General features: G+C 38.1%; 1 protein-coding gene and 1 long non-coding RNA gene across 4 annotated transcripts; one reads left to right on the top strand and one right to left on the bottom strand.

Moving 5' to 3' along the window:
- Positions 1 to 14,372: 14,372 nt before the first annotated feature.
- Positions 14,373 to 22,313, bottom strand: LOC117030087 (uncharacterized). The gene is made up of 3 exons (XR_004424324.1): positions 22,250 to 22,313; positions 17,169 to 17,483; positions 14,373 to 15,604 (listed from the first exon to the last, which is right to left on the bottom strand). It is a non-coding gene; the product is annotated as an uncharacterized LOC117030087 (long non-coding RNA).
- Positions 22,314 to 22,457: 144 nt separating this feature from the next.
- CTSC (cathepsin C) lies at positions 22,458 to 57,190 on the top strand. Of its 3 annotated transcripts, XM_033119754.1 has the most exons (7): positions 22,472 to 22,659; positions 24,715 to 24,860; positions 41,895 to 42,055; positions 44,974 to 45,129; positions 49,298 to 49,413; positions 55,037 to 55,168; positions 56,339 to 57,190. In XM_033119754.1, exons 1-7 carry the CDS (start codon positions 22,488 to 22,490, stop codon positions 56,836 to 56,838), a joined length of 1,383 nt encoding a protein of 460 aa, XP_032975645.1. In that variant the 5' UTR covers positions 22,472 to 22,487; the 3' UTR covers positions 56,839 to 57,190. The 3 variants fall into 3 exon arrangements, with proteins under 3 accessions (XP_032975646.1, XP_032975647.1, XP_032975645.1); XM_033119755.1 differs by lacking the exons at positions 41,895 to 42,055; positions 44,974 to 45,129; positions 49,298 to 49,413; positions 55,037 to 55,168; positions 56,339 to 57,190 and adding exons at positions 29,509 to 29,593; positions 31,263 to 34,787 and having other exon boundaries at positions 22,458 to 22,659; XM_033119756.1 differs by lacking the exons at positions 41,895 to 42,055; positions 44,974 to 45,129; positions 49,298 to 49,413; positions 55,037 to 55,168; positions 56,339 to 57,190 and adding exons at positions 29,509 to 29,593; positions 30,347 to 31,185 and having other exon boundaries at positions 22,458 to 22,659.
- Positions 57,191 to 72,089: the final 14,899 nt, after the last annotated feature.

Genomic DNA, 72,089 nt, shown 5'->3' with positions numbered 1-72,089 from the left:
AAGAATTTTCTGGTTATCTCATGTCATTTATTTCTTTGTATATATATACACGTGTGGGGACAGAGCCCCAAAGAGCAGTTTCCCGGCTCTCGGCCTCACGTGGAAAGGTTCTGGCTCAGGGAGTAAATGGCCATCAACTGTGATTGGATGGCCGTCAGCTGTAACCAGTGAGCCATTGGCCACTAATGTAACTGCCGTGGCTATGCTAACAAAGAATGGGGGCTAGCAAGAGGATGGTGGCTGAGCTAGCAAGCGCGGATTGCAGTTAGCACGGCGGAGTGTGGGTTGCGGATTGCAGAGAAGTGGACGGCAGGTTGCAGATAGTGTGGCTCCTGCTTCCTGTGTCTCCAACCCAGCCACCAGCGAGACTATAGTGGTATGGCTCCCCTACCTATGGCTCCGTGGGTGTTCCTTTTTGGCCTCACCGTGTCCTGTGTTCTGTTGTGGGGAGCGGGAGCTGAGAACCCGCATAACACCCTGTGTGACAACACGTAATTACAGATATTCTTTTACCAGGTAGATTGTTTTTCATATCACGTATTATGACCATCTTTCCATGTCAGTATTTAAAGCTCTATCTTAGTCTTTTTTGAAAAACCTTCAAAAAATATTCTATAGTATGGATTTTCCTAATTTTACATAACTGTCTCCCTATTACTCACCGTTTCACTATTATAAGCAACGCTATAATGAACCCATAACCGATGGAATTGCAGACTTAAAGCACTACATGTACTTAAAATTTTTATCAATATTGTCAAATTGCTCTTAAGAAACGCTATTTCCATTGTACCCATCAATAATATACAAAGTACCTATTTCCCCACATTTCCACCTAAAGTAGATATGCTCAATCCATTACATTTTTATCAATCTTACAGGCAAAAATGTATCTTATTTTATTATGCATTTTGAATTAATTGGTAAGAATTAAAATATGTTTACTTCACTTAACCAGCTAATTCATATCCCGGGGTCATTTTTCTATTGCGTTTTCTTTCATTATTAATGAAGACTATGTATTTGTTCAAAAAGAAGATTGAAATGTAATCACGAAAGAGCCTATTACATTTAAGTCTTTTCCCTCAATGTAAGTCTTTTTCCTGGAACAAATAAATTATTTACAGCTGGGCAGAGAAGAAAAGCCCTGAGGAGAGCAGAAAGAGTGAGAATTCAAATTTGACAATTATAATGCCAGTGATCTTTGCCCTTAGTCCTTCCCCGAAAGCAGAGACTGTTCATGAAAGCGATATTTTAGCCAAAAAGCAGAAAGCTGAGGATTAAACAGGGTTCTCAGTTTTCCACAGAGGAAGGAAGGTTCTGCCAGTGCTTCAGATATTTCAGCTTGAAGAGATGTCCGTTCATCCATTCAACAGGTAATGAATTGCTGGTTAATGTGGATGCAGCAGGATAAAACAGAGGTGGTCACTGCCCTCGCTTGAGCTTACAGTAAAGCTGGGGAGAAAAACAATTCAAATGCTCCTTCCTTTTTTTCAGTGGATGTTGGTGGATAAGGGTGGATGAATGAAGGAGGAGCACGGGTGGACAGGGATGAATAAATTTTGGGAAACGTGTCAGAACGTGGAGAGATGGAAGATGCTGGGCTGGTGAACATGTGTTTGGTTATTATTTATCAAACATAACAATAGTAAAACAGTTTCTAACGTATTATTCTTTTACCTAGTTAGTCTTTTTAAATTAATTATTTGGCAAAGTTAAGCAGAAACAGTTGCTGTGTTATTTTTCTCTTATCTGGTTAAGTTTTCCTTAGGTTAAACCTCCCTTGATCTCCTCACCCCATTCCAGAGAGGCTGATGGTTTCATTCAAGGAATAGACAATTCTTATAACAGGATGAATCTACTTAGCTTTATCAACTTGTCAGAAAAGACAAGAAATGCTTAGTGCTTTCATGTTTGAACAAACGAGCCTATTTCTTCAATGTGAAATGTTTTTAAGTGTTTTCTAAATTCCCACTTAAGGTAAATTTCTAAATTTAGAACCGTGATTTCAGCATATCAAAACTAAAAGATAAACTTAGTGCAATTCTCCCCTATTAGAGAGAACACAGCAAGACTCAAATGATTTAAAACTCTCTCCCATATAAAAACATTCTACTCCTTTCTTTCAAACCTTTCACTTGTACAAGAAAAGATGAAGCCAGGGAGGAAGTAAAAGGGAAATTTGTGCTGGGTTTGAGTGGCCTATGTATTCTGACAGGGCACAGAGAGAGTTTTATCAGCAGCTACAGAACCATTTCCTCTTTTCTTAGGCTCACCCAGTGACAGTTTACTATTCCCTTGAGTCATTGCCCCACCTTCCAGAGCTGCTCTTCCCATCTCTCATCCACAGTACACCCTTGTGAGCCAGGGGATCTCTTTGGGTGGTAGTTGCTCTTATTTCAAAACAAAGGAAGTTAGAAAAGACTCTACTCCCCCAAAGTGCAAGATCGTGTGGTTTGAGAGCTCTGCCAAAGTGTTGAGCTACTGGACTTTGAGGCTTTCTCTAATGAAAGAGATATTTGTTAAATAATATAAATGCTTCTTAAGCTGTTATAGTTTCTCAATGGATAATTTGTAGAAGGAAGTAGAAGCTCACGATAATGTTACATTTTTCAGGTGTTGGAGGACAGCAAACTGTCCTTTTATTTTTATACAGTAAAAAGCTGGGTGAATAAGGCATGTGGCATAATGAAAGAGCATGGGATTGGATATTGACCTAGCTTGAATGCTGACACCTCTACTTACAGGCTGTGGACTGTCCACAGGAGATAACTTGCAATTATTACACCTCTCAGGTTTTTATGAGGATTTTAAAAAGTAAAATCTTTTCAAAAATATTGCAAAATACGTGAAATAGTGGGTGTTCTTTTCTTTGTTCTGAAATTCAAATAACCAAATTTCAGATGGTTGGAATTTTGATAAATCTGTATACAATGGAATTATCCTTCCTAAAGCTAATTCAGAGACTTTCATGATAGTAAAATATTCTTTCCTGATTGTTCTGAGCCACATTTGATTAACCCAGAACAATTAAGTCACGGCAGACCCAGGAATTTGCCCAAGATCACCAGCAACATAAGAGTTAAGTTTGGCCTGAAGTTCAATTTTCCTGATTCTCACAGATGGCGTACCGCAGTCCTTTCCACCATTTCTAACAAAATAACCACTTAAAAGAATTTTTTAAATATCACTGACAACCTCCATTTCACCTCTCTTATTAGCATTACCTTTAGAGTTAGTTGTTAAAGAAAGTACATTTTGACTAAATACTTCCATACATTTCCTTACATAAATTTGTATCTTATCTATCACAATAGTACCTATTAATATATATATGAAAAAAAGCCATACATATGAATGTGAGACATATTACCTGTTTACATGTGTTTTGATGCCTTTTGCTCCCTACATCCCATAAGACAACTTCATATGTTCTGTATTTGGAAACTGGGATATACAGTTCTTCACTTTTTTCTTGTTTGTTTGTTTTTATGTCACTCTTTTTTTCTCAAAAGAACTGTGAGTTTCTTGAAGGCAGGGAGGGCCGGTTCTTGGCAAAAACACGAAGAAAGTCAATGTTGTTTATACTGCTCCACTTCCCCTTTGCTGTTCTCTAACTCGCAAGAAACCTCCCACACTCAAGGGTCCTCCTGCTATGAAGTTCCCTCTGGGCTTTATCCAAATCTGAATCCCTCTTCCACCCCCTTTTCCAGCATCACTAAGAGGAAAAATAATCCTAACCAGCTGTAAAGCTAGAAATGATTTTAAAATGTTATTGCTGGAGAGGTCATGATTTAGGCACATTTTGTTTTAGTTCTCAGAGGTGTTTGCATTTTAACTAGGGGCAATTCAATTTAATAACCATTTATCCAAATCTCTTCCAGGCCTGTACAATACTAGTTACAGAACCTCACCCACTCCATGCACCCACCCCCCCCCCCAGGAACATGCACTGCCCCCCACCCCAGGAACATGCTCAGGGACACAAATAAATGAATTAAGGGAACCCTGTGATTAGTATGGTGGTGGAAGCAGGTACATTATAAAACAGGTGTACAGAAGAATGAATGATTAAGTATAGTTGCTATAATAGGGAAGGCTTGGAATTAATCATACAGATAAATTTAAAGTGACATTTCAGACGTCAATGATAAACTGGTAGGGAAATTGCTACCAAAGAGCTAAACTCTATTTTCTTCTCACATTGAAACTTTTTGCAAACAACATAGGAAATGTCGTGCCTCTTTGCTTAATTCTTCCTTCTGTGTCATGTATACCATTTAAGTCAGTATCGACTTATTTTTCTATCCATCTATCATCTATCTACTTATCTATCTATCATTTATCATCTAATCGCTAACTCTTAAAAATAGTCCGTCACCATCAAGGACTAGCTAGAACCTCACCTCTACTGATTCTGGTTTCTTCCTTACCTTTAGGAGAATTAATGGTCCCTAGGCTATTCATATGCACCCTTTATCAGATAACTCTGTGTATTAGAGCCATTACCACACACTTTAAGAGTAATAAAGCCTCACATTTTTATTGCAGATCTTACCGTTTACAAAACATTTTCACATGTATGTGATCACATGTGACTCTAATAACAGTTCTTTAAGGTAAAAACTCTCTTTGTTTTATAATGAGAACATCTAAACCTCAGAGAAATTCCCCAAGATAATACACCTAATAAGCAGATGCCCAGGTTTGGTCTTTTGATGCTAGTCCTCTTTCTGCAATAGAACGATGAGACCATGTTCTTTATATAACATCTTAAAATTTGAGAAAATCATATGGGTCTGCATGGAGCAAATAGTAAGCATATTTTTCAACATTCCAGTTACTCTGCCTGTTTTATATGTTTATGTTATCATTAATCTTTATTAGTCACATCTTAATATTTGTCTCCAAAACACCAGTTATATTTTGTTTTAGAAATAGTCTGTGGAATTAACATGAGCATAGAAGAAAACTACTTGCCTTTTATTTTAAAATCTATTTATAGATGTCTTTCTTCACACAGATAATGTATTAGATCACTTGACATCATTAATATACTGCTGCAATTATAACTAGACAAATTCCTTCAAATAAAGTGATTTGAATTTGCTTTCATTCACTAAGTTGTGAGGTGTTTTCCCCTTACATATGGAATAATAACATCTTAGAATTTAAAATAGACTAGAGTTTAGACAGCCAAGTAGTTTTGAACTGTCATTTAAATCGAAACTGGAGAAGTTGTTATAGCTAATTAGCAGTAGAAACTGCCCCGGTTTGGCTAACACTGGGTGGAAAAGTCTGAGTCACTATGTAACCTCCTTTCCATTTATCACAAAATTATGACTGTCATGTGCTCATTGTAATAATCCTGGCTAAAACAACTTTAAGAATTATTAGCCATAAGAATAACAAAAAATAATAAAAATAAGCGTTTTGGGGAGACAATTCTCCATAGCATTTCTACACATCTTGTGGTAGATGGATTATCTTTTCAGAGTTGTTCCTACAGCACAAAGCCTTGGAAGCTAGAAAGAGTGTCTTCCAACGAGTTAAAGGACAGATTTGTTTGCTGATCAAGATAGCAAAGATGAGGTTTCCCTCTTCTTCCCGGAGATATTCCAGGGCACTAAATATCATACCTTTCTCCAAAAGTGGGCAAAGGCTGACTTGCCAGTAACCCCTGTATAAGATCAGGATATGGTCTTCTGAGAGTTCTTAATTGTAATCCAGGTCCTTGGTTTGACCAGTCTTTACCTGGGCCCACCTCTGTATTGCCCCCCGTTTCTTTGCTTAATATTATACAATATATTATATTATAACATAAATGTTTTCTCATTATTATGAAGTCTTCATGAGCTTTTATTAGCTGCATATATGTCTTAATTTGCACACACCATATTTTTGCTTATTCTGTAAATTTAACTTTTTGTCTGATGTTCTAATACAAATACACTTTAATGAATATCATTTTTCTTATGAATATTTTTTTTCTGTATTTCATGATTTTCAATAGACTATTCAGTCAAGGGCTCAACATTTGAGTCAAAGGCTATAAAGATATATATATTTATATACATATTTTTTTTCTTGAGATACTTATTTTATATTACCAAAATGCTTTACAAAAATTTGAACCAATTTGTGTTCTCACTAGCTATGTCGAAATATGTTTTCATAACTACTATCTTTCATTCTTCCCTATCACTCATTGTTTTGGCTTTTCTGAACTCTACAGTTCTTCAAATTCCTCCAGCCTTTATGTAAGTTCTTCCTTACACTTAGAATGGTGTTAACATATGTCACTCTTAGCCTGCAGATCTCAGCTTAAATGTTATTTCCTCAGAGCACTCTTCCTTGACTTCCCAAACTACCATACATTACCATTACATCTGATACTTACTTTTGTGAAACTCATACACATATAACTGTTAAATGTTTTTATTCCTGGCTTAAATTTAAGCTCCATGAAAACAGACATCTCATTTGGCATGTTCTTCAATGAGTCTTTGGTGCTAGAACAGAGCTTGAACTCACAGTAAGCACTTTATAAATATTTCTTGAGTGAATTCATCTTTTCAAAATCATAAGAATCTAGTAAGATTGATAGGGCAATTATCCCTAATTTGACAAGGTAGGAATCACAGGGATAGTTTAAATTGATCTCCTCAAAGTTACCAAGTGAGTCAGTGGCAAAGATATCATTATAACCCAGCTTTTCTGGTTCTTAGCAGATACTGTTTATAATACAGTATCCAATGCTTCAGTACATTTTTAAATATTTTTATCATTAAAAATTGCATATCTTTATGCAAATTGCAATCTTAATTAGGGATAATCATAGAATTTGCTACTTTCTCTGTAGACATGTATCATGATACCTCTGAATCAGTTATTTCCTATTAATGGATTCAGTTGAACCAAATCAGGAATTATAACCAATTTTTTTCCAGGACTTCTAGGGAGCCATGTTGAACTTAAAGTGCAGGAAATGATATCATACTTTTGTTTTGACATGCCATGTGAATCATATGCATATGATTTTTTTTTTCATTAGCTCTCACAATTACGCAACAGGTCTGTTGCCTACAATACAAGTTCTTCAAAGAAAAATCAATAACGAGATTCAAACATAGCACAATCATTCTGATGTATGTAGGTTCTCAGCAACTAGAAAGCTCAAGCTGTGGTAATGTGTCTATCTTTTTACAAGGAGAAGCCAGTGCGAGGTTGACATGAGAAATTTATTTTTCTAAAGCAGCTCTCAGTAGGTGCTATAAAGTTATAATGGAACAAGGTTGGCACAAGATGCTACTCAGTCTATACCATAGAACCACGTAATATGAACCGATGTTTATAATAATGCTCATCAAGACTGGTCATGTTGCAGTTCAGGTAACCCTCAGTTACGTAGAGGATTTCATAACTGTCTACTCCCGGTTTCTGATCAGTTTCCCAAAGAGCTGGGAGTCTTTACTCTGAGCCCAAGAAAGGGGACACCAATTTGGCATACGTTCCTGGAAGAAGAAGCTGGTCATGACTTAGGGATAGTTAAAGCAAAAATTCATTCATTACATTTTAGACTAAACATTCCTTCTTCCTGGTTTTAATCATATCTTGGCCCTTACTCTGAATTCTCTTAATTATTTCCTTCATGAACTCTTTTTCTTTAGTTTATCCTTAAATTTTGGTGATGTCTTCAGCCTCCCCACCCCACCCCCACCCTGCATTCTATGAACTTGCTCTGGGTGATTTCTTCTCCTACAATGTCAACTCTCATTTATTTGGTGATAACTATTAAGAATTGTATTCAGCTAATACATAAGGTAGTCTGAACACCTTGCAGCTGTTCTCATGCCTTGAACAGAGTATATGCCCGATCAATACCTGTTGAATGACTGAATTACCCCTCCTCTGAGTCTTACACGAGTATTTCCAGCTTATTACTAGTCATCTCCACTCTGATATCCCATAGGTATTTTAAATACATATCTCCATTTGTTTTTACTTTCTCCCAAAACACCTACTCTACTATCATTTCCTCTTGCTTAGAGGCTGCAACACTAGTACCATGTTGAATTAATATTTATTGAATAAATACAGTTTTTGTGTATAAAGAGGTATTATGCTTTTTTTATTATCTATGGATGACCATTTGTTCAAAATATATTTTTAGTGTTCGTACAAGTAAGGCAGTGTGGTATGGTGGGAAAAAAATAGGCATTGTGATTCAGACATTTTTTGGGAATCAGCCAAACTTTCTAGCTCAGCCACTTACTAACTTGCATAGCACTCAGAAAGATACTGAATCTCTCAGTTCCAAACACTTTTTCATTTCTAAAATGCAGTGAATAATACCTACCCTATAGTGCAGTTGTAGGGATCAGACATTGTCATATGTATATAGTATCTGTACATAGTAAACTTTCAATAAATGATCATTATTATCATTAAAAGGAATTATAGCTGCACATTCTGTCTTTCCCCATGCTCTCACTTTTAATTCAATTTATCTGCTCCTCTTAGTTCACTACTAATACTCTTGTCAGTATTTTGTACACTACATTGGTGAGAAGACCTGTTAAAGTCATGAAAGTCCAAGAAGGAAATATATATTAGAAATTAAAAGCCTAAAGCACCCAAGAGCACTGTAACTTTGCTTTCTAAGCATTCTCTCTCTCTCTCTAAACACAATTTTAACTAAGTCTTAGAATAAGACAATCGACTGACAAGCTAGCAAGTTTTAGACAGTACTTCTGAGGCTGCAGGCTTAGGTAGGAATTTCCAGAGGAAAGGACTATTGTGAAACATCTATGAATAAGCAAACATCATATTTCAAAGGAGCTATAATATATTTACATAAAAATGCATCAAGTAACAAAGCAATTAAAATATTAAGATCAAATGATTAAATAACTGACAAGTTCATTAGAATGAAGTTACAGTGAAATATTTCAATCATTCAGAATTGGAAGATATAGAAAACAAAAAAATAAGCATGATCATAGAAAGACTTAATTCACTCATTTTGAGTGTATCTCTAAGTCCTCTTGAATAGAGAAAATGTAATTTTACATGTTTATTTTATAGAACTCAACCATAAATTTTCCCACAGAAAATTACTAATAAAATTTTAACTGTTGATATTTTATAGGCCACATTCTTAGAACACAATCTAATAAATTAAGAACATAAGTTAAATAAAAATTTAACTACTTAAAATAAGAAATAGATTTCTAAATAATTTAAGAAGTCAACTGAAAAATCAAACCTAAATTATCAACTTTCAAATTGCAAAAAAAAAAGTACTTCATTCTGTAACTTGTGGGATCTAGTTAAAGCTTGTCTCAGACCAGAACTGTGAGCCTAATACACCTTTGTCATTAAAAGAAAAGACTGAAAATGAGGTGCTAAGTACTTATGTTAATAAATTAAGAAAAAAAGACAAAAGGAAGCAAATAAAGTAGGAAGAAGATATTTTTTACAAAAGATGAAACTGATTAAAAAAATAAAAATATTAAGGTAGGTGAAAATATCCAAAGTTAGTTCTTTGAAAATAGTATACATTTAAATCTATTGAATGCTCCATTAAGTTAAAAAAAAAAAATGTGGGCTAAAGGTTAGCAAAATCATACAATTTTGTAAGTGATAAAATTTTTTTTAATTAAAATTCATATGGAGGTGGAAAAAAATGCCTGAAAAGACCTGAGGAAAAAAATGTCAGGAGCACAGTTGTTTTAGAAGTCAATCAGTAAAACAAAACAAAACAAATAATTCCAATATTTATGGGAATTGAATATATTCAAATTTGGCGTTTAAATTTAGAGGGAAAATAAGATTTTTTAAATAAATGGTGCTGGTAGCCTTGCGTAAATGAAAGGACAATTGAACGTCTGTATCATACCATATACAAAAATTGTTCTTAGGTGCTTCAGAGACTCAAAGTTAAAATTAAAAAATAATTATTTAAAACATTTCAATCAACTGTAAACAATTTACAATATTTAAATTTAAAATATTCAAAGCAACTCAGGGAAGAAAGGAGGTTTGTAGGGAGGAGGGACAGCGGGAGTGGGAAAGGACTCTCTTTGACATTGCTGTTAGAAGTGTGATTTGCTAGGTCTGTTCAAGACACTTAATTTTTCAATGTCTACTTGACACAGCTATTAGTGCCTGTCACTTTCCTATAGAAATAAAAGCAGCCGTGGGAAGGGTAGATGTTCAAAAATTTTTACTGCAACATTGTTTGCTGTGGCAAAAAATAATAATGCTGAAATGCCTGGAAACAAACCAAGGCCCATTTAATAATAACAGTGAAATAGACGTTTTCCATACCTTAAGGACTGTGCAGCTATTTTCCTCTAAATTCAGTTTCTCGATGTGAGGAGATCGCTGTAATTTAATTTTTAAAATGAAGAGTTTAGTTAAGAATGAGGAGAATGAAAGAATGAAAATAAGGTTGAAGAGAAATATATTGAGTATGTTCCCATTTCATAAAATAAACCCTCAAATCCATATGCAGATGCATCAAAATAATAATGACAGCACTTCTGCAATGCTTACTCTGTGACACTGTTATTCTAAGCAGTTCACATATTCATTCATTCATTCTAAACCTCACTACCACCCCATGAGGTAGTTACTATTATTATCCCAGTTTTACTGATGAGGTAACTGAATGAAAGAAAACAAATAACTAAGGTCAAATAGGTATTAAGAGGTGGTGTCAGGATCAAACCATGGCGTACTTGATCTAGAATCTGTTCCCGTAAACATTATGCGCCCTGCTTATAAATGGTTGGGTAAGTTAAGCAAAAATTTGGAACTGTGCACACCAGGGAGTGAACATAGATTACCTTGCTTGACAGGATGTAGGTGGGAAGGAAAAGGGGAGCTAGGAAATAATAATAATAATAATAATAATAATAATAATAACAACAACAACAACAGTAACTATGTAGCACCATGGCAAAACATATTTGGTGTAATGTTAAGTAAAATTTATTGAGTTTTATATCTCATCATATAATAAAAATGTAACTAAGTTTCAGTTAGGAGAAAGAAAAACAACAAATGGAATAGGAACAACTGAAAATGATGGTAAAATTTAGGGTTTTTTCCCTCAAGGTTGTCACCTTAATTGTACCTGCACTCAAGTTATTTATTTATGCATTTAACTATCTTTATTTGTTTATTTTTAAATTCTAAGGGTACTAAGCATTGTTCAAAAAACAAGAGAAATGCATAAATCAGCTTGATCTTGTTAACTTATGTAATAAGTAATAATAAATAAGAAGTCAACTTACTTGTAACTTATTAAATGAAATATGTTTAATGTTCGTGTATCATTACCCAGGTAAGTCATCTCCTTCTTGGAAAAAGAAAACACTTTCTCAACTTGGAGAAACTGATAATCTTGACCTTTAAACCAGTCACCCTGGTCTGGTCTTGCTCTCTTCATGCCAAGACTCCCTACAGTTTTGCTGTTTGGAGTTCACCTTGTCTGACATCATGTTTTCCTCTCAGCAATAATCTATATAGAAAGAAGGGAAGTTGAATCGAGGCAGGTTAGTTAGTATGAAGTCAGGCAGTGCGATTCCTTGGTAGACTGAGCAAAAGCAGAACCAAAACAGAACCTACCTGTACCAGGGCAACCGGAACAGGGCAAAAATATCATCAGTGATGCTCTGGGGCAACTGAGTTGTTTCAATGATCTCTCCAAAGCTGAGCAGTAGAGAGAGTCTGGGAAACATTGTATCTGTAGGCACCCATGTCCCAACATCCCCCTCCCAGGTAAAAAATAAAGGGATATAAACACAAGCTTTTTGCCTTAGCTAGTAAGCATCCCAGTTTGGGGAACCCCTCTTGCTCAGGAGCTGTAACTCTTTGCTTGCTATAATAAATTATCTTCCTGTGCAACCCTTTGCCTCTCCTTTGTCCATGTATCCCTTCTTCGGCTCCACAAGACTACAAACCCAGCATACACTAAGGAACATCCTACATCAGAGTCAAACTACAGAGTTTTGAAAAGCAAATAAGGCATGGTTTAGCCTTCCTATTGCCCGACATGTGTTTATAACTTGACTTCAGGATAGCAAGCCAAACATAAAGTAGTCCAGGGTCAACTTCCACAACTTTCAAATTAATCCACACAGGTATATTAACTTAAAATTCCAGATGTTGCTGGGGCTCGCAAGCTGGTTCCTTGTGCGAGTTAAATGTCTCTGAAAATGAACAGTATGAGGCAAGAAATAGAACACTTACCATGTAATGACACAAATGTTTTCCCAAGGAAAATTTGCTTCCAGTAAACCTGATTTTAAAAGCTGGAGAGTAAGGAGTTGTAATCAACATTTAATAAACATTTATTAGGTACCTACTGTGTCCTGGAGATACAGTGGTGAACGAGATAGAGGCGGCTCAACCTGCATGGAGTTTATGTTCCAGTGGGGCAAATACATAAGAAACAAGAAAATGCAATGATTATAGGAAGTTTAGTAGAAATACACAGAGTAAGAAAATTGAATCGCTGGAGCAGGCTACTTCAGATAACATGGGTAGAGGAGGTCTTCCTTAGGAGGTAAATGTTTAGCAGTGAGAATTTCATAAACAGTGAGAATGAGCAGTCATACAAAAAAACGGGGTGAATTATTTCAGGTAGAGAAGGTAGCAAACTACAAAGGTAATGAAGAGAGTAGGAATCTAGAGAGCTTGAGGGTCAACAGAAGGCAAGAGTTTCTGAGACAGTGAGCAATTAGAGGAATGAAGGGAGAGGTGGGGCAGATTATGTAGGGTCTTGTCGAATTTAATCAAGGATGATCAAAAGGTAACCTATTGGGAAGTATTTAGCGTTCTACTACTGGGAGTAACTTGATATGATTTACATTTAAATAAAAAATCACAGTGGAGAGGGTGGACTCAGTATGATACATTGGCTGATCAGATTGAAGAAGTCAAGGATGACACGTAGGTTCGTGGCTTGCCTTAAATTCAAGAAAAAGTGGATGAAATTAGAAGGCAATTGTGGTCATCCAGCAAGAAATGGTGGCATACTGGATCAGACTGGTGTTGGTGGAAAGGGAGCACAGTGGACACATTCATTACATTTGTCTACTCTTTGGGGTTGCTCTTGCTTTGTATGACCTATAGGATAATCCTGGTCTGCCGGTAAAAAATAATGCTCCTCAAAAATTTCACTTCAAAAACTTGGTGTATTTAACTGAAGGGAGAATGAGATCAAATATTAGAGCTTATCTCAGTAATTGACAGTTCCATAGCTGCCTCAACCTGCATCTTCTGTCCGGTTCACTTATAGAACCTTGCTTTCTCTTAATTTTATATCTGACTGCATCGATAAGTAGACTAATCTTCACCTTCTTAATTCTATCCTAACATTCTAACTTAAGACAAGAAATCTTTTGTTGGTTATCAGCTCTATACTTATTAGCAGTGTGACCGTGGAAATGTCACTTCTTTCTGAGCCCCAATTTCCTTATCTGTAAAATAGGAGCAGTGATAGCTGGGAGATTACTATGAGATTGACATAATATGTGAATAGATTGTGCAAATGATAACCATCTATTCAAAAAGAAAGCATAAATAGTACTTTTCTGTCTTTATCAGCTTGTATTCCATCAAAATCAAGGATATCCTCCTATTTTTATATCTCACTGAGCAAACCTAGAATATTCCCACCCCTGATATATAAAAATGACACCAGAGACTCACAATCACTATGGAATTTGCCTTGAGTGGCTTCTCCATTGCTGGAATTTTGTTTGTGGACATATAACCACATATTCTGCTCATCCCTATTCACTTTGTGACCAAGGACGCACATCTTTCAGAGCTGACAGAGAATCTTAGGGTATAAAATTATTCTAGTGAAGAAGTTCTCAGATTGTGGTCCAAGGACCCATGGAGATTCATGAGACTCTTTCAGGAGTTCATAGCGTTCTTCCTTTTTCGACTACCTGTCTGTATACTCCTGGGTTTTCTTCATATTCTTCAACCAAAACAACATATTGCAACAGGTGGAATGCAGAAGGAAAGATAACATAGCACCCTTCTAGTAAACCAAGAATTAGAGAGTTTCCAAACTGTAAAACAATATTTATTCTTCTCACTATTCTTTCTCAGAAATATAGCTATATATTTTTAAAGTATGTTACTTTATTGTTATTATTAAATAAGTCAGTACTTCAATTTTTTACTTTTAATTTCTAATAGGGTAAATATCGCCAGATATGATCCATATAAACAAAAGCTCTTTGGTGTCTTCATAACCTTAGGAATGCAAAGGGTTTCTGAAGACAAAAAGAAACATTGGAATACTGAAATTAACCAACCTGGGCAGCATTACTAAGCAGGCCTATGATTTCAGTCACGGTAAGGTCTACAAATCAACTGGGTGTAAGCTAATTATTTATTCCTTCTGTTTATCCTCCTGCCTTCCTTTCTTTCAAACATTTTATTGAGAGGATCAATGAGTAGATATTGGCCAGGCTCTGTCAAAAAAAATCGTGGTACAAAAATAATACAGTCCTGCTGTCAAGGAGCATGGAACCTGGTGAATAAAGCAGTCAATCAGATAATTACAAGAACATGAGTTCGTAGAAGAGTTTTGACATCTGCCTAGTAGATCAGAAGGAGAGAAACAGAGTATATTTCTTGTGACAACCTAAGACCTGAATAAATGGTCCAGCACTCCTTTTAGGCTTGTGGATCTTTTTGTACAAGTGCAGTTTGCAGACAGCTTCCGTCAATCATGACTTCAGGATCCCCCTCAGCTTTCAAGTCAAGGCCAATGACTAAGGACAGCACAAATGCTAGGGCCTGGCCATTTCTTCCCAAGACAAGCTCATCTATGTGTACCATTGCACCAGAATTCCCTGCTGGCTGAGACTATCTCAGAGTTACATTCCTGAGTAACTTTCTACCCAGTCCTTTTTCCTTCCTTCCTCTCACAGGTGTCAGAACTACACTGCAGTATTTAAGGGCAGATACTGCCGGCAGCTGACCTTTAAGGGGATTAGTTGGGGCAAGCAGTGACACTGCAAGTATGTGCAAACAGGATAGAGATTGGTTGGGGCTACGGGGCATGTCCGCATCAGGTAATCTGATGGTGAAGGGGTGGTGAAGGTAGGATGAATGTAATGTTCTTTGTTCCTTTGTAAGCTTGTCAGGCAAGTGTGGCCAGTTCCTGGCTTTTCTAGGAATTCAGCATTCCGACAGCACTTCTGAACAGATAAAATAGCTGCTAATTTGACATTGTTCTTTTAGGAGCACAAAGTCCCTATTGTAATAAAAGTCCACATTTCCCCCCCTTTTAATCAAACCATGCCAAATGTATTGGTGCTGATGAATTCCAGTTCTTCTTGAGTCCCTTAGTTGTTGTCGAAGTGGCATAGCTCTCTGCTCTGGGTTCATCTGGTCACTCGGGGAAGGGGGAATGTGTGTAGAATTCAATAAGGGTATGGATTTGGTTAGAATAGATGGTCATTGATCTTGGCTGGGGTTTAGTTCTGATAAAGTCTGTAGATGCTGGCTGAGCATAATCTGGGAAGGAGTTTTCTGGAGGCATTTGTTAAACCATTGAAGAATGATTCTAAAAAGGAACCACAGGTTGAAACTTAAGTAATAGGATAAAGTGTAGTACTGATCTGAGCCAAGCCCATAAGCCAGAAGATAGCCAGGAAAATAAGTCAACAAAGTTTAAAAAGGAAAGTTTTAGAGAAAAGTAAGAGTGTCCTTTCAGAGATGGCCTTTCAAGTATCTTGGTCATTTCAAGTTCTCCCTGGTATGATATGTTAATCCAAGGACCACAGGAGGTGTTAGAACAGAAAAAACTCCTCCTTGGGTTGTGAGATGATAGTCTAGAGCTGTGCAGTTGTTTGAAACAACTCAGGCCGTGGAATCTAAGGATTTCCTTTGTGCCCAAATGGCTCTGGCAGTGAACGTGGCTATTTGACTGATAGTGTGGGTGAGATTTCATTTCATCATATCACGTTGGTAAGTAACAAGACCTACAGATGAATAGATGTCCCACAATAGGTAATGCTCTATGTGTATATGTCCCGAATACCCTGTGGTTAAATCTCAGCCAGCCCAAGTGCAGCAACTGTTATCTTCATAGGCATCAGGATTCTCATCAGGATAAGGGAAAGGATCCTTTATTCCCTTGAGGATGAGAGGGGATTATTAGCGTTTTGAAGGATAAACAAAGAGGTGACCAGTTTCTCTACAGCAGATTCCCCATGTTCTCTAGGAGTCTACGCAGTCAGAGCCCCAAGATCTGTAGTATGTAGTAAGATTTGTAGTATGTGCAGATGAAAACAACCAGAGGGGCACAAGTATGCCGAAGAGATTTTTGAGACTAAGGGGACTATTTGTGGGGAGGTTTTGAGGGATTTGGTCAAGCCAGAGGTCGATGGACAGAAGGGAACAAGGCTGAGTAGTTTGATTCAAATCGTAGGCTGGTAAGACAGATGGGATCGCAGAAGTGTATACCTAAGGGGGTTGTTAACAGCAGCTGGGTGGAGGTGATTTTTAATCGAAGGTCTTGGTTAGAAGTAAGATGCTGGGGCAGACAGGCATAGAGAAAGCAAGTTAATGACCTTTTACTGTTTGAGAAGGTCACATTTTGGTGCTCATAAGTGCATTTTCATTGGCAGTGGTGGTCAGAAAGCATGACTTGGCTGTTAATGGAGAGTGTTAGGAAGAAACAAGGAGTAAGAAATAGTCTTTGGGTAAAATAGGCACATGAGTGTTCCACTTGGTGACCGGGGCGTATGACATTGAGCAGTTAGGAACAGATGGGTAATTGTAAATGCAGACTGCAGTAGGATCAAGGAAGCTATGGAAGGTACGGGGAGGGAGGAGACAGATCTAGTCGTACCATTTTATCACAAGGGAATAGGTTGGGATTTGAAGACAGTTACAGGTTGGTTAGTGACCCCTAACCATTTGAACAGTTTTGGAACTCCAGGGAGGGGACATAACAAGGATGTTGTTGTTGAGGACTAACAGTATCGATAAGAGCTCTTACTAAATTACCCCTGATTTTAACATCTCGTTTCCCTAAGTGGTTAGCTGTTAAAAGGGGGAAAGTCCCCATTGAATTCCTGGAACATCCCTAATCTTGTTTAGTCACTTTGGGTTGGGTGTCTTACCTGGATTAAATTGGAGCCATGGCTTATATTTGAGGCAATCCCTTTAAAAATGTCCAGGGTTTTTGCACAACAAGAGGCAGGGTCTTGATCTGGTGTCCATGGAGAATTGGGGGTAAGGGTTTTATTTAATTATTGAAGTTGCCATTAGTTTAGCTGTTTGTTTTTCCCCTGGGAGTCTAAGGTCCGAGTAATTGGGTTTGTCTTTTTCTATAGTCTTTGCTACTTGGTTGGCTAATGAGGCAATTTCATCGGGTCTTTTTGCCATCCAATCGTGGTTATGTTGTTGTAATATGGTGTCAAGGGCCTCATGAAGACCTGCAACAAAGACAGAGTCGAATTCGTTAGTTTCATCATTAAGGTCTTTGATTCCAGAATTTTATGGGAAAGTTTGCTCAAAATGATTGAACTAATCTAGGATGGATTCATCCTTTCCTTGAATGCATGGGTAAACAGCTTTCTGACGTATTTGCCTAGGGAAAATTTGGGGACTGGCTTTTAATAATTGTGCCTGTTTCTGTGAGGCACTTAAGTCTGCGGCACCCAGGACTTTAAAGTGTTACAGAGGGTGGCTCCAGTCTGCAGAGTTCGTTCCTGCAATCTCTAGCTAGGACATTGCCAACCAACATGTGGATGAGTTAGTACAGAACAGAAAGACCTGGCTGGTAAGAACTGATGATCAGACTAAATGGCGTTCAATTCAGAGGGATTCATTTTTGGGTTTGGAAAATCTTTAACGGTGGCTAAAAGTTTTGCTTTAGCCCCAGGAGTCAAAGAGACAGTTTTGACTCCTTAAGAATTATCGAAAATTTTAAAAGGAGACATGGAGGGAGAAGGTTCAGGAACTGGGATTTATGAAGAATAAAGAGGGGGTTCAGGTAGAGAAGGATAGATGGGGGAACCAAAGGAGAAACTGAGGGACTTTGAGGAGAAAACAGTTCAGGGGATTCTGAAAGGGAGGTGGATTGCTTGCTTAAGTCTCTTCTTCTAATTTATGGAGGTGTTTATTAAGTTTTAAAATGATTTTCTTGGTAGGAGGCAATAGGTGCCTCCTGGTTTCCTTTGAGGCCTTGAAATAGCAATTAAAGAAAGCCTCCCATTGTTTTTGGTGGGTTCAAAAATCTCAGCATTGGAGTTAAGATCTCAGATAAGCTAATTGGGAAATTTCAAAGGAGCCCCCTTTTGGCTAAGAAAGTTTTAAGCCATCCTGTGTAATTTTTACCAGAAATTAAACCAATTGCAACTATCCAGACTGTAAGTTTTAACCAAGAGTTGTCTGGCATTAGTAACGGAGGTATTGTGGTTAAACGACCGTTTGATACGGTATTTGAGGTATAACTCACTGAAATCATTTATGTTCTCAGAGAAAAGATACCTGTCACTTTTATCAAGATTTTACTATTTTACATGGAGACGTAAAGAGCAAATATCCTAATGTCTCATTGTGTTTTCCAGCACATTCATACATGAGCATTTTATATGATAGAATAATATGTCTTTGTGTGGAGACAGAGTCCCAGAGAGTGGTTTCCAGGCTCTCAGCCTCACGTGGCAAGGTGTTGGTGCGGTTATTAGTTGGCTATCAGCTGTAACCAGTTAGCCATGAGCCACTAATATAACTGCCATTGGCTAAGCTAGCAAGCGCGGATTGTGGCTACCAAGTGGGGTTGGTTGGTTGGCAGAGAAGCGGATGACAGATTGTGGCTCCTGCTTCCTGTGTCTCCAACCCAGCCACCAGCAAGAATATAGTGGTATGACTCCCCTATCTATGCCTCAGTTGGTGGTCTTTTTTGGCCTCACCATATTCTGCATTCTTGTGCAGGGAGCAGGAGCTGAGTCCCTGCATTACATGTTATATTAGAAATTAATTTGAAATATCTTTTTATTTGTCCTTTATATGACGTTTAGTATTTTTTCTTTTTTATTCAGTGTGTAAGTAGCTTATTATATTTGAATTTCATTTCAGAATAGTAAAAGGCCTCTGAAAAGTGTTCTGAGACTCAATTTCCAATGTGGATTGGGGTTCCCCCCAACCACAAGTAATCCTTAGACACCCTATTAGTGTCTGAGAATTTAACTCAATTTTGAAACTATCCAGATATAGTCAAATTCTACAGGTAAAGGGTTCAGTCCTATAAAACAGCCCTCCACTTCAGAAGCCGGTCTCAAGCCGAGGTTGTTACTTGTGCTTCTGACCAACTGGCTATAAATCAGAGATTCTCATGACCCCCTCCTTGGGTTTGATTAATTTGCTAGAACAGCTCACAGAACTCAAGAAAACCCATTTACTCACTATATCATAAGTTTATTACAAAGGATATTAAAGGATATAGACTACCAGCCAGATGAACAGATATATACCGCAAGATCCACACAAAGGGTCTTCTGTCCCCGTGGAACTTGGGGCCTGGCATGGTAGCATGTGGAAGCATTCTGGTTCCCTATCCTGGAAGCTCTCCAAACCCCCGCCTTTTGGGTTTTTATGGAGGTTTCATTACATAGGCACGATTGATGAACTCATTGGCCACTGGTGATTGATTAAACCTCAGCCCCTCTCTCCTTCCTGGAAATCAGGGAATGGGATAAAAGTTTCTATTCACCTTTGGTTCCCCTGGCAACCAGACCTCTTACTTAGACACTTTGCAAAGGTCATGTTCCTTAACATAAACCCAGTTGTGGGGAAGGGCTTGTTGAATAACCCCATTTCACCTTTAATGGCCTGAAGTATTTTCAGGAATTAAGAGGATACCAAATATTGTAACAAATCATGCTCCCATTGTTGTTATTGCTTAGGAAATTCTGAGAGTTTCGGGAGCTGTGAGCCAGGGCCTGTGGATGGAAACCAAATATATCTGAGAAATATATTAGCTTATCTGAATATTATATGTGTGTGTGTGTGTGTGTGTATTATAAATCACAATATTGCAATCGTCTATAACATATTTTATAATTTCCTCCCCTGCTAATGGAGAGAGGGCTAGTGTCTTATTTTGAGGAAAATTACTTTGGGAATTAAAAGATAATTGGAAATAAACTCAGTTGAAAATCAAGGTACCTGAAGTTTATTCTTGAATCTCAGTAACTGGCAATGTGACATTCGCCAAGTTATTACCTCTGGATCTCCATTGCCAAACATTAAATGAATCCATTAGACTAAGAGGTTTCCAAGATCTCTTTTCTACTTATTCTTTGAATAAAGACTTTTAAACTTTCTTCACAGTGAAGTGCTACTTTGATTACACCCATAAAGAAATTTCCAACTTCACTGTTTAACTCTTCAATATTGATGACCTAGTAAAAATTTTAATGTTTTAACAATCAATGACACGCTTTCCCAGGCAATCAGGAAGGTGGTGCTACTGTCAGTGTATCTCTAAACAGTAAGTATGCTAGCTTAATTATATGATGCCAGCTTTTACTCTTAAGGGCTCTAAAACCTACAGGTACAGTGTTGTGTCCCCCTACCCCTTTCCTTTGCAGTGTGTGCCTACAGTAGAAAGCACTTTCACTTCTGAGCTTTCAAGGGTAACTCCTCTTGCCCAATGGAATTTTGGCTTTCAGGCCTAGAAACCAAGATAAGGTTATTAAGTACATTTATTTTAACACCCCACGCTCAAGCCAGAATCTAAGGAGACAAAGGTGAGTAATGCGGACTTGCTCCCTTTGAATACTTATCATCTGATGGAAAGGGTGGACGTGCAAATACTTATTTTAACCAGTGTGATGAGGGCAAAATGCATTGCTCTAGAGAGCAGTGACACAGGAAAGTCTGTCTTCTTCATTACTTGTCCTTGATGCTGGCCCAGGGCCTGACATCTAAAAAGTGTCAGGTGTCTGTAAAGGAAAAGAGCTCCAACTTCCAACAACACCCTATAAAGTCCGGGGAGCTCTCACAGAAAAGGGTAATATTTACACCGAACAAGGAAGCACCTGGAAATAATGTGTGGAGGAGGAAGAAACTTTGCTCTCCAAGTTCTTTCTGCTGGTTCAATAATCAGCTAGACAGGACACAGATGAACAAGAGAAAATAACCAAATCTAATTGCATTCATATGCATGGGGAACCCCACATAAATGAGTCAGAGACCCCACATGCATGAAACGTTAAAGGACAGAAAGGTAAAATGTGACATTCTGAACTAAGGATGAGGTAAGTGACCTGGGGACTTGAGAGGGTCATTCCAAGATGACAAGAGCAGATTTTTAGTAATCAGACATTTACCCAGCCCTATAGATGTGTCAAAAGAGGTAATGTCTGATAATCTCTTATGAGCAAGACCCCCATTTCAAATTCTTCTAGGTAGTTAAGGGAGGGGCAGAAAGGTCTCCTGAACCCACAGCTAAAGTTGCCTTTAGCTCAAAACAATCCCCATACCACTGAGGCACATCTTAGGTGGCTCTTTCTGAACCCTCACAAGTGCCACCTAATAATTATTGGCGATCAGACTGGTACACTGAGACACTATTCACGAGATCAGCTTTCTCCTACCAGCTCCCGTCCTCATCTTGGGCAAGTTACTTCCTTTCTCTGGGTTTCAAGCTTTTCAGCGGTAAACGGAGAGGAGGAGGAGTTGTGCAACCGATTCTGAAGGAGGAAGGGAGGGAGAAAGAAAGAGAGAAAACTAAATCCTATACAGGTGGCGGGGCGGGGCGGGGGGGGGGACAGCTAGTACATAAAACTATAAGTTTGTACTAGAACTGAATTCCCTTGTGGATAATAGGCAAACAACATTAACAGGAAACCAAACAAAAACCAAGCCAAAAAAAAGGTAGTGAAAGTTTTGGAAAACGGAAGGACGAGCAGTTCTCAAAGAGCTGGGGTGCCTGGGGGTAGCAAGTAAAATATTCTGAGAAAAAAAAAAGAGAGAGAGAGAGAGGGTAAGGACAAAGCGAAGAAAAGCAAATAAAAGAAAACTGCACTTACTAATCAGATCTTTCCCTCTCTGGGCCCCTTTCTCACCTCTGTCTCCCTTCGCAGCCTCTCCCACCTCCCTCCACTCGGTCTCTCTTTGACCTTTGTCCTCCCACCCCATTCTTTCTCTGTCCCGTCCTCTCTCACTTCGAGTTGTCCCTTGGCGACAGTACCTGTCCCTGGGCTCTCCCTGGGATCAAGGTCCTGGTGAGCAGGGGTGCGCGCTCCCGAGACCCACGCTGAGCGCCCAGCACCCCCTCCCCCTTCCCGCCTCCCAGAGACCGAGACCCCGCCCCCGCCAGGCTGCGGGTTTCCGGCCCTCTGGTTATTTTAAGACGCGCGGTCCGGGTTGCCTGACGCTGAACCGCCTCCCTCCGCTTCTCCCCGAGCTCTCCTTTGAGCCCCGGCAGCATGGGTCCCTGGTCCCGCTCCGTGCCCGCTGCCCTGCTGCTGCTTCTCTGCACAGTCGGCCCCTCGCTCTGCGATACACCTGCCAACTGCACCTACCCTGAACTGCTGGGCACCTGGGTCTTCCAGGTGGGCCCCGGAGCTTCCCGGCAGGACGTCAACTGCTCGGTGATGGGTAAGCAGCCTGCGTCCCAGGACTTCCCTCCCTGTGCCAGCCCGGGATTCCTTCCTTGCTGTCCCTGAACTCCTTTCCCCACAGCGCGACCACACGGAGTGCCCCTGCACGAGGCCACGATATCTTGGCTGGACTTGGGGCCCTTTGGGATGCCCTCTCATGCGCCAGGACCTCCAAGTTCAAGTTGAACTTCAGAGAACTCATAACTTCACATTTTCTTGATTATTCCTGGGGACCCAACACTTTTGTTCCCCCGTTAATTTTTGTTTTCTGGTGTTTTTTTTCCTGTGTTTGGTTTGGAAGAGAGTTCAGATTGTGCAGCCTGTGATCTCCCTGTCCAATCTGCAGGGTTTTTTGGTTGTTGTTTGTTGTATATTTATTTGTTTGTTTTTCTTGTGCTGGGGAAACTAGTCTCAAAGACTCAAGAATATAGCTAGAAAATTTTTCTCCTTTTGTTAGGCTGTGGGAAAGATCCCTTATGCCCACCGATTTTGATTTGGAGGTGTGTTGATGCTGATAGCTAGAAATGCTAATAGCTAGAGAAAATTTACAGGATCACTCTGAACCGTTTTATGAATTGCAGGGAGGTATATAAAAGTTTGATTTTTTGTTCTTTTAATAATTCTTTAGCCAGCAATTATATTTGGAAATATATAATGCCCGGCTTATGGAAGGCTTTAATAAATACCATATTTCCCCGAAAATAAGACGTAACGAGACAATCAGCTCTAATGTGTCTTTTGGAACAAAAATTAATATAAGACCCAGTATTATATATATATATACATATATATACATGTATATGTATATATATATATGTATATATATTTATATTATATCAGATCATATCATACCTGGTCTTGTAATAAAATAAGACCGGGTCTTATATTAATTTTTGCTCCAAAAGACGCATTAGAGATGATTGTCTGGCTAGGTCTTATTTTCCGGGAAACACGGTATCTAGTGTTTGAACACACTGGGATATTCCACATACCCTGAGACACGAAGAACAAAGAATTTAGTAATGGGAGTAGGAAAACCACACAGTCTCAGTCAGAAGAGGCACTTTTGTTCTGCCCCAACCCTTACCACCCTGTGGCTTGTGCAGAATGAGTGAAGCTCTCAGCTGCAATTTCCTTGTCATCAAAAGAAAGATTGCCAGGTCATTTGTTATTTAAGCAGATGAATTTACCTGTCCAACTCCAGATGACTGTGGAGCATTGCATAATCCTGGGCATTATAACCATCTTTTTTAAAAGTTGAAGTTATAGTTCTGGAGCAGAAGGGAGCTCATGATTTACACTCCTCTGTCACGTGCAGTCTCCTAGTTCAGAGCATTAATTTGAAACATGGAAAAACTGCCAAAGTGTGCAAACCTCCAGATGGACACAGCAGACTCTTTTTCAGGCAGCCTCTAAACTATAAACTATAACTTTGACCTTAATGAAATAGTTAAAGACACAGATCGGAGCCCCCATCTTCTCAAGGTTAAAAATTGAGTTCCTATCAGCACAAATTAGCTTTATAGGACAGAAACCTGAGTACCTTGGAAGGATTCAGATTCTGAATTTCTGAACTGTAGTGCCATTATAGAGAAAGGTAGCCCATTTCTTCTCTGAAGCGATCATGTCATTTGTCCTTCTTCTGATCTGATAGCAAGTTATTTTATATTTTTATATTTTCCACATTTTGACTACCATTTTATATTCTTCCCATTTCTGCCTGTCATTTTCAACATCTCCCATTTCTCCTTTTCTTCAGTGGAAAAAATGTCTTCAGTCTGGGAAAGTAGTGGCTGTACTTTTTGGGGTCTCTCTCTGCCTGCTGGCATATCTCTCTATCTTTTGAGCCCTCACTTCACAGGCTGGCCTGAAACCCCTCTGGGACTATGCAGAGGAGGCACCAAGATGGAAACTGATACCTTCAAGCCAAACTGGCCCAAATCGGGTAGCATGACAAGAAAGCAGCTTAAAAGTAATGGAAATTATAGAGGAAACTTGTCCTCCTGTTGAAGTCAAAATAATTTCCCATTGTTGTGTATTTCCTTTTCTTTAGGACCACCAGAAAAAAAAGTAGTGGTGCACCTTAAGAAGTTGGATACAGCGTATGATGACTTCGGCAATTCTGGCCGTTTCACCATCATTTACAATCAAGGCTTTGAAATTGTGTTGAATGACTACAAGTGGTTTGCCTTTTTTAAGGTTAGTTTTGTTGATAAATGCATTCATGTTTTCATTGATATCTGAAGCCTTTTCTAATCAGGAGACCCTCAGAATTTTAAAATAAAAATTGACACTGCTCTTCCCAAGAGAAATTAGATGGTACCATTTTAACAAAAATTATGATTTCAGTAGATTAAAATACTGATCTATATTTGAAATGTACGTTCCACATCTGTATAAATTTACATTGTGGTATGACTAAATTCTTAATTTATTTTCTTTATTACTATAACTTTATTTCTAAATATTGCTTTAGTCACTTGGCTTTGTACTGAATCTATAGGAGCCATGGATGTCCTAAAATAGGTTTTGGAGTTATTATGCTATTATGCTATCCTTATCATTGCTTGTTGGTTCTGAGAAATTGACCTATGTGGACCATTGAAGTAATATGATGTACTAAATATATTAATGTGACTAACATAACTAAACTAAGATAAAGAGAACATAGGAGTTACTTCTTGGGCTAATTAAAGTAACAGGTAGTCCAGCCAAGCCAGCGTGTTTTCTTCTTTCTCTAGGAAAGAAGTATTGTCCATTCTCGTATGCTAACACATTGCCTCCAATTGCAGGCGTACTCTAGGATAAAATAGTTTAGCACAGATTGTACCCTATCCCAGATATCCTTCTGAAGTTGGATTTTTTTTCTGTTGGCAGAGTATTAAATAGTTTAAGTAAATTGAATCCACAAGACTGAGACTAGCTGTTTCTTATTATAAATCAAGTATAAATAAAGACAGACTTTTTCATGGGATAGCATTTACAGCCTTTCGAACATCAAGAGTTGGTCAATCCTAGGGGCTCGTGAGAAAGTAGGGAAATGACTCTGTTACAGATGATGAAAGAGAAAGCGCCAACAAAACACTAACTTCTAAATTTATTATGATTTCTCTCATGGGTTGTGATTTAATCACTAGGATATGGTGTTACATCTGAGCCAACCTTATTTCTTATAATAATAACTCCCAGTACTTTTTTGTTATGAGGACCTCTCTTTAATATGAAAAAGAAAACAGAGACAAAGAAGAAAAAGTTGTCTCCCGTTACCTGGATTGGCTGGTCAGCTACTCAGCCACTAGGAACAGTCTATCCATGCTGGCTGTTGAACGTTAGCAGTCCATTTTATTAGCTGAAGCCCATGCTTGACCACTTATTAAATATTTTTAATATCACCCTTGGATATTATGCATTTTAAAAAATCACAACAGTACCTATATGAATGTTTAAAAGTAGTGCAAATGTAAATGTAATTCAATCTCCTTATAATTCTTGGTTTGCATATTGATGAGCCTAGGGCTTTGGAGACCTCTTATAGCTACTCTGTTACAACCCTTCAGTATTTTTGCCTTCAGGTTGAGAATTCCTGTGGAATTGATACATAAGGAAAGAGATATTCAAGATAGCTGTTACTATGTATGTCCCCTCCTGTCCTTACTCTTTTCCCTTTCACCTTCCTCCCTTTTTAGTCCCCTCTGCCTTCCCCTCCTTCCCCTCCCTCTTCTCCTTTCTTGCTTTACTCATGATAGGCACCTAGTCCATATGTGTTTAAAAAAATGAAAATGAATCGATGAAGTAGAATTCAGTTGAGAAAGAGGAGGTTCATAAATTATATAAGTGCAAGGTGAGGAATAGTACATAGATAAGTAAATAGTTCTACTCATTTGACTTAGAAAACTTTTCATTCTTTCCTTCTGTAGAATTGGAGAAACTGGTGGGGGAACTTTTAAAGTCGCCATTTAATTACTCGAGTCATAATCAGAAACAGACAAGGGCAATTTCCCTTCATTAGTATTTTTCCATCAGTTTGTGCTCAGCTTAAATAGGAGTTGAGCTGGTGGGGACAGAGGGAACAGCTGGTGACTGAAGGAGGAATCAGAACCCTTTGTGTTTCTTTTTACATCACAGTTTAAGCAGATTTGGTATTTTTCCACAGCTTCAGAACATTAGTAGCAGGTCAGTAGGAAACTACTTTTTAACACCAAATAAGGTATAAGTGTCCCAAGCATATTTGGGAAAAGTCAGTATGTATGTTGTTGTATGACAGACTCTACCTAATCATCTGCTTCTGGACGGTATTCTCTCATTAGGAATAAAAATAGGAAGAGTGTTCTGCCGATATCAACATACTTTTTTAAAGTGTGCATTTGACCTGCTGAAAAATCAAGCACTCTGACTGGTCAGTAGTTAGGCCTTGTGATAAAGATCATAATTTCAATAAGTAGAGTAGAATATACATAAGATACTTGGTTTTAAGATTTCTCTTAATGTAATCAAGTAGTTCCAGATAAACATATCTTACAGAGTGATAAAATCCATGTCCTTTTAACAAATCCAACTGAAAAATAGGAGCAGAGTTTTTAAAAATTTAAGGAAAATGGTAGAGTGGAGTTGACTTTAGATACTAGGGAAAAAAAGCACTTTTGGTGACACTATTACCACACAAAGCTTGCTGGATTTTACCCTAAGCATCAGGGTATTTCCTACAGTGGTGCTGGGGAAACTATGCTGGATGTGGTTTCAAGAAAAACACAAACCTATTTAATGAGTGAAGCACTTGAGACCTTTCTCTTCAGATGTAGAAAGTATATTTTAAATGAAAATTGGTTTAGTTTTTTAAATGAAGAATTATCAAAACAATATTTGTCGTTCAAGGTTGTGCTCTATGTAAATTACGGCCTAGTCCACTCTACCTCCTACCATTACAGGAAATAACTGGCAAATATTTGCTATGTAAATGTGCTATCAATATTCTCCACATTGTCGTTCTACAAATCAGTTTGATGTTCAAATCTTTCCATTGACTCATACCAGACCCTACCACTTGTTTCCTTTTGCTCTCTTCAGATGTGCCTTCATCAGATTGTTTCTTCTTCTTGTTGCTGCTAGACTTTGCTGAGCAGGTGCTACTCTCAGGTTATCCTATTAGGCTCCTGCTGCGCATTCTGCTCCCCCAGAGTGAGCTCAACAGAGCAGACAGCTTCCACATCCTTCTCCCTGCATTCCAGCTTTGAAGCCATTGTGATACCCCTTCTATTGCTAGGAACTTCCTGTATTAAGTTCTCCTTATTTAACCCTCATTTGGAAGATGAACGTTTTTCATGACTTGAGATTTCTCTGCTTTTTCCCCCCCTTGGTTTTTTTCTGCTTTAGAATTTGGAAGTGGAGTGGGGGATAATCTATATTTTTATCGCATATGACTTCAAGCTAGATAAAAGCTTGGAAGGAAGTGAATCTTGACACTGAAAGGTTTTGTATAGTTTCTGTTGGGCAGGAAGCAGTAGGTGAATATTCTTAAAAGATATTTTTTTCCTTCTCAACTCTCTGCAAACATTCAGTTATCTGTACACTTTACGGGGGTAATAAATTAAAATGCATTTAGGGCCCACCCAGGTAGGTACCTAAACTTTTGAAACAACCTTATGTAAAACAATAAAGAGTCATTACACCAATGGCAAAATAGAAACTTTCCTAGAGGCCTTCATTTCATTTTTCTTTTAAAACAATGTGTTCCCCAAAATAAAATACAATACTGTCTGTAGGCCAGTTTCTAATACTACCAAATTTTAATAGCATTTACCATTTGGTTATGGTTGGCACACTAATAAATTTGTACCCTGAAAAGTACCTGCAGATTAAAAGCAGCCAGCTTCTTGCAAAGCACACAATGTAACAAAGCAAAACAACATAAAGAACACTTAGTTATGGCTGACTTTATGTGATGGGTGGATAATTGATCATTTTTTCTTCTTTATGCTTTTATTTACTTTGTTCATTTTTTTATGATGAGTATGTGTATATATAAAGATCCTCTGTATGCCATCCTCTCTACCAAATTGCCCAAAGGAAGGAAGTCATATGAAACAAACTAAGCTCCAAAGAATACCCTCAAGTTGAATAGGCTTTCTAACCTTTTAATGTTTCTTATGTCACTTTCTCTAAGGCTGTAAAAGGGGATAGGAGAGAAGGAACTCAGATTTTATTTTGAAGATTAAGCCACTCAAGGACTGAAGAACATGCGTGGAAGGGATACTAGACTCATGGTGGCTGAACACTTTATTTGGTGATAGTCAAGCAAACTTCATTGATTTCTAATTGAGATTTTTGTTTGGGGCCCAACCGTCTTAGTAGAACTGTAAGCTAAAAAATACTACCATAGTGTTTCTAAAACGGGTTGCTATTCAAAACAGGAAAATTTGGGCATCTTGGGATGTTTGGGAAATGGTTGTAAAATCCATACCAGAGGACTTATTTGCCCATTTTTTGTGCCTGTGAGGTTTCAAGTTTGCCACAAAAGCCAGTAATTACAATTGTGTGTTTCTACAGTAAGGGATTTGGAAAACTTGTACAATGTTTTCACTGTGTCTTCTGGGTTCATTTTTAAGATGTAAGAATTCAGCTTTTAGAATACTTGCTACTGGGATAAATTTACTTGTTTTGACGTATGTTCAGTACACCAAGATTAGGATTTTTCTTTAAACACCTCCAGGTTTACTTTTAAGAGTGTTTCAATTGAGGGAAAGAATTAGAAGTTTAGCACTTAATGCATGCTTAACTATGGCTTTTGTTTTCTTTTATAATGTTTAATCTCAGCATAATGACTCAGTTTACCATTGTAAACTCTTCATAGGATGTCACTGATTTTATCAGTCAGTTGTTCATGCAACTGGGAACTGTGGGAATATATGATTTGCCACATCACAGGAACAAACTGGGTGAGCGCCATTAAAATATTTTTAACTTTCTTATTAAAACCAAGCTTTTCTCCTCCTGGTATTTATTTATTCAATAACGAAATGGAGACCAGACTGGAGAGATTATGGTTTTCTTAGAGATTTCTTGCTTGAGCCTGCTTATTTGCTCCCTCTTACATGCTTGCACTATTTTGTGTGAGTGATTGTTTTACTTTGGCATGTTCTGTATGCACACATCAGATTAACTCTCTCAGGTATGATGCTCACAACATAAATAGACATGACCCCAGAAAGGTAAAGACCCAGTTAAGAAAAGGTTGGCCCAAATTCAGTTCACATCCTTGATGTAGCTATGCTGCCTCATGTTATTCTTTTTTTTTTTCCCCCTAAAAAGACTCGTGAGGGAACCACATGAGATCACAGTATTTTAAGTCTGTCTTCCAGTAGAGAAGGTGCCTCTCCAGAGAAATTGACATACCTGTCACCCATTTCTGTGAGATATTACTCATCTTTTTTTTTTTTTTTTTTTAAATGGCTCCTTCTCAACACATAAAATATTGACTGGAAGCAGATGATTATTTTTTTTTACTCTTTACATGTGCTCATTGCTTTCAGAATAGATCTTTAAATTATTGCTCTCATTGGATCCATAAATTTAGATGTCCAGAATTTTGATGGAAAAATGGGTGGTTAGAGAGTAAAGTTGATAGGGATTTAACCTTCCTTGCATTTTAACACAACATTTCCCCCCGTTTCCCTTCCTCTTTTACTTAGCTCTTACGTAAGAATGAGATATGAAAAATGGAACTGGCTATAGCCTTTTCCTATATCAGCATTTGCCAGCTGTTTAATGGGCCAGCAGCGGTCCACGCATCTGCCTGGTAGGATCGCTCACCAGGTATACCTTTTCATCTTGTTAAGTTTTAGAGATCATTCCAGGCAGCCACTAGTAAAACGTCAAAGTGAAAATCAGAACTGAAATTAATAAGCTGTTTTTTCTGAATTCTTTGCTGGTATTTGAGTAAGTGTAGATTGCGTTAAATAATTTCATTTACTTCAGAAGCTCTCAGAATCTTTAATATATTATGTGGTGATAGCTTAGCAGGAAGATAGAATAGGAAACTTTCCCAAAATAAATTCACCATTTTTTCATTACCGAAAAATAAGATATTCTCAGAATGCAGGTTATGCAATTCTGGCTTAAAACTCTCTCTCTTCCTCCTAATTATGGAGACACCTCCGCCAGTAGAAAAGATAGTCCCTAATATTTGCTCTTAAATGGGACAAAATAGCTCGTACCTAGAAATGGGATCCAAGCAGCACTAAGCCTGCATTTAGAATTTTTAAGATACACATGTGAAGGTATCTAAGGTTGCTAGATTAGCCTGTTTCTTAAGTACGTTTCATGATTCTATTAGGTTTATATAGTGGCAGTTAATTTCAAATGCATCTGCATGTGCTCCTCAAACCTGTTGGCTGCATGCGCAATACATGTTGCTTAAGCATTTTACTATTGAGAATGGTGGCTTTTTGTGAATGTCTTAAATCGCATTAAAAAGAAATACCAGCATCTCAACTACTAGTACTGATATATTTTTTTTTACTTACAAGACATTAATATGATTAAACATTTTTAAGAGACAGTATGATCCTTGTTGGCTTATTAACTCCAGTTTTTATTGTCTTGTAGTTATTAAATAGAGCATCTGTTGAAGGGCTCTTTTAAAACCACAGCCCAAAACAGGCTTTGGGGCTAAGAGGCAGAGCAGCGTGCAGCCCTGGATCTACCTACCTCTGACAGCTAGCAGGCTCGTAGCAGCTTCAGGCCCTTCTGGAGTCTGTATGTGCATATGAAATGCAGAGGCGTCCTGGTGACCTACCTCCAAAGCAGCTGCCCTCCTGAACATTACCATGGAAAGCAGCCACCACCATTTTGGAATGTGAACAAACAGAGGCTACGCAGGAGAAAGAAAAAATAACCTGGACGTTTTAGGTGGCTTCACCATTCAGCCTTTGAATGAAAGGAACAACACGCAACACAAGTTTTGTTTTTTGGTGGTTTTTTTTTCGTTTTTTTTCTTTCTCTTTTGAATACTCTTCTATTGAAATAATTTGTCCAATCTGGCTAGGATTGGAATTTGGTGTTTCATTTTATTGACGGTGCAACTTTTGTTCACAGTTAAATTATCTTCCTGATGGCTTCTCTTTTTCTAATGACCTTGAGGAACCCCAGCACCTATCGTAAAGAGGAATTAAGGCTTCAGGATATCTTGAGATGGACAGATATGTTATTGGTGGAAAGATGGACCTGTGGAGGACATGTTGGGGGTGAAGAGGTTTTCTATGATAGGCCAAACTGCTGAAGGATATCTTTTTGTAGATTATAGGCCTGCAGTACCCCTGGCCAGAAAGAGGGTATGATGAGTACATTTGTTTGTTTGTTTGTTTGTTTGTTTTAGATTAGATGCTGGCCTTCTGCTAAGAACTTGAGGTACTTTACCGTACAAAACCCCTATAAAGTAAATATCACTAGCTTCATTTTAGACATAGGGATAATTAGTTTCATACAATGCTTAAGCTCACACAGCTTGTTAAATGAGAAGGGCTAGTCTTTCAAGCTTACGGATTTCCTTGTGGCTAAAGAATGAAAGAAAAGCCATTGCACAAAGCAGTACAGGTAGTTGGAGTCACTTTTGGGTAGATTTTCTGCAGAATCCCAGGCTGTAAGTATCACAAATGTTAGTTTTATGGAGTAGAATATGCACTGCATTGGCTTCTGTGGAAAATGAGAAGAATCGGCTTGAAGCCTAGGTTTCCTTATGAAATGAGGCAACTCATTTTCTATCCTCAGCCAGGGGCCTGTCATTCAAGACAAAAAAAATGACCACCTCCTTCCCTTTGTAGTCCCCAAAATTGGCAGCAGAGCTTTGTAAACTTCAAATGAAGTACAACTTACATACCTTTGCCAAGTTCGTATCTCTTAATAACACCATTGTTCACACTGATTACTATCATTTAGCTCTTTCCTGCTACACAATGGACTAGTTTCCTCCTCAGTTTTTCCAAGCTGATTGATATCAGCCTTGGTAAACTGAAAATGTGGGGCTACACCTAATTCATACTGTCCAGGAGGACTCCCCTCCTGCATCCCCGCTTGAATGGAGGAATCTTTCTTTAACCAGCAGACTGCCGTCTTGACTTGCTTGGTTCAGATAACTTTTTATACCACCTGAAAGGTACTGGTCTGCGATTCTGCGAAGGCTGTATCCTATAAAGATGAAGTAACAGTACAGCTGACTACTTCTGCCTGGGTACTTTCTCCTTCCTACCTCTGGACCTGGTAATTCTTCATCACTCAGGACTTTGATACCATCTTCTCCAAGTCCATTAGTAGGAGAAACGCCGTAATTTTGCTTCCCATTATGCTTTGCAGACGCCTCTGCTGTACTAACTTCCTGTAATGGACTGATTTCATAGCATGTCTTCTTTTTTTCCAGACTGAAAATATTTGTTTACCTATATATCTTTAGCACCTAATGAACATAGAACTTTATAGGTGCTTGGAAAATTAACCACATTCTCTTGTCTTTTCAAAGACTTTCTACAAGTAATACCAGCTTACAAATAATTAATTCCTAGGGTTCTAGAAGCACAAATCAGGACTGGTGCTATGTTTATATTTTTGCTTTCATACTAAAATATGTCAGGTTACCTGCCTCCAGAGTTCTAAGAGAGTTGTATATTTTCATACTGATTTTCAGGATGTAAATACTGACGAAGTAACCAATATGTGTAAAAATGTATTATAAAATTTTAAATTACCTCTACTAAACTGATTTTGTTGTTGTTGTTTCTCTGAGTAACTTTGTACCTAAGTGTTTATTTTGATTATGGAAGAAGAGAAGACTGGTGGGTACAAATTGCAGATACAGATACATGTGTTAGAAGTCCTCACAATATAATACTGCTTAGCATTCTCTGTTATAATTGCCTATTTGTCCTCTCTTCTGGTCTTCAGACTCCGTGAGCAAGGATCAACTCTGTATTACTGACCATTTTATTCCCTATGTATATCACAGAATGATAAATAGAGCACAATGTGATAAATAATAGGGTTTCAATAAATATTTGTAAAAGAAAGAAAATTTAATAATATATTATTGTATTGTCCTATTTTATTGACATGTTTCTGGAAGTATTGTTACCTTTGTGAGCCTGTGGTAGACTCTCAGGCCATATTTATAGTATAATTTTATAGAAAACAGGATGCTTTTAAATTTTATTCTGTTTATTTATGTTCTAATTTTTGTGTGAGGCTGTAGAGGCCAAGATAGGGTTCAAAATTAAAAAGAGTCAACTTTCTGAATTACTGAAAACTAAGTTAGCTGTCAGGGAATGGTGAGCTTCATGATTACAGTGATTCCCCAAAGCCTGGAGAATCAATAAGCCTGGAATGCTGTAGGTTATGTATGCCCCATTCCTATTAACTACAGTGAGAAACACCAGCCAACAGATAGATGAGATGAACTCTAAGATTTCTTCCAACCTCACAGTTTTAACAGTTTATGAGCCAGGGATGTAAAGCACATCATAGGGAATACCGTCAATATTGTATTAACTACATGGTGTCAGATGGGTACTAAACTTCTTGAGGTGATCATTTCGTAAGTTATAGAAATGTCTAATCACTAAGTTGTACACCTAAAAGTAATGTAATATTGTATGTCAACCCTAATTGAAAATTAAGTTAAAACGTTGGTGAGTAAGTGATGAATGAGCCAAGGGACTTTGGCTACTTTGTTGAGTAGTCAATTGCTATATTCTTAACTAGTTCTGCAACATATATTTTAGTTCTAACTGAATGTCCTTTCAACACTGGAGATAAATAAATTTATTACCCTCCATTATTACATTTAAATCTAGCTGCCAATTCCTTCAGTAAAATGCTGGAAGTTATTTGGTTGCAACCACTGTGACAGTTTCCTGGTAGTTTCACGATTCATTAAAATTCAACTTTTAAAATAAATGCTTAAGTCTAGTTAGTAGGCAGAAAAACTAGAGAAAATCCTTGAAACTGATGTAGGAAAGTTTGTTTCTTCCTGAAGAAAGATGGGATGCTCTTGGATGGGTTTGGCAAAATACCAATTTGGTAAAACGTGCCTGTTCTCTTTTGTTGCCTTCTAATGGCTTTACTCACACTCCAGACCTGACTGCAATATAGTAAACCAAGCCCGTCGTTCCTGCCACTTTCTGAAGCAGTTCTGGAAGTCCCCTTTCCTGAGTGTCTTTACTTCATCCTCCATCATGACAATGCTCTGTGTCACACATTGCTTCTAGTATGACAATTTCTGTCGAATAAAGACATTACAGTGTGTCCTTATCCACCTTAGTCATCGGATCTGGCACCATGCAACTTGTGGCTTTTGCCCAAAGTTGAAATGACCATGAGAGGAAAATGTTTTGAATTGATTCAGAACATCGAGGCAGCCACAACAGCACAACTGAAGACATTCATGAAAGAGGACTTCCAGAACTGCTTCAGAAAGTGGCAAGAGCGATGGGATAAGTGGGTTTGGAGCGAGGGGGAGTATTTTGAGAGGGATTAATGGCAATGTATCTTCTACTGTAACACATTTTTTATTTAAATATTCACTGTATTTTTGTGATCATACCATGTATATTAAAAAGGAAAATAGAAATTATGATATTTTCTTCTCAATATTCCAGTGAATTATTTTTTCATTTCATTTTGGAAGTCACCTTTTGACAGGATAGGACCCACATCAACTGCTCAGTTGACAGTTTGGGTTAGAGTATGAATTCTTTGATGACATGGATAAAGTTTTGTATCTCTCATGGTAACAGATGGTAGTGTTTATATTGGTACTTGTTTAGTGTTTTATAAAATTTTAAACTCTTTAAACTTGAATGTTATTTTTATCCTTCATGATAAATCCAGTGAAGTAGCTATCATTGCCATTATCTGATGAAGAAATTGAGGCTCCTTAGTTGTGACTTGCTCAAGGTTACATGATTAAGTGGCAGAACAAAGATTTCTTTTTTTTTAAGATTTTATTGGGGAAGAGGAATAGGACTTTATTGGGGGACAGTGTGTATTTCTAGCGCTTTTTCCAAGTCAAGTTGTTGTCCTTTCAATCTTAGTTGTGGAGGGCACAGCCCAGCTCCAGGTCCAGTTGCCGTTGCTAGTTGCAGTGGGCGCAGCCCACCATCCCCTGTGGGAGTCGAACCTGCAACCTTGTGGTTGAGAGGATGCGCTCCAACCAACTGAGCCATCTGGGAGCTCAGCGGCAGCTCAGCTTAAGGTGCCAGGTTCAATCTTAGTTGCAGGGGGTGGAGCCCACCATCCCTTGCGGGACTTGAGGAGTAGAACCGGCAACCTTGTGGTTGAGAGCCCACTGGCCCATGTGGGAATAGAACCGGCAGCCTTCAGCGTTAGGAGCACGGAACTCCAACTGCCTGAGCCACCAGGCCGGCCCCAGAACAGAGACTTAAAGGGCAAAGTCCTTTTTTACTAAACTGCATTTGTCTCATAGCCAGTATATTACATAAAGTAAGTAATCTTCCAAATTTTTGTAAGTATATTATTAATCAGGGAAACAGTCGAATAAAGTGTGAGTGATTTTTCTCCCCTCTCTGTGTCAAAAAGCAGTTGAAAAAGCTGTGATAACTTAAGTTCTAAAATATCCCAACCTGTTCTTTTTCAATTGGTTAATTACTAGGTAGATCTAATTAAATAGTTGATAAAATGAGTGGGAAATTGCAGAAGGACAGTTTTGTGAATGGTTGGCAACCCAATGGTAATTTTGAAGAAGCAATTGGATAGTTACTGAATCCTAGTAGTTTTCTAAACGTAAGTGCTGTGGTTTGGAGGTTCTTCAGATTTTTTTCAAACTATTCGCTGCAGTAGGAATTGGCATAAATGAATAGAAACTTAAATTACGCCATTTGTGCAAGGAAGTATTCAGAAACTGATGTTTATATAAAAGAAATAAAACCCTTGGGGCGCGGCGGGGGGTTGGGGGGGAGGGATTGGCAACATTTCAAGATGGATGGTGTAGCCAAGACTTCAACTTCTTAAGTGGTAATAATGTCAAAAATCACATAAGGAATATTTCACAATAGCACGAAAAATGACATACCCTGAGAACATTCAAATCAAGAAGATAATGGGCACAATGTGTGGTCCTCTCAAGTTAGGGTACTGAGTGGCAAATGCCTCTTTTCGCCTAAGTTGAAGCTGTCCTGCACAGTGGTGTTACAGCCCTGTCCTTCCTTTTATAAGGTAATTTCAGGTTCTAGTAAAGACCGAATTACTTTTGATTGGGAAAACTGCAGAATGATATAAAACAGAAATTTTAAATAGAAAATAATTCTATCAATTTACTATATCAGAAATGGTACCCAAATGGATAACTTCTTTTGTACAATTGCTTGAGTTAAAACAACAGAAACAGTTGTAATTTTTTAGGATTATTTACGATTACTTAGGTATATAAATACTCTAAATATACAAAATAAGGAGTGTGTCTAAATTAAGAATTATTTACCTGGCTTTATGAATATTGAATAGAAAATCCGCAGATGTAAGAACTGCAGTTAGGAAACTTGAAGGGGTATTTTGGAACTTCTTTGTCAACACTAATTTACTGAGAGAGAACCTGAGGTTTGGAGAGGGAAATTGACATTTCTGAAGTAACATTGTAAGTCAGAATTTGGTCTCTGACATCATGGCAGCACCACACTACTGTGAATATTAAATTTTGTATCTCTTCTGAGTTTCTGTGTTATTGTTGAAATAAGACTTGACATTTGTTGTTCTTTTCTATTATTCATTATCCATTCACTCATTCAATAACTAACTGCTTCCTAATGCCACATAGTTTCCTAGCTACTGAATAAACAAAAATCCTGTTCCCACAGTGCTTATTCTTTTGTGTGGAAAAATTAACCCCATAGGCTGCTGTGCACATTAAATGGGTTAGTATATATAAAACAGACCCTCTGAGGTGGAGTCTATTATCATCATTCTGATTTTATAGATGAGGAAACAGAAAGTACAAAGAGGATAAGTAACTTGCTGGGGATCACACGGCCAGGAAGTGGCAAAGCTGGATCTAGTCCAGGCTGTCAAGCCTGAAGACGATGTCCTTTATCTCTGCATCAAAAACCCTTGGCAAAAATAGCGAAAAGACTGAAATTGTAAAGGTAACATGGGTACCTGAACAGTGGGAAGTGACCAGTGTACCGCTAGAGAATTTAGGCTGCTGTTAAAGGGTCTTGGCAACAATTTGGACCTCACTTATAAGAGTCAATTCGTTAATCTTGTCCAACTGTTTTTTTTGGGGGGAAAGAATGGATAAACGAGTGATGAATCCTATAAACCTATGACTCCATATTTGAATTCTTTCTTCTCTTTTTAACTTTGCAAAGCCACTTTCTTTTTTCCCCCCTGAGAAGAATAATGCCTATTATCCCAAGGAATCATCGTGAGGCCCAAATGATATACATGGAAACCCTTTGCAAACTGAGTTTTAAGCCATTACTGCATGGATGCTAGGTATCTGCTGTCAGTATTTTTGGCAGTTAACCTATATATTTACTTCTCTAGCTCTTGACAAAATGTATGAAGAAGTGGTGCACAGTATTGGGAAGAATGCTTGGTTCGAAGAGTCCTTGATTTTAAATCCTAGACCACCTCCTTTAGGTATCTTCTGTTTTGCACCTTGAGACAATATTATCTATGTTCTCTTGATCCTCTAAGATTTATAAGTAATCTGTGATTTGTTTATAAAGTACAAACCGATAGGTAAATGTCAAGGGCCGACAGTGCTGTAGTACTGATGAGGAGGAGTGCAGAGTCCTTGAGCGAATACGGATGATAAGGGACTGCAGCAAAATCAGTCGGGCTGCAGTTATTTCCCCACCCCCACCCCCTCTAAAAATAACAAGCCACCCTTCCCCTCATAGGGGAATTCATTGGGTATAAGCCATCATGCTTATCGTTATGACTCGCTTGTGCCAATTAGCAAAACCACACTGATGAGAAACATGGAGCCCCGTCTATTTTACTTTGAATGCCCCTCACTCTTGAAATGTTGGGAAAGTCATTTCATCTGTGATCTAAAGTTCTGCTTAGATGGGGAAGTTTCCCGGGCTTCTCCAAGCATGGTTAGCTTGCTGAACCACATGATGCTGCAATGAATTATTTACGTGTTTGTTTACTTCATTGAATTCTGAACTTCTTAAGGGCTGGGGCCACATCAATACTTGTGTATGTGCATAATAGCACTTTGCAAGATGCCTGGGAAATAGTATATGATTAATGAATATTTGATAAATGAATGGAAGAGCTTAGCGAAATGCAAAATATGTTATATAAATGATTTTGTTTAGGAAGCGTAATCATAATACCCGACAGATCAAAGGTAGCAGGCTCTAGTAACATCTGCGTCATCCCTCATGGATGTCCTTTTCTAGGACTTTGTAGGCTATGAGTCTCATTCTTAGGAGATAAGAGTACTTTCAAAAGTGATTAATTTCATAAAATTCATATAACGTTCTCCATTTGGTAAATAACCAAGAAGATCCCACCCAAAGACCCATTTCACCTTTCATTTCCATTTTTAAAAAATCATGTTTTATAAAAAAAAAAAAATTACATGTTTGCATTCAACTTAAATACTATCCTGTATTTTTTTCCTCCTGATATATATATCATGGGTGTTCTCTTTTTATTTTTCTATAGCGGGGTTAGCAACCTTTTTGTTAGAGGGCCAGATAGTAAATATTTTAGACTTTGTGGGCCTGCATAGGTTTTGTGGCAGCTACTCAGTTCTGTTGCTATAGCAGAAGCAGCCACAAATAAAATATAAAGAAGTGGTCTAGCTGTGTTCTAATAAAACTAAAAGCAGGCAGCCTTCCCCTGCCTTAGTGTGCTCACCTCTCTCCTATAGAGTTCATATTATTTAAAATGTTATATAATATTCCTTTGAATTATTAATGTACTTAATCATATTTAGACTTGAAAATTTGGGCCATTCTTTTGTTCTTACTCTTGTTTTTAACTTTTCTGTTATACTGTGATATGTGTCTTCTGTGTTCAGCCTTTTTTTTTTTCATTTATGTGTATTTGACAATTTCTATAAGGTGGATCTCCAGAGCTTTTTTTTTTTTTTTTGGCTTTTGGTAAATATTTTTTTATTTTTTTCAAGAGCTCTTAAAGCCTTGTCAGACTGCTTTCTAAAACAGCAGTGGTGGGCGGAGCACTGGCTTAACCACCCGTGACCTCTCTGACTGGCATGTGACAGGGGAGAAAAGAACATATCAAGAACCCGTGCCAAAGAGCAACACCAAACAGAACTCGGAGGGGTATAGGTTGCATCATATGAGCTTACCAACATAGAGCTCCTTTTGATCTCTAAACATCGCAGTTTCATGTAGTTCAGCATAATAAATAGAAATTTTATTGACCTTTGCTCACAACATACCCTTGACCTTCGCAGCCCGATTATATCCTAGGCCTTTTTTATTTCAGTGTTTCCAGTCCTGAGTTGGGCTTTAGCAGGAACATGAGGATTGGTGAGCTGAACTCATGCTAGTGAAGATATTCTTAGTCAGAGGTAGATAGATGGGCTTCACAGTATCGTGAACACCCAAGAGAGAAGCAAAACGTTCCTAAGAGTAGCCTATACACAGGGTGCCAAAAAATTGTATACACATTTTAAGAAAGGAAAAAACTGTATTATTATTGTAATACAATGAATGATGCTAGCATTCATTTGATTAACGCCGTCTTTTCAGTGAATGTCCTACTACACATTGCTACTGTAATTCAATTCAACTTTGAAAAGTAATACATAGATCTCTTAAAATGTGTACATTTTTTTGGCATCCCTGGTAGTAACTTACCCTGTGATATACAGCTTAATGGTTGGTGGACCCATGATTTAAATCCAGCTCTTGGATTCTAAGGCCATATATTTTTAATTCTACCACTAAATATGAGTTGAATTCAGAGATAGTCAGATGCAATAAGGTAATTTTATCTTTAAGTGTACTTTAGCTCTTTCATTCCTCTAAACTTGGGGTTTGCAAACTTTTGGCTTGTTTTTGTAAATAGAGTTTTGTCGGAACACAGTTTAGTTCATTCCTTTATGTATTCCCTATGTACCTTTTACATCACGGGGCAGAGTTGAGTAGTTGTGGCAGAGGCATATAGCCTGCAAGCCTTAACATATTTATTGCTTGGCCCCTAAAAAAGAAATACACCAGCCCCCACATGGAGGTAAAGTAGTATTTGTTATATGAGGTTAGAAGTCCGCAAACTACAGCCGGTGGGACAGAGTCAACCTACTGCATACTTTTGTCAGGAAAAGAGACACAGCTGACTGTAGGGCTGATGTGACTGCTTTTGTGCTTTTATTCCGTTATATTAAGTCAATGCCTGAAATTGTGCCCAAGTCCTTCCTCATAGAAACTTAACATGCATTTTTCTTCCTCTCACAATCTACGCTCTCATTCTGGATTATGTGTCCCTGCTCCAAGAAGAGACGTTATGAGGGTTTTTTGACTCTGGAGCCAAAGCCTCTGAGTTCAAATCCTGGATTTATCACTTCAGAGTCAACACTGAAATAAGACAAAGGATCATATTAGTGAAATAAAGTAGAGAGAATATTTATTAATCAGGCTCATCAGAATAGCCTGATAAATTGGAAGATGACAGAAGAAAGGATTATGTTTAGTCCTATGGGAAATTTTTATCACTTGTTCTTGTGTTTTGCTGGCGTGGATCTTCTCTGAGTGGAAAAATGTAGTCTGATAGACTCAACGGAATTTTGTTTCTGTCACTTAACAGCTCTGTTACCTTAAGTAGGAGCTACATATCCTCTCTGAGCTGAGCTTCCACTTTCTCGCTGGCAAAATGGAGTTATTGGTACCTGCCTCCTCATAGGCTTATTGTGAGGATTAAATGAGATAACTTTTGTAAAATTCCTGGACTGTGGCAGATACTATAAAAATGTTAGTTTCTTGCCTTGCCTTTCATAGCCTGAAGTGTTTTGTTATGTAAATTTTGGTTGGTGACTAACAATGCTAATCATAGAAACATTTATTTCTCTTCCTTTTCTAGAGTATTTTCTCAGAATGTAATCTCTAAAGTGAAGTTCTGGTTATGGTTGGCAGGGGCTCATCCCTAAGGTGAAACAAAACAAGGGGTGTCTTTACTGTGAATAGGAGCCAGGGAAATGGACCTGAGAGTTGACCACAGATTCACTTGACCTTTTCTTCCATTATTTGATTGCAGTATAAAGAAGAGGGCGGCAAGGTGACAAGTTACTGCAATGAAACGATGATTGGGTGGGTGCATGATGTGCTGGGTCGGAACTGGGCTTGTTTCACTGGAAAGAAGATGGAAACTACCTTTGAGAATGTGAACACAGCACATTTTGAGAGTCTCCAGGAAAAGTGAGTTGTCACAAATGAAAGATGTGTTTAGTTTTGTTTTATAGTATGTATGTGTGTATGTTAATTGTTAGAAAATTTTATTTTGATTATGTAAAATATGTTTGGCTTGGAAACATAAGCCATGTTATGTAAAACTTTCCTGGAAAAGTATTTTGACTGATGTAATTGAAAGAAGTATTTTATTCCAAAGCACTCCAAAAATAACGTACCAATGATTGCTTTAAGGAAAATTTTATATAAAGGACTATAGAGCTGCAATTACAAATAAAGAAAAAAACATTTTATTATTTCCATATAAAAACATGTTGCATAATACTTGTAGATACATGTGTTTATGTTGCAACAAGTGTAGGCGATACTAATTGAACATAAATTTTCAATAAGGCAATAAATAACTGAAATTAAAATTCTTAGTGTTTATGTAGTATGTGTTGTTTGCTAGGGCTACCATCACGAATTACCACAGACTGAAAGGCTTAAACAACAGAAATTTATTTTCTCACAGTTCCGGAAGTTTGAAGTCCAGGATCAAGGTGTTAGCAGATTTGGTTTCTTCTGAGGTCTCTCTCTTTGGCTTGCCAATGGCCACCCTCTCTCTGTGACATCATATGGTTATCCTTCTGTCTGTGTCCTCATCTCTTCTTATAAGAACAGCAGTCATGTTGGGTTAGGACCCACCCATGGGACTTTTTTTTCCCTTAATTTATTTTTAAAAGGCTCTGTCTCCAAATCTTGTCACATGCTGAGGTGCTGGCAGCTAAGACTCAACATATGAATTTTGAGAGATCACAATTCAGCCTATACCATGCAGTTAATGTTTTTGGTAAGTCAGGTGCACTTTAGGTAACTGTGAACCGTTCAAACAAGAGATTTCACACTTTTAGTAGTATGGGAAGGAAAAGAAAAACAAGTATGAGTAGTAACCTTTTCTGTTTTATTTAGTTGTGAAATCCACTGAAAGCGTTCATGAACAAATCATCTAAAGCCGGGTCACATTGGCAGGGAACGACTGTAGCAAAGAGGCAGGGCATGAGTTCAAAGAGGATGAACTGCATTTGTCTGGGAAAGTGCTGACGTAAGAGTTGGACTAAATTCATCCCCCCACCGCCATTTTGAATTTAGCTTTTAAATTGCTTTTGATTGTTAAGCAACACATTTCCTAATAAGCTGTTTACTTTTCACCCTACTAATTAGGATATACTGTGTACTATTGTGCTTTTTTTGGTATTTCAAACATTGCCTCATTTAGTGAAGAAGCTGCTAAAAGGAATACTCAGAACCTGTGTTGCCTCACCTGTAAAACCAGCATTTAGCATGAGATTACTCTCAAGGTCTCTTTCATCTCTTAATGACCTGCTAACCCATAATAATGTATATTATTATTTGTAATCTCCTTCTATCTTAAACATTTAAAATAATAGTGTTTAAGACCTGCTTTGTCATTATTGTAATGCACAGAGCATATGATGTGTTGCTACACATTATGATAAAGTGAGGGAATCAGGGCTAATTACTGCTTCGCAAACACTTAAAGTCCATGAAATAGTGACCTCATCAGTGGAAAATATTTTAAGACATACATTTACCATTTAAAATTTACTCTTGTGTCTAAGAAACAAGTAACCGTAACTTTTTTGTTGTAAAAAATATGATAGAGGCAGTTTTATAATCTCTTTAAAAGAGGTATCTCTCTTGTTTCACACTTTGCAACAAGTGGGAAAGAACTTTGATTAAAATATTATCCATGTGGTTGCACTTTGTTCTTATTATTTTCAGTGCTACCAGGTTCTTGGACTACATCAAAATGCTCTCTATGAACATCTCAATTAAAAGAGAAAGAAAAGTTTACAATATGCGTAAGATGTTACTTAGGTTAGGTATCTGTATAAACTTCTTTGATATTCTGCTTTTTAGTTTAATATAGTGTGAACCCTCTTCCATATCACTAAATAATGTTCTAGACATTTTAACTGAATAAACTATGTAGTAAATTAAGTACCGTTATTTATTTAATCAATCCCTTATCTTAGAACATTTGTTTAGGTTATTTATAATCTACCACTAGTATAAAAGCGCGTCGTCATTGAACATCCTTATACATACATCTTAGTTAACTTGAATTTTTGTTTTCATAGGAGATATCCCAATTCCAAGCTATTGACATACATACATGCATCTCCTTAGGCAAAAGTAGAGGGTGTTTTTTGGACAGAGTGTCTTTATATGTGAACCAAACCCAAATATGCTTTGGTGCCAGTAAAACAGCTTTGTTTGAGCAAAGGATATCAACACAAACTGTACTATAAACAAAAGTTTGCTTAAAATATGAGGGATGAGGAAGAGGAGGTATTTCAAAAGCCTGATGACTTTAGAGCTAAATTAAGGGGATTTTTTTCAGAGTAAACATTGGTTACCATTTGTTGTATGGGTATTTGATACCATCACACATGGCTCCCAAGGATTCCAGAGCTGGATTGATGGAGACATGTTCTGCGTGCCTCACACAAAGTGCCTGAGTCCGGTGACATCTCCTTAGGGTTAAGGATAGTTCAGGGATCTTTAGTATTTTTATTTTTGTTTTCTGAAATTGGATTTCAATTTGTCTTATAATTTCAATTTATTTAAATTTTGCGTTCTGTATATATGATGTTTGACTGTGCCATTGACTTGAAATTCAGTGTCCTATGTCTCTCTCTATACTGTGATACTCTTACTTTGCAAAACTTTTATACTGAAAATGCCAAATAAAGACAATTTTGAAGATCTAAATATAGTGCTGACGTTACATTACAAAAAAAAAATGCCTTCCTGAAAGATACCACTTTCCCTTTAGGCCAGAGTATAAGATTACCTATTTTAATGATGTCTATTTACATCGGTGAAGAGTATATCTGAAGCTATCTTAATTTTGTTTTCAGGTATTCTAAAAGGCTCTACAAATATAATCATGACTTTGTGAAAGCTATTAATGCCGTACAGAAGTCTTGGACTGCAACCACATACATGGATTATGAGACTCTTACCCTGACTGAGATGATGAGGAGAAGTGGCGGCCACGGCCGGAGAATCCCCAGGTAATAAAGCACATCTCTGCCACTAATGAAGATATTTGTGTTGAATGCCATCTTCCCTTTCAGCCAGCTCTCCCTGGGTCGCCCACCGTTTTATTGGTCAACTTTAACTTTCTCTGTTATCGTTTTTTCCCCGACCATTTCCCTCTCCTATTCATACATACTCTAAATGCTCTCCAAGTCCTATTTATGGGTTTTGCTTTCACAGCATCTGCCGCTTCCGTGATTTCCTTTCCATTTTCTACATGCTGGCTTAGGGCTTTGTCATCTCTTTCCTGAATTATGGATCGCCTCCTGCCTCCTGTCTCTTTGGTTCTGTCTCTTTCCTTTCCTGTCCCCATTCTTAGCCATTCTGTGAAATACAACCCGTTTCATCTTTCTATACTCGGCGATTATTGTGTTACCTATTTTCTAATGAATAAATTTAACTTGGTAACTAAAACCATCTGAATTTGACCATAACTATATTTAGCACTGTGACCTGCTTTTAAACAATGACACACAATTGCTAAAAACTTTCCTTTCATATAACCTCCATTTATGCCACTCCCTTTGCCTCAAATACCACTCAGCTTGTTTATAATAACTGTCAAATTTGCCACCTGTAAATATCTCAGAATTCACTCTGTGTTTCAAGGTGCAGCAAAGAATTTTCTTGTTATCAATGTATCTCTATTAGCCTCACCCAGAAGTGACATTTCCCATCTTTAGCTGACATGGTGTATTCTCACTTTGGGAAATTAGGTCATCATACTTTGAATTTATATAGTAAGGAATTTGGTAGATTTTTTTTTTCTTTCAAAGCTACTGCTGGATCTATCAGTATATATATATGTTTGTGTATATATATGTGTGTATTCCCTTAGCATTTGTTAAATAACCAAGGATATTACTTATTACTGTGATGCCATACCTTGTTCTAGGAGAAATTGATATAATTGAATGTCAGGGAACTAGAAACCAATAAGGAGCTAATGGGAGTCAATAAATTGTGTAGGTAGGTCATTTTTCCCTTAGTACATCCAAACATTTCCCAAATTTCAGAAGTATAATGATTATTTCATTAATACATATAGAATTCTTGGTTCAAATTTTAATGTTTGAACAGGCCACTGTTCAAACAAATTTTAATGTTTGAAAAGGCCACAATTGGTTAATCGTTAACTAACTAAAATGTATCTCTAACTTTTCACCTGTAGACTAATAATCCTAATGCTCTGGCATTTTTCAACTATGAGGCTGTATGGAGATTTTTCCCTCTCTATCTGAGAGCATTGTCTCATAATTCTGCCCCTTTCTCAAAATACTCCTATGCAGTATTTCTCAAGGTGTAGTCTAAGGAATCCCATAGTCTATAAGATGCTCTGATTAATCAAAATTGGGAAATGGAGCACGTCATACATATCCCTTCTCAGATTCACTATAGTGAAGGAGACATCCTGTATGTGTGTGAGACAGGAAGTTGAAACCTGTTCAATACAAATCCAGAGGAGTATCAGAGGAGAGGTTGTCAGCATTTGAGCCTAGGGAGACTGGGGCTTCTGAAAAATATGAGCCTCAGACACAGCTGCTGTGCCACGTGTCATGTGCTGCGTATCTGAGAAACTCTTTTGTTCTGGACTCTTCTCTCCCTCCACCCAACCACTTTTGTGTTGGAGAATGGCGAACTTTATAAAATCCTGCTTTGACAGCTAAGGCTCCATAGAAGGGTTAAGGTAAGAAGATGGAATTGAGTGAAGTGGGAAATACTGAAGCACACTTTGTGGTCTGGCTGCCTGGTTTTCAGTAGCATTTTGTATACAAATTAGTTCTGTTGTAAGAATCTAATGATGTAACAGAAACTCTAAGAGACTCTTAACTTGAGGTTTAGGGAATTTGTGAAACTACTGAAATTATAGAAAAACGTATTGTTTGGGGGCATCTCTCTGAGTCCAGAGCTTTCACTAGATTCTTAAAGAATCTGGACCCAAATGATTAAGAGCCAATAATGTATAATATCTCCCAAATTCCTCTTTCACTCTCTTCGTTTTCACATCATTGAGCTTTAGCTGTCATATTGTTTTTGCTTTGTGGCATTGATGGGCATACATTCTGCCTTACAAGATGGTGAGAAAAAGGAAGTTTGAATGCCTCTCGTGTGCCAGATAGTCACTTAAGTATTTCAGCATCATATTTAGTCCTCTTAATGACATGGATGATGATGGTGATGTCAGTTGTCATCCTAATAGCTTAATAATTTATTAAGGACTTACCAGAGATAGGCACTGTTCTAAGTACTGTTTTCATAATAATCCATTGAGGTGGGTATGCTTATACCCATTTTAACAGAAGTTGATCGTACTTTTTTTATGTTAAATTCTTTGATGTCACACAGCTGGTAAGCGGTGACCGTTTCTAGGAGGTTGGTATGACTCTGAGATACCTGCCCTGAAATTATATTGTGTTGCCAAAGTTCAATTCTTTTTTCATCTTTCATATTAGTGTATTTTTAGTTATATGAGTATGCAGGACAATTAGTTAATATCCATTGATTGATTGAATCTTTTAGGCTCTCAATGTGAAATCACAGAAACTATTTATTTCCTTCCAAAATTTGTTTGTACCCTATTTTTTATTCATAAATCTCAGAACCAATAGCCAAGGTTTATTTTTGGTTTATTTTTTTTCCTGACCTACATATAAAATTTCCATGGTGCGTAGCTTTTTATGTACCTTGGTTATTCCATTGGCATTATCCAAGTCGAATGTTTCATAGATTTACTATAACTTCTTTGTGTTTGTTATGGTAATTTCTCTATGTTTCATGTCTCTTCATGCTGTCTTTCGTATGGTCAAAGATCACCTCATGTTCACAACAATGTCCCTGGTTTAGTTAATATTTTAGTGAAAAAAATGATTGACGTTTCTGTATGGAGTGTGCTGTCTGTTCCGTACAATTCTCAAGGTTATAATTGCTCGTCATGACTGATTTTTTTCCTTCTCTCTATTTCATCTCACTTCCATTTTGTCCTAGCATTAACTTTTATCATCTCTAAGAGAAGTTTGTAAGAGAGGGAACTGATTGAGAATAGTTGCAGAGGATATGAAGAAGTCCAGAAATAATTTTTGCCGGTGACTAAATGGGACTCTGGTAAAAACCAACTGGGTAACCACTGAAAAATTAGAACTGTGTGGTATGATAATGCCAAGTTGAATAAGAAATTCAAGTAGTTTACAATAATAGAAAAATGAATGTTACTGCACTGTAATGGTATTGCTCAAACAAAAGAGTTGAGGGAGCATAGAGGGAAGTGAGTTTTTGTGGGGGTTGGTGGGTAGGATTAGAAGTCAGGGAAAAACTCTAAGGGGATTTCTTCTAGGCGGTGGGCAACAGGCATTGTAGATAAAAGGAACAGCAGTGCAAAGACAGAGAACACTGAGATCATTCGGCAGACTTGGGGAAACTTCAAGAAGTCGAGTATGGTTAGAGCTAGAATGTTCTATTTGTTTTAAATCTCTAATACAGAGAAGCCTGTAGAACAAGTTTTCATTTCCAAAAAAATGTCTCTTCATCATTCATCGTCCCAGGCAACTCTCCTTTTTGCTTTAAATCTTAGTCTTAGTTTCAAAGCACATCATATAAGGTGCAGTCCTATAATGATGAAGCAGTTTTGTCTATTGTTTATGGAGCTAATCTGCCTACTTTATACTTAGACCTTTTATGTGTGTGCCTACCTCATTTCTTTTATAACCACCTCACTATCACTACCACCCATCTCCAGAGTCAAACATAAGTACTTCCTCTATATTCTCTGTATACTTTGTAGGCCATCTTTAACTTCCCATATCTACTTTCTTGGTCAAAATCTGTTAAAAGTAGGAGAATGCAGCTATGGAAGCTTACTAAAAATGGCATCACAGTGATATATAAAACCAGTGTCCTTTCACAGGGCAAAATTACAAGATCTTTCATGAAAAAGAAAGATAACGAAAGCCATTTGCACATTTTGTGCATAGTTGTGAAATTGACACATTGTATGATAGACATATTGTGTGATAGATACATTCAAACACTGATGGGACCCATCTAGACCTAGCCAGCCAGGCTCTTGAAATCATGAGATTACAGGTTAGGAAATCATCCTTGAACGAATAACTATATATTGATGTGAAGTGTGTATTTCCATCCTAGGCCGAAACCTGCACCACTAACTGCTGAAATACATGAAAAGGTTTCTCATTTGCCAACATCTTGGGACTGGAGAAATGTTCATGGTACCAATTTTGTTTCCCCTGTTCGAAACCAAGGTAAAAAAAAAAAAAAAGAAGTCTAATTTTTTCGTTAATTCATTCTGAAACGTTTATTGAACATTTACTGTGTGCCGGGTTCTGGGTGGATTCTGAGAATACACAGATGAAATGGGCATGATCCACTTTAGCAATGAAATGGAAACGATATGACCAATGAATACTCACTTCTTCCTTTTGTATCTGTGACAGATTTTGGTACTAGATGATCTCTCCAACTGAACTCAGCATTTTTAAATTATTCTCAATATATGTTCCAGGTAGCTAATGAAATTAATCAGAGTGATAGGTAAGCCAAATTCTTTTGCCCTCCTAGTAGGAAAGACTCATGTAGAAACGAACAGTGTACAACTAAAATTGTTCTTCCTTCTACAAGTAGTTTGCTGGAATCCTCTTAGCTACCTGTCCTCCCATTCCCTGCCCTGCCCTCAGCAGTTAGTCTTTAATCACTACAGAAGCTCAGAAAATGAATCTTGATTTTTTCCTGGTAGATTTTTTGAGCTGTGACCTTTCGGTTCACTTTACATCAGAGTAGACATACAATGGTTAATATTAACCCGGCTTCCTGAATGGTGGCCTGGGAGCAGAGCCCAGGCTTACCAAAAGTATCACTGTAGTTGCATTTTACCAGGTATTTTCTAAATTGGATACAGTATGAGTAGACTGAATAACTCTTCCTCTAATAGCACTTGATAGTAAATTATCTTGTTATCCTAAATTTTAGCCAACAGTGACTTGGAGAATCATTTATATAATACTTAGATCTATTACTTCTAAGCTCATTTTGAAGATAATTACAGTCTACATGACTGATTTGCTACTATAAAATAGGGGTAGTATTTGCTGTCTGGAAACATTCTGATCGTTGCCTCCTGAGAGGATTATAAATTCATAACACCCAAAGATAAACTGTTCTTCCCCTTTCCTAAAAATTCAGTGATGATCAGCCTCTCCCACTTGTCAGCATTTACCACCGGCCCTTCAATTCCGTCCTCACAGAATTCTTGTGAAGTGTTCGAAATGTACAGAACAGGTCTTACAGCAGCAGCCAGTTAGCAAGGTTCCGGTCCTTCATCTGTAACCAGAGGTCTTATCCCTTTGTCTTTCCTTTGTATCAGTTATTTTGGGACTCTTTGGCTCTAGAGAAAGGGTAGATCCTGAAATCCTTCTCTATGTGTCTCTTTTTCGGGGAGGTCTTCTTTGGAAATGAAAGAAATCTGAAGGTAATTGAGAAATGAATGGAAGGTGAAATGAAAGGATTAATGTTAAAAGAGGGTTAAAATTTTCTCTATCATCAGACAGATTTCCTATACTTATATGAAAGGATTAAGTAAATACTGCATGTCAGTGTTGATTATGGGAACATCGTTGCTTCTGCTGTGTTGCAGTATTTATAGAACATCTAACGTGTTAGGATTTTTTTTTAATATTATAAAAGCTAATATTATAAATATTTCATATTATCAAAACTAATATGACATGGTCCTTTTCTTAGAGACTTATAGTTTAGCAAGACCTGCAAGCAAAACATTAAACTACAATATGATAACTGATTTGATAAGGTGTTTTTAAAATTCATTGGGAAAAATAGGAAAAAGCAGAAAAAAGAGTTTAATTCCACTCACTTCCCAAAAGATATGATTGACTAGTGATGACCCTATAATTCAAGGGGAGAAAATTAGACTTTTTAAAGCTAAATTCTTTGATAATTGGTTTTCTTGTAGCTTGGTAGAAGCTAAAAAGCTAATCTTGTCTCTAATGTACCATATTCTTCGAGTATTATACATACGAATTGTACATACATGGGCAACTTAAAAACAGAGGGATTTATGGATCAATTGCTTTCGAATTGATCCCTTATCTGCAGGATCTTGTTAGGTATTATACTTGAGAAAGTAATGTATTGAAGATGTTCCTCTTTTGACTTTCTTTTGGTTTTCTGTATGTTAGGTTGGGAAAAAATTATTTTCTCTTCCTGCTAATTGGGCTATTTGGAAATTTCCACTAACTTGAAGAACACCAGTGTTCTATATAACCCAGAATTCAAAATTAGCCACAGTTGAGGGATTTTACAACTTTTCTCCATTCAGAGTACAAAACATGATTAATGGGAAAAAAAAGTAGTGGGAAAATAAATGAGGTTTTACCTTTACACTTGGAGACAGCTTTTAAACACTGGCATAATATAGCTAGATTTACTTTGAGGTGTGAGAGGGGAGAGAGCTAGGGAAATGGAAGATACAGACGTCCTTTGTTCTTCTCCCAGCTATGCTGTCTTTATTTAGTGTACCTTCAAGCGAGAAGGAGCGTGTCTCTTAGGTCACATTAATTACTAGAAAATCTAGAGTATTTTTCTCATGTTTAAAGTCTAGTTCATTTCAGTCTTATTCTGCTTCTACTATTAGAGCTGAAAGGCAGGGACCTTAAACTGTCTGTTCTACCCTTTTGATTTGACACACAAGATAAAAAATGCCCAAACGATTAAGTGACTTGCCCAGAGTCACACAGCTAAGTGACAAAGCAAGGTGGTTTGGGGGGTGGTAGCGGGGGGAGGCAGGAACCCTGACTCCTTACTCCTCATCAGTGTGGTCTCCACTGTTGGAAGGCGCAGAGGAACATAGCTAACCTGTGTGAAAGTCACATTATCTATTTGAGATTGTGGAAATGTGATTACCGCAGAGTTCTGTCTGAGCCAGATCCCCTTGTTATTTATTCTTTACTGCATTGTAATCTTCTTAAGGAATAGTGATCCTTTTAGAACCTAGACGCTGGCCTTGACTTTTTAAGAGGCGTTAATTACCTTGGGAGCTGACACATTCTTCTGGGAACTACAGAGGCTTGAGGGAGGTGGTCTTAGTCCTGTGATTTCTCTGTTAACAGAGCACATTCTGAGCTTCTGAATGGACGCGTGGCTTGTCCCTCACACAGTGCTGGATGATCCCATGATGAGGGCTTAATGGTGAATAACGAGAGAGGTTATTTCGGTGGCGGCCATGGGCCAACAATGCTATGGGGCTGTTTCCAGACTTTAGTGGGATGTTCTTTATCCTAAGACCCTGGTGTCTCATGAAAGGAAAACTGGCTTTGGCTATTTACTGTCACTCATGTAGTTCTTTGACATTCTTTCATTTGAAAAGGGGGGTCCTAAGGATAGTGTTATTTGGGTGGTTTAGAAAACAAAATGTATACGTTAATTTTGGTAGTAACTAGATTACAGAAAGAAAATGTGAAAATTGTTTAAAGTCGATACAAGCCTATAAACTGAAAAAAACCTTAGACCTGCAGTAGGAGACACTTAGGCACTAGCACCTGCCATCTGTTAGCTTTGTGACTTTGGACAGGTCATTATTGCTTCTTCCTGAGTCTCGGTGTATGAAGTATTATCAAGTGAGTAGGTTATACAGCTAGATGAATTCCAAGGCCTCCTTCGAAGTGTTTTGCTTCTAATCTTCATAATTCAGGTAATCCCTCAGCAGCAGAAGCAGCATGTGGTTTGGATAAGTCTGAGATGTTTGTGGGGAAAATTTGGGGGAACATCAGAAATGGTAGCAGTGAAGGGGTGGTCGGGCTCTAATAGGTCCTGGACCTGTGGTATTGTTGAATTACGCAGAGAGGGCTCCCATTAGGGTCTAGAGCTCTATGTCCCTTATAGCTTAGAAACAAGTAAACGTTGACTGTTTCTACGGAAGTCATTTTTCTTTCCTGGATGTAAATATATATCTATTGATCATAACTTGACTCTTCTTGCTACAAATATGCATTGAGTCCTTTCATTGCATCAGGCACCTAGATGAAGAAACATTTCCTGTGAACACTCAAGGAAATTCACAGTTTAGTTGGAGGAAAACAATATAAGCAATTCAAGTCGAGTTTAGGATGTTGGTGGCTGAGAATAGAGTATCCTGGACTTCCTTTGCACTCAGGGAGGGATATGAATCAACATTTATCTGGAGAAGGGAAAAACAATGCCCCGATAATATTTTGAATACATCATGTTCTTTTGAAATTTTTCTCTATGAGGAAGGCAGTTACTAAATTACTAAATTCGGATTTATTAAAGAGAAAAAAGGCAGTGTTCTCTTAATGTAGAATGAGTGTTTTGAATTGTAATATTGTATGTTCATTAATCTTATTTTATGTGCATAAGGGAGTGCTCGCCTTTCAAATATTTTGTTAACTAATATTAGTAAAGTGAATAATATACCAACTGTGTATAACTGCATTTAATACCGATGTCTTGGATTTGTACAAGGATTTGTACAAGTATATTTCCACGTAGAATTCATATCAATGGCAGAGGGAACGAAGCTATAATAGAGATACTAAAATTATGTTCATTTCTTTCCGGAATTGTAACAAGAAGGAGTCCCAGTTTTGTTACATCTATGCCACATTTTCTTATGTGCATTGATTTCTTTGACCACACATATTGAAGAAACATATAGAAAAATAATATTGTTCATATAAATTACCTCATAATACAACATTTTTCCTTCTTTTGAAATAGCAACTATAGTCCTAGCATATGCTTCTTAAATAAATTTATTTTTTCTTTGCCAGAGCATCCAGGTATCAAATAAAGCTATTTTCTTTTCCCTTCTCCTCTACCTTCATCCAGCTTCTTTTCTTGTTCCTCTCTCCTCTCAGTAGTACTTTTCAGGGAAACATGGCTTTACTTCTGTTACCCTCTTCCCCTTAGAACAAGTCATTTTTAAAATTTTTTTTAATTGGAGAATATTGGAGAACAGCGTGTTTTTCCAGGACCCATCAGCACCAAGTCAAGTCGTTGTTTTCAATCGAGTAGAGAGCGCAACTCAGCTCCAAGTCAAGCCTTTGTTTTCAATCTAGTTGTGGAGGGCACAGCTCACTGGCCCATGTGGGAATTGAACCGGTGACCTGGGTGTTATGAGTACTGTGCTCTAATCAACTGAGCCAACCAGAACGAGTCTATTTTTAATTTGACGACCTTTATCTGCCTTATATCTTTACTTCCTCATTGGCCCCCTTAAATGCGTTTCTATCATTGTAATTACTCTCTAAACTTTTGGGTGTTGTTGTATTTTGCCTCCTTGACCCTGGTTAAATCTAACTCTCTACAGTACACCACACCTGAGCCATTCTCAGTGTTAATACCACGCAACAAATTGCTTAAGAAAATGCTGCTCTAGAGATATTTAAAAGCTCAGCCTGCATGTATCCCTCCAATCTCGCCATAGCTTTCTCTCAATCTGATGGCTCAGAATGTTGCAGACATACATCAATTTTTTATTATCAAAATACGGTCAAATGCTTTGCAGAAGTTAGGAGTTTTTTGTTCTTTTTATTTCCTTCTCTTAAAATATTATCAAGGAAAGCCCCATATATATATATATATATATATATATATATATATATATATAGTAACATTTGCCTTTTGATGAGAAAGTTGCGATCTTAACATTTGCCTGTAATGTCAACAGTGCTGGTCGATTGACTCATCTTTATTGCCGTCGTCCTTATGAAAAACAACAGCAACATTCAATATGAATATATTAATGTATCTCAGCCTCTTAGCTTGTTCTGTGTTTCTTCATGAGTGCTTCCAAGGTCTCTTGGATTATATGTCTTTTTTCTCCGTCACCAGCGTCTTGTGGAAGCTGCTATTCATTTGCTTCTATGGGTATGATGGAAGCAAGAATCCGTATACTAACCAACAACACTCAGACCCCAATCCTGAGTCCTCAGGAGGTGGTGTCTTGCAGTCAGTATGCTCAAGGTAAGTGTTGTATTTCTGGCACTATTTACCTATATGTAGCTGGCCATTGGTGGCAGAGATTAAAGGACGGTGTAGTAGAGAGTGCACAATGTCTGTAGTCAGAAGACACTGGTGCAAGTTCTGGCCCTGTTTCTCATTAATGAGTGGTGCTTTCTCATGGAATTCACTGCACCATCCACAAAGTGTCAGTAGTTACTATACTATAAACACATGGTGGAAAGTTTGTGAACATAATTATCCGACCTCGTATATCGAATGAGCACTGGCTCTTAGGAGACTCTTATAGATATCACCCAACTGCTTAAAACCTTGAAAGAGTAGATATTCTCTCTAATGTATAGACAGGGAACAGACCTGAAATTGTTCTATAATATTTTGAAGGCCACACAGCTCCCAAGCATTAGAGTTTCATTTCAAACTAAAGTCTCACTCCAAAACCTAAATCTTATTAAAACCGTACTAACACTGGTTTCTCTTTAGAAGAATTTTTAAATTTTTGTACATAGGTTTTCAGAACAGGGCGTATGTAATATATGTAGAAAGCCCAACTGTCTCTGATTCAGGGAGAAACCTTTCCATTTTGAAGTTTTCTGCTGTCAACCCGTTTGGCCACTAGACAGTTTCTCAGTTTACCAGTGAAAGCGCTGGTGAATGATTATTTGTCAGTGAGCCTTTCATTCTTTCTGAAATACTTATTAAACGCTGACATTGTGACTTCTAGGCCCGGAGGACTGTGATGTATCATGAAAAGCCACAGAGTGGCATATGGAGGTTTAATAATGACAACAATAGCAAACTTTTATTGCTCGTACATGAAGTCACTAATTTAATCCTCCAAGGAAGGTACTCTTGCTATCAACATTTTACAGATAAGGAAACAGAGGTACAGAGAAATTCTTTACACCGTTTTGGATTTCAACCTGCATCATCAGGCTTCAGAGCCTCCCATTTAATGCCTCTGCTGAATAAATATCTGTTCAACAGCCAGGAATGAGAGGAGAGTTAGCTGAATGGCTAATGGATGGGTGAATGAAATGACATTTCAGCTAAGAACAACTTCCAGGGTAACAAACAATTAATGGAGTAGAAAAGAAACAATAGGAAATGGGACCATTTCTACTGTGCCCTTTTGTAATAAAGGGGTAATACCTCTGTGTGATTCGTCCTCAGGCTGTAAAGGTGGCTTCCCATACCTCATCGCAGGAAAGTACGCCCAAGATTTCGGGCTGGTGGAAGAGGAGTGCTTCCCCTACACTGGCACTGATTCTCCATGCAAACTGACGGACTGCTTTCGTTATTACGCATCTGAATACCACTATGTGGGAGGTTTCTATGGGGGCTGCAATGAAGCCCTGATGAAGCTTGAACTAGTCCATCATGGACCCATGGCAGTTGCTTTTGAAGTCTATGATGACTTCCTCCATTACCGCAACGGTATCTACCATCACACTGGTCTGAAAGACCCTTTCAACCCCTTTGAGCTGACTAATCACGCTGTTCTGCTGGTGGGCTATGGCACTGATCCAGCCTCTGGGCTGGATTACTGGATTATTAAGAACAGCTGGGGCACCAGCTGGGGAGAGGATGGTTACTTCCGGATCCGCAGAGGAACTGACGAGTGTGCAATTGAAAGCATAGCAATGGCGGCCACACCAATCCCTAAATTGTAAGATGTACTTCCCAGCACTTCATACTGACCACCATCAGTCATGAAAGGAGATGATTTATTCACTGTCTGGAGACTTTTACAATAGCAATTTCAGAATATTGCAAGTAGATTCCTATGAAGATTTTTGCCTTTAAAATTAAAACCACCCTTCATGTTAGTATACCTTCTCATCAACCAGTGGCCTACTTTTTTCTAAGTACTCACATAAATGAAATTTTTACAGATGATGGTGAGCTATGCAGTAATGGATTTTGCTAATAATTTCTAATTCAAACATGCTATATTTTTTGAAAATCTGTATGAAAATCCCAAGAAAATATGACAATGATTATTAAATTTTTAAAGTTTTTTTTTGTAAATGATCAGGTGATATTTATTATAGAATTTATGTGTGTGCATTAGAGAACTTTTACCATTTAACATCCTTCTTTTAGATTCAGATTTACTTTTGTCACTTACATAAGTACTTTCAGAAGGAAAAGCATTTGAAGGTATTTCAATTAAAAACAAACAAAAAGTGATGAAACTTTATGGTAGGGGATATGTTCGAATAATGATTAGTGAATGCTAAAATCATCTCCTGGATATTTGATGAGCCAAAGGCCATAGAGAAAAGAAAGAGTTTTGATAAAAATCTGGATATTGGTTGAACTTTTATGGCGTGTCTTGCATTTGAAGTATTAGTTAGCCTTCATTAGTTGCGAAGTAATAGCTTAATTAATATTAGCAGTTTAGATTTGGACAGATTTTGGGGTCTCCAAGAGATCTTTCACAGTGATATGAAACCTGTATGCTGAGTAAACAGATAGCATCTATTAAAAATGATAGATTAGGCAAAATTAAGCAGCCAGAGCTCGAAAACATAAACAAGAACCCCAAGTCTTTTGGAGCTGGAAGTGATCATGCAGTCTAACCTCTTTGCACAGAAAAAGAGACTAAGGCTTAGAAAGAGGGCTAGTAATTCATCCAAGGTCACACAGGTGGTAAGTAATAGAGTCACGATTAGAAAACCTAGATCTGCTTAGCCCTATTCTTGAGCATCTTAGACACTGAGTCTCAGCACTTTCCACTGGAGTATGCAGAATCACCAGTGATACTAAGTGTGTGCGTCCTTGGAAGTTTCACCTTGACATTCTCAGAGTTCTGTCTTAAACCTCCTGTACTTTGTGCATTGCAGTTCACTTCAATGACAGTTTTACTCTCCTGGAACTGAAGAGGCATTCGGGAGTGTGTTCCATATATAAGGTGTGGCTTCTTGGGCCTCCTGGCACGCTGAGACATACCTTTGAGCATTTTTCTTTTTTTTTTTTTCCCCCTGTGGTAGCACAGAAGCAGACACTGTAAATGGCAGGCACAGTCAGGAGGGCCCTGATCATCTGGAAGGCCTCAGAGGAGGTATATTTTCTTTTTTACTGTTACTGATTGAATATAATTTTAGTCCGTTATGCCTACCTAACCTTGTTGCTATAAAAGTGTAAAAAGACTTTAAAATCAAGCATGAATTTGTTTTTCATTAAAATACATAAAGGTACTTACCTGTCAGCCTAGCAGGTAAGATTTGATTTATTATGTACAGACGAGTTTATCCTGGGTTTTCTATTGGTCAGCGGTCAGCGGATGCATGTGAGAACAAGTCCTGAAAAATCAGAACCCCCTTGCTTTTGTACAATTTTCTGAGGGTCCTGGCTGAGTTCTTTAGGAAAATTATTGCTGGTATCATTCATTAACTATTTTGAAAATATCAAAAAGCTAAATATAGGTATGAACCAAACTGGCAATGGGAAGCAGCTCTCACAAGCGTGGTTACGCTTTACGGCATAACGGACAAGCAATGGTTTGAAGAGGCCCTAAATCTTCAGAGATTGAAAGAAGGATTGCCCAGAACGGGAGCTGAAGTTACTCTGCATGTCACCCTGCCTTTATCTGCTGTGGGAATCTGCTTTTCCTGTTTCTATACTATAGAAAGATCACTTATCTCATCCATGGTGGAGGAATTAAAGACAATAACTAAATGGAACATCACATTCCTCAAGCCATGTGATATTGTTAAGCTGTACAAATGGCAGCAAGTTTTATTATTTAAAACTTGTTTATGTTGGTGTTGATAGAACGTATGATCAAAGTCTGTTGACAAATTGAACTCCGGAAAAAACAGGAAGGGAACTCTGGCTAACCTCCCCAAAGACATTCCCTGAAAAACTACAGTGAAAATATGCATGGATGATACCACTGGCCATACAGAGAAACCAAGTTTAGTCGGGCAGTCTAACATAAGCCATGGTACTGACTTTGGTGCCTTAGTACCCGGGCCAGATCTCTGGCTCTGCCACTTACTAACAATGAAACCTTGGGCAGTTTCCTTAAACTACCTGTGCTTCAGCTTCCTTATCTATGAAACAGAGATAATGAAATAGATATCTCTCATTGAAGTCTCCCTCCCTAAACTCTTGCTATTACAGCAAAGGAATCAAATGGCTTTGCACTTTTAAATGACATTATTTGCTTTATATAAGGTCAGACCTTTCACCATTCCAAGCGGGTGAACTAAACTAAATTCAGATAATGAAGTTTGCTGAGCCATCTAAACTTGCTTAGTGAACTCTGTCTCACCTCTCATCACTGAAATTAGGAACTGAATAGATTTTGATAGGAAGGGATCTGAGTACCTACTTCTCAGAATTCTCTGAGGAAAGCCTGTTTTTCCTTTATATAACTATTGCTATGCTGTCATGAATGCCTTAAGATATGCAAAATATGTATGAGTGCTTGGAACATAATTAGTCATCTTTTTTTTAACTCAAATTCTAAAATAATCTGCTATGGAGAAACAGATAAGATGTATTAATAAACAAGGTCTACCCTACTACGAAAGGGTAGAAAAGAGGCTTATAAGATTTCTTTATTTTGGGCCAGCCCAGTGGCTCAGGCGGTTAGAGCTCCATGCTCCTAACTCCGAAGGCTGCCGGTTCGATTCCCATATGGGCCAGTGGGCTCTCAACCACAAGGTTGCCAGTTCAACTCCTCGAGTCCCGCAAGGGATGGTGGGCAGTGCCCCCTGCAACTAAGATTGAATACGGCACCTTGAGCTGAGCTGCCTCCCAGATGGCTCAGTTGGCACGGGCTGTCAACCACAAGGTTGCCAGTTCAATTCCTCGACTCCCGCAAGGGATGGTGGGCAGCGCCCCCTGCAACTAAAATTGAACACGGCACCTTGAGCTGAGCTACCACTGAGCTCCCTCATGGCTCAGTTGGTTGGAGTGTGTCCTCTCAACCACGAGGTTGCCGGTTCGACTCCCGCAAGGGATGGTGGGCTGTGCCCCCTGCAACTCGCAACAGCAACTGGACCTGGAGCTGAGCTGCGCCCTCCACAACTAAGACTGAAAGGACAACTTGAAGCTGAACGGCACCCTCCACAACTAAGATTGAAAGGACAACAACTTGACTTGGAAAAAAGTCCTGGAAGTACACACTGTTCCCCAATAAAGTCCTGCTCCCCTTCCCCAATAAAAAAAGATTTCTTTTTTTTAAAGGGAGAAAAGAATCAACAGAGGAACACTGAGACAAAGAGTCCCATAGAGAAAAACTATCAAAAACTTTATGAATTAACGGGATGATACTGATTTTTTGGTATAGAGGTTATACATTTCCCACCACACTGCTGTCTGCTGCTGCCTGTGTAGAGACCAATTGTGAGAAATGATCAAGTTTAGATGGCTACAGCAAAGATGAAAACCAGGCCCCCACTGAGAGAAAATGTAGCTTTGAAGTGAAAAAGACTAAGGTTAATCTAAGGTAACAACTGGATTTTCCTACGCAGAATTTGCCCAATCTGATAAGGTAAGCCTAACATTCACACAACAATAGTGATGGAAGGTTATCTAGTCTACCTCTGTCATTAAAATAAAAATGGGATTAGCAGGGGAAATTAAGGTGCCTGGGGTTCCAGCTAATAAAGATAAATCTAGACCCCAGTGAGTCCAGAACTATCACTACTGCTTCCTCATTAAAAAAAATGGGGAAAGAAATCTACATGTTGTGAGACAAATGATTTGAACCTCACCTTGCTCTGTTAAAATCATTTAAGATCCTTTCCAGCTCTCAGAAATCCTATTCTGGTCTCTTGGGGGCAAGTGCTCTAAGCTCCAATTCATGTGTGGTGGTTTGGAAGATTTAACAGTCTTTCTCTAAATATAGTGGTGTTAATATTTATATTTCTTAATTATAGTAAAGATTTACTTTTGGTCTAAAGTTAATTAGAAACTTCCTGACCAAGTTTGGAGAGCTTTAGAGATCCACATTCTTCTGCTCTGATGGGAAACGTGTGGACTTGACATTGTATATTGGTGGTGTGTCAGTTAACCATTGGGCCTTAGTGTCATTGGCTGTAAAATATTGACCTCATTGAGCTGTAGTTCTGATGGAAAGTGTGAATTTGCCTGAAATTGCCTGGACTATAAAATAATTGAAGCCTCAGCAGAAAATAAACAAAATGGCCAGGCTACACAATGTTTTCATGGTGATAGCAAACCAAAATTGCAGGAGATGAACTAGACCTTGGGCAGAAAATGCAGTACATCCCTTTTTTGGCGTCTTCCCTTTTTTCTTTCAAAAGTCCATTTATTAAGATCCTTTTCCTTCAAATGCTTTTTAAGAGTTAGCAGAAGTGAGAAATTTAACCCTTCCTTTTCCAATTTTGAGGACATGATGCTGATGCAATACTTCGATTTTGAACTTTCCTAAAAGGCAATTTGTTTTTCGAGATTCAATTCTATAAGTACTTAAATGAAGACAGAGTGATAAATTCCAAACTCCAAGTTGAGAAAAGGAAAAGCCAACTTGTTCCTTCCTCTAATGCAAAAGGTCTAAAGAGATTAAAATGCTAGCAATCAATTGAAAATAAAATAAGTTGGAGAAATAGTCTTCCCCTGAGGAAATGAGAGAGATGCCTGAAGCTAAGATTGTGCATTCAAGTAATCATTGAAGTGGCTATTTTTTTTTCCTGTAATGTATTTTCTTAGCCTTCAAAAATATTAAATATTTCAGAATAGTGTATGATAAATGATAGAAAATGAATGCTTTTAGTATCAGATTTTTATACTGACATTCTATTTTGTGGGGTTTCTGGAGCGCTAAAAGAAAAACCTGTTTTTCTTTTATATAACTATTCCTATGCTGTCACAAGAAATGCACAGTATTCCGCAGAGATAGCAGCTAGTCCCAATTCAGCAGACTAAGGTTCAGCTGAGTAACAAGGAAGAGTCTATGGAGAGAAAATAAACAAAATGGCATTGTGCGTGAAAACATCATGGACGTGGAATCAGATGGTCCTAATTCTGAGTCTTTGCTCTTCTAATGTTTGTTACTCAGACCTTAGTCCAGTTATTGAACAGAGATTTCTAGTCTTCAATGTCTTTTCCTGTTAAAGGTAATGGTAATATTTACTTTCAAGGCGGTGGCAAGGTTTAAACAAAGAAATGGGTGTTAATATATTATCCATCTTGTTTTTTAAAAAAAAAGGTGTAAAGTGCTTTACAAAGGTAAAGACACAGGACAAAATAAGTGAACTGAAGTAAAGGAAGATAAAGGTAGAAAAGTAGGCTATGACCTTCAATAAAATCTGTACAGATCTAGCACTTTACCTGCTATATGGGGAATTACACTTCAACAGTGCTTCTCAACTAGAGGTGATTTTGTCTCTCGGGATTTTTGGCAATGTGTGTAGACATTTGAGTTCTCACACTGGGGGAGAAGACGCACTCCACAATGAAGAATTTGTCTGAAGAGATTAAAATACTAGCAGATAATGGCTCTGAGATTGAGAAAGTCTGCTCTGCAATATACTACCTTCTTCACCCTTTTTTTCTTCCTGGCACTAAATGAATGTTATATACTTTGGAGGAGGGGGAGAACTCGGAGGACTAAAGCTATCCCAGAACCTTCCAGAGAGTATGCAGACCTGGAACTGAGCTGTGAAGAATAAAGAGGAGGAAAAGACATGGAGGCCCAAAGAATGGGGAAAGGCTTAAATACTGAGAAAAGATGAGGGCACTTCCCCTTGTTTCAAGATGACAGCTTGAGCCCATTCTGAGTAGTCCTTGTCCAATAGGAACCCACTGATAGGATTTTTAACAGGTATCACACTTATTAAATACATAACTGCAATTTATCATAAGAATGGTGCTCATTAGTGAACCTGACATTGGATGAATCCTGATTTTCGAAAAAGAAGGAGGGGAGCAAACGAGAAGATAGATGGATCATTGCAGGCCCATGTTTTTGAGAAAATTCTGCCATAGAAGGTGATCACACCATCTCAACTCACCAAACATTTGATCAAGATAAGAATAAGAAGAAAAGATAGATTGCGGTATTCTTGCTTGAAAAGAGCATTTGTTTAAAACGTTGATCCTTTGCTCTTGCTAGGTAATGGATCATGGACTCTTGAGAGTAGTAAAAACTATGGATCCTTTCCCCAGATCATTGCACACACTCATGCTAAGTTCCACATAAAATTCCAGCATACTCTTGGAGACTTATAAACACCAGCACAGTAAAGTACTTTTGTGTATGTGTCTCTTTTTGCTACCAGCAAGTCCCTATTCCAAAGTGCAGATTTTTTTTTTTTTTCTCCCCAGCTATAGGCTGGGAAGAACCTTTGAAAAGTCTTGGCAGGCGGGATTCTGGAGCCTGTACAAGGTAGATAACAGCTTCCAGTCGTAATCCCACTCTTAGTGAGACCCTGTTTGGGGATGGCGTCCCAGAGAGCAGTTTCCAGACTCTCGACCTCATGTGGAAAGGTGCTGGCTTGGATAGAGATGGCCATCTGCTGTAACTAGTTGGCCATCAGCTGTAACCAGTTAGCCATTAACCACTAATATAACTGCCGTGACAACACTACCAGGTGCAGATTGCTGCTAGTAAGTGCAGTTAGCAAGTGGGTTGTAGATTGCAGATCGTGTTGATCCTACTTCCTGTGTCTCGCCCGGCCGCCAGTGAGACTGGGGTGTAGGATGAACCCTTGTGGGAGTACTGGTGGATGTTTGCTTTTGTGTGTCTACCAGCTGCCAGCGAGAAGATAGTGGTATGACTCCCCTATCTATGGCTCTGTTGGTGTTCTTTTTTGGCCTCACCATATCTTGTGTTGTTGTGTGGGGAGCGGGAGCTGTGTCCCTGCATTACACCCTGTTTGGAAACTGAACTCCCCACTTGTTCCCTGAGTCTTAGAGGCTCTCTGGGTTCTCAGCCTCTTGTCCTCATTTCTTAGGTTGGGACCTAGTCTCCTGCTACCAGCATCTCTAAAGCAGGACTCTGACCAGTGAAATAACACCTGGTAACTATGGCCCTTCCATCAATGAGAGACTTCTGGGTCCCACTGCCCACCTTCAGGAATTCTTAATCTTGGGAGCCCCTGGGTTCCCCATAACTGTGCTCCTGCCATACACAGGAGCAACACCATTATGTCCCTCCTCTCCTTGAACCTGCTGCTGCTCCTTACCCTGACTGCCCATTGCAGCAGCTTTCGGCAGTGGGTACCCTCTAATTGCCAAATTGTACTTAATTTTTGCACCTAGTTAATTCTGTTTGTATTGGTAATAATAATGGCCACCATTTTTATCAAGGTCTTCCTTTGTGCCCGGTTGTATGGTAAACACTTTACATATAATGGCTCATTCAATTCCTTGTAAAGATCCTTCTACAAAATAAGGAATATTTTTACACATAAGGAATCAGAGCAATTAAGTAACTTGCCCCAAATCTCAGAGCTCATCCATTTACTTGAAATTTGAACCCAGGTGTCTTTGTTCTAGAACCGCAGCTCTTAACTACTCTGTATTTCCTCAAGATGTCCTTCCTGTGTCTTTCCCAGTGGGGTGTAGATTTTTCAGGTCCTGGTCTCTTGTTCTTCCTGTCTTTTCGTAGGTAACTATCATACTTACACAATCCCTGAGAGATAAGAAGATGACTTCATCATTTAAACTAGGAAAAATAAAAGAAGGGTGGTCTCAGAGATAGAGTAAGTCAGGAGGGGAATGATGAGCAAGGAGTGACATACTGTTTTTTAAACATGTTGGATTTCAGCTGACTTCTGCAAACATAGGTAATGCTTTTCTTTTCAACAAGTGTGACAGCAATTCTTAAGAAGGATTTGGCAGACCTAATGTTTAGCAGATTTGCAACAATTGCTCTAAGCTCAAATGGAAGATATTTTCTGGCAAGGCGCTCAGCCCTCCAAGGGAGAGTGATTTATTTTACTTGGAGTGCAATGGCAAGGGAGATATTAAGGATAGCAACCTTCCTGCCAATATGAAAAAAATAAGGGAAGAAAGATGATTGAGGCCCTCTCTGCTGTATTTCATGTTCCTCAGGATGTTGGTAGAAAGACATCAACCTAGGATGTGTTCACAAAACCCATTTGGTTCACAGAAAGTTTAAAGTCAGTCTGGGCACTCAGTGATCGCTTTCTGTATATTTGAACTGCCCACCTGTTGGGCTTTTAAAGTTTGAAGTTTGGGATACTAAAAGGAAAAACACCCTTTCAGTTTTTGCATGAATTTTTATGGAATCCACCTCAGAGCCCGTTAGCCTGAATAGTGCTGGCTTTGGCAAGCATCCAAACAACATCTTTTAGGGAGAGCCTCTCTGTTTTTGTTTTGGAGCAAATTTGTGCAATTAATCACAGCGTTATTTACTTTAAAAAAGTTGGAAACAACCTAGAAGTCCAACAAATAGGAAATAGATTATTTATAGTACACCAGCTTGACAATGTATTATACAATATTAAAAATAACAAGGCTGCCAAAATAACAACATTAAGAAATGTTTATGTTATGTAGAATAATGATGTTATGTTTTCTTATGTAAAATGCAAGTGGACATGAAAGCGCCTTCAAAAAAGCAGGAGGATTATGAATGGCTAAACAAGTTAGTGCCTATTATTGTTTCTGTTATAACCGCTATTTTATACGTAACAGAAAATGTAATCAAAATTTACATGAGCAAGAAGCCCTCATCACATAAATATGTTCAAGTCTCTCTCCTCTTATAAAAAAGCCACCACCAACTTTTTTATCCTACTGCAAAGATCACATTATTCTTTCCTTCTCTTAACCGCTAAGCTTCTTCAAAGAAATTTTTTGCCTTGCTTTGTGTTTTTCTCCCCAATCTATTGAAATCTGCCTTTGCCAGATCACTTCTTTGAAATGCTCACATCAAGGTAAGCAAAAATCACCTTGTTGTTAAAAGCAGTCTTCAGGCTTTATCTCAGCATTTGATAGTTGGTCATGCCTTTCTTAACTTTTAATTCAACTTTCAGATCTATTTTTTTCAGTTCCCTTTTCAGGCTCCTGGTCCTCCACCCATTCCTTAATTTTACTGTGCCTTCAGCTTCTACACCAATCCCCCTTCCTCATCACTACACATTATCTCTTGTTGAACTTTTCCACAAGTCAGTATATACTACTGTTTATGTGCTGGTGAATCCCAAATGCAGCCTTCATCTCCAGAGCTCATATATTAGTTATCTATTGTGGCATAACAAATTACCCCAAAACTTAGTGGTTTAAACCGACACACATTTATTATTATCTTACAATCACTGTGGGTCAGGAATCTGGGCACAATTTCATTGGATTCTTTGTTTCATGACCTGTCACAAGGCTGCAATCAAGGTGTCCCTCCCCGGTCCACAATCTCATCTGAAGGCTCGACTGGGAAAGTCACTCAGAAATCATAGGCAGTATTCTGCTCCTTGCAAGTTCTTGGCTTACAGTTCTTTGCTGACTGTTGTCCAGAGGCCACCCTCACTGCCATGCCATATGGGCCACTCCAGTATGACAGCTTGCTTCATCTAAGTGTGCACGCTGTGAAAGCATAGAGAGTATGCTAGCAAGATAAGATTCACAGCCATTGTAACCTAACCATGGAAGAGATCTCCTCAACGGTCCCATATTCTATTGGTCAGAAGCAAATTAGTCAAGGAGGAAGTGTTACAGAAAGCCTAGATATCAGGAGATGGGGATCACGAGGGCCATCATGAAGATGTCTATCTTAACTCTAAACCAGATATCTCATTTCCCACTTGTATATAGATGTACAAGTCCCATTAGCAAGTGCAAAATGCACTAAGATAAATACATCATCTTTTCCCCGTCCCCAAAGCAAGCTCATTTTCATCTTTTTAGTTAATGATACTAACATACACCAAGAATCAAAATCCAAAATCTAGGTATTAGCATTGATTTATTCTTCCTCAGCCACAACAGTCAATTAGTTATGACTGCCTACCAATTTTAATTTCTAAATGTTAATATCTTTTAAATCTCTATTTCCACACATATCTGTGCCAAGTTATCATGATCTGTAAGTTGTGTCACTGCTATAGCCTCCTAACATACCTTCCTACTTCCACCTTACCCTGCTCCTATCCTCACCACAGCAATGGTGACAATGTCACACCCCTGCCTGAAATCTATAATGGCTTCCCGTAGCTCGGAACATTTCAAAGTAGACAGGCTAGTAGTGTGAAAATGCACACTCAATAAACCTGTTGTTTTCATAATGCCAGCTACAGCAATTTCAACTCAGCAAAATCTTCTTGGTGGGTAAAGATACATGCAAGTTGAGTGGCACATATTACGAAGAGAATCTTCCTGTGTGAATAATAACTAAACTCCTTAATAGCATGTAAGGGCTTCAGTGTGGTGTCTCAAATATGGGGACCTAAAGTTGAAAGAGACGTATTTGTAACTGCTATCAAATGTTTTTTTAAAACATTATTTTTTGGAAGCCTGAATCCCTTGAAGGTATTTCAGTCCTAATGTGTAACTTTCAAGGCCTTTTCATTTGTTAAAAGTATCTTACCAGTTCTAAGAAACTCAGACGTATGTATTGTAACATTTCAATCTCTCAGAGCCTCTGCCAGTCCACAGGATGATGATGTAAGAACAGGAAAGTACTCCCGTGCAGGTCTTGGCAGAGACAGGAAGCTGTGTCTTTCAGACCAGAACTCACACCCCCACCCACTCCATTTTCGATTTTAGCTGCTTAAAATTTAGACATGTTGTCATCTGCTCTTAACAGACCTCCTCTTTTTTCTACTCTGGTCATGGAGTGGGGATGACAAAGAGTGAAAATGGCATTCCCTAAGCAGCCGTAACATGATTGGTTATTAAGTATTTCTCCAGCTGTTGACTCCAGAAGGTGTTGATGCCAATTCTAGAAAGTTTATCTGGGAGCTGTCTAGGCAGAAGCAGACCTGCGTGTGCCAACTGTAAGCTGGACGCCAGACACCTGTGCTTATATCAATCTGTGCTGCCCCAGCCTTCAAGACACAAATCACTAGATTCCCTAAAATTCTCCTCCTCCTTAAATTCACTTTAACCGGATCGATTTCCCAGAACTGGAAAACAGTTATTACTTGTTATGCTGGCAGTCCCATTCAAACATGAGCTATGATAAAATACTGTTTCCATAGGGACACTTGGGAAAGAACTATAAAAGCCTTTTAAGACTTGGTTTGGCGGAAACATTTTCCCACTCAAAAATGAGTATTGTTTCTGGCACTTGCTGTAGTACTTTGTAGCTGGCAGCTGAATTATCTTGGTCTCTGCCGAATATTCTGGTCTCGAAAGCTGACCTCCAAATCTCCTGTGTTAAAGAAGGATTTAAAACACTTAACGACTATTTTACCTGTGAGAAATAAGACATTATCTTAACCTGATTATGAGACATTATGCCTGTGCAAGTGGTCACAATAAACAGAGTAACTACCTGTGAGTGGTAGTGTATTGTTTATTCTTCCAAATAGCCTATGAGATAGGACAGATATTAACAGCTCATTTTATAGATATAAAATCAGAGGTTCAGTGAGACCAAAATTGCCTGGCTCAGGGTGTTTGGAAGAAATAATACTTGAACCCACAGCTTTAGACTTAAGCCTATTTCCATTTTGCCACATTGTTTTCAATGTTTATTTTCTGAAATGCAGTGTAGTAAGCAGTGAGTTAGTAATTCTTCCTTTAACTATACATGAAGGAAATTATACACCACTTTTAGCCAATAATGACTTGGAGAATTATTTATGCCATCCTTAGCATTACTACTTTAACACTACTTTTGAAGGTAATTATCCTACCCATGACTGATCTATGAAGTCAGACAATTAAGTCTGCAAACTAATGCTAGAAAAACTGCTACATACCTCATTGCTGAATATCACTATTGTCACCTTCCAAGTACTCCCGTTGGGAAGCTATGCACCGATGCCAGCGCCTAGTCCACTCGTTAAAGCAATTTTGGAACTCTTTTTCTGGAATGGCCATCAGAGCTGTTGTTGTATTACCCTTGATGTCCTGAATGCCACCAAAATGGCTTCCTTTCCATATTTCCTTTATCTTTAGGTAAAGAAATAAATCACTGGGGGCCAGATAAGGTGAGTAGGGAGGGTGTTCCAACACAGTTACTTGTTTACTGGCTAAAAACTCCCTCACAGACAGTGCCATGTGAGCTGGTGCATTGTCGTGATGCAAGAGCCATGAATTGTTGGCGAAAAGTTCAGGTCATCTATCTTTTTCATGCAGCCTTTTCAGCACTTCGAAATAGTAAACTTGGTCAACTGCCCAGTTGGTACAAATTCATAATGAATAATCTCTCTGATATCAATAAAGGTTAACATCTTTGCAACAAGTTCGCAAACTTAATTATCAGACCTCGTATTATTATTATAGAATAGGTGTCTACCAACATGCTCATAAGCAAATATGTCCATGTGCCATAAATTAGGATCACCCATGTTCCTTGTTTTTTAGAAAATGTATTTTAACTAGGATTCCTGCCTCTGTAAATTCACCATCCTCTACCTTATCCCCTCATACCCATTCAGTGCTTTGCGATCTCCACGTGGGGTCTTTGTTCTAAGACGAGGACATAGCCTGTCTTCTCTATGTGGAAAGCCAATACCATTGACTCACTATCTTTACATTTGATAATAATTGTTGCTAATTTTAATCCTGTGCATATTGCTTCCTATCATCCTGTGTTCTTTTTCTTAGCGAAGGGAGATTGGAAGTTGCTGAGGGAAGAGTCAAATGGTATAGTGTTATAAACCTATGCTTGTGAAGCAATCCAAGACCTCAGAGGAGGGTTGGTGTGGAATAAAGGGAAGCAACACTTCAATATATGGATTCCAATGGAACATGGTGATATGATCTAGGCAGCATTTGTATTTAAGAGGACATATTCTACAGTGGATGGAATATGGGAGCAGGAGCCTCCTGGCTACAAATGGTGGTATAACATGGTTCTAAAGTTTGGCAAAAGATTCCCAGTTAGGTAGTGCTTGGATGAAGTAAGTTAAGCATAGTGTCAGGAACCAATAATATAATAGGTAAGCATGATATCTGGACACTGGAAAATGGGCAGGGCTTGGAGTCGGGGGAAGTTGGGGGACCGGAGTACAATCTAGGAGAGTGTTCAAGGTTCTGTGGATGAAGACACTCTAGCTTTGGGCTTGGGTTTCACTCCACATACATTGAATTTTAACATGTTGGTGAAGCTGCAGTCAATGGGGAGAAGAATTTTGTGCAGGGACATAACATAATCAGACCTTTACTTTCATAATGTTTTTATCTGTTCTTCAGGAAAGTTTGAGAGGAAAGGAAGACTGGAAACAGTGAGATCAATTACAGTGCTGTCAACACCTCCAAAGCATTGTCTGTCTCACCTTTATCTTTTTCAGATTTCTTTTTCCAAATAACTGTAGGGTGGACCACCTTTACCAAATCTTTTTTTTTTAATTTTTAGAAAATTTTTAATTTATTAATTTTTAAATTAAATATATTGTGGTCACTGGTTGATAAAAATATGTAGGTTTCAAGTCAAAACTTTTTAATACTTATTTTCTGTTTCTATATCATGCTTCCCTAATGAGATTGTACACTGTGATGAATTTGATGAATTTAATTGTTCCATAGCAGTTTCATAATAAACAATCAGAAAAATACATGAGTGCTGTTCAGTGAAAATTTGAAAGTGCAGCAAATAAAGCACAGCATAAGCAGACAAATGGAGGTATAAGATGTTTTATTCAGGGTATAGATATGTCAAAAAGGGAAAGGTTGATTGATTCCTATAGCAAGGTATTATCAGGTGGGCAACTTTTTGAAGCACAAGTTACACTCTCTTTCTTAGGTTTAAGATTTGAAAACGCTTAATGAATGATAATATCTTTATCATTCAACTTGTTTGTGTTTTTATGTATTACTTGTAAACAATATATAGTTGGGTCATTTTTTTAAATCCAGTCTGACCATCCTTGTATTTTGTTAGTATGTTGAGTCCATTTCACTTAATATAGTTGAGATGGTTAGATTTCAGTCTGCCACCTTGTGTTTAGTGTCCATTTGTCCCATCTGCTCTAGATCCCCCTGTTCCTTCTCTCCTGCCTGCTTTGGTTCATCTGAGCCTTTATATTGTTTTAGTTATATTCTGTGCGCTACAGTCTTCAGATTCCCCAGTGGTAGAGTGAGGCTGGGAGCGCTGGAGGGTTTCTTGCCATTGTCCTATAGACATAGGTAGGACCTGTGCACCTATCTCTTGGGAGGGCTGATCTCTTGCAACACTCCAGCCTTTCTCCAGTGATAGAATGCACTCTCCCAGATCTCAGTGTCTGGGATACAGAAGCCTTCTCTTAGTTATCTTCCTTCACCATCAGATTTAGGCCACGCATACTTGCGCCATAGAGAGGGTGTCTCTTTTATTTCCTATTCTCTGTCCCCAGTCTTTCTTGTAAGCTCTCAGTGAAGGCCCAGGAAAGAGTTGGTTGGATGATGTGGAGATCTTTGTTTCTCAGCATGTATAAATTAATTAAAATTCCATCTACATTCTTCTTACTGACATTTATAGCAGTTTCCTCCTCCTCTCACTGCTCTGCCAAAGGTAAGCCCTGTCTCTCATTAGAGAGGCTTGTCACCTTTTGCATTTCAGTTCTTTAGGTTACCTCAGTTCTCTAATAGACTAAAAACTATCATGGTTTTGTATATGATCTAGCTTATTCTCATTATTAGAGTGGAAGCAAGCGGCACCCAGCTAGCTCAGTCGGTAGAGCATGAGACTAGTAGAATGGAAACAACATTCTCCTTTGGTTTTCTATAGCCTAAGAAAATATAGAACTCAGATGATATATTTTCCATACTTCACTGCTGGAACATAATTGGTGCTCAAAAAATATTTATTAGTTGAATAACATAAATAGCC

This window comes from Rhinolophus ferrumequinum, chromosome 11 (assembly GCF_004115265.2).
Source record: "Rhinolophus ferrumequinum isolate MPI-CBG mRhiFer1 chromosome 11, mRhiFer1_v1.p, whole genome shotgun sequence".
NCBI lineage: Eukaryota > Metazoa > Chordata > Mammalia > Chiroptera > Rhinolophidae > Rhinolophus > Rhinolophus ferrumequinum.
Note: the sequence above shows the minus strand (reverse complement) of the source record. Positions and strands in the feature narration are given on the sequence as shown.

Excerpts from the sequence above, each read along its gene's own strand:
- CTSC (XM_033119754.1), top strand. The coding sequence starts at position 22,488 with ATGGGTCCCTGGTCCCGCTCCGTGCCCGCTGCCCTGCTGCTGCTTCTC. Across the intron at positions 45,130-49,297 it reads CACGGCCGGAGAATCCCCAG|GCCGAAACCTGCACCACTAA; the intron begins GTAATAAAGCAC and ends TTTCCATCCTAG. Across the intron at positions 55,169-56,338 it reads TTGCAGTCAGTATGCTCAAG|GCTGTAAAGGTGGCTTCCCA; the intron begins GTAAGTGTTGTA and ends ATTCGTCCTCAG.